At 36.0% G+C, this 72,089-nt stretch overlaps 3 protein-coding genes and 1 pseudogene across 5 annotated transcripts; 1 reads left to right on the top strand and 3 right to left on the bottom strand.

Annotated features, from left to right (window-relative positions):
* Positions 1 to 4,043: 4,043 nt before the first annotated feature.
* On the bottom strand, positions 4,044 to 7,957 carry LOC130718684 (probable folate-biopterin transporter 6). Of its 2 annotated transcripts, none has more exons than XM_057569308.1 (4): positions 6,869 to 7,957; positions 5,926 to 6,027; positions 5,359 to 5,421; positions 4,044 to 4,727 (listed from the first exon to the last, which is right to left on the bottom strand). In XM_057569308.1, exons 1-4 carry the CDS (start codon positions 7,478 to 7,480, stop codon positions 4,128 to 4,130), a joined length of 1,377 nt encoding a protein of 458 aa, XP_057425291.1. In that variant the 5' UTR covers positions 7,481 to 7,957; the 3' UTR covers positions 4,044 to 4,127. The 2 variants fall into 2 exon arrangements, with proteins under 2 accessions (XP_057425291.1, XP_057425290.1); XM_057569307.1 differs by having other exon boundaries at positions 5,248 to 5,421; positions 6,869 to 7,950.
* An 11,565-nt stretch (positions 7,958 to 19,522) lies between these two features.
* LOC130717698 (phospholipid hydroperoxide glutathione peroxidase, chloroplastic-like) lies at positions 19,523 to 24,489 on the bottom strand. The gene is made up of 6 exons (XM_057568036.1): positions 24,197 to 24,489; positions 23,852 to 23,928; positions 23,630 to 23,691; positions 22,710 to 22,828; positions 22,464 to 22,631; positions 19,523 to 19,960 (listed from the first exon to the last, which is right to left on the bottom strand). Exons 1-6 carry the CDS (start codon positions 24,446 to 24,448, stop codon positions 19,931 to 19,933), a joined length of 708 nt encoding a protein of 235 aa, XP_057424019.1. The 5' UTR covers positions 24,449 to 24,489; the 3' UTR covers positions 19,523 to 19,930.
* A 1,284-nt stretch (positions 24,490 to 25,773) lies between these two features.
* On the top strand, positions 25,774 to 33,952 carry LOC130717676 (probable protein phosphatase 2C 60). Of its 2 annotated transcripts, none has more exons than XM_057568012.1 (11): positions 25,774 to 25,930; positions 26,287 to 26,407; positions 27,171 to 27,234; positions 29,171 to 29,279; positions 30,016 to 30,172; positions 31,030 to 31,155; positions 31,364 to 31,487; positions 31,857 to 31,933; positions 32,116 to 32,168; positions 32,905 to 32,959; positions 33,535 to 33,952. In XM_057568012.1, the coding sequence occupies exons 2-11, from the start codon at positions 26,291 to 26,293 to the stop codon at positions 33,715 to 33,717; spliced, it is 1,065 nt and encodes a 354-aa protein (XP_057423995.1). In that variant the 5' UTR covers positions 25,774 to 25,930; positions 26,287 to 26,290; the 3' UTR covers positions 33,718 to 33,952. The 2 variants fall into 2 exon arrangements, with proteins under 2 accessions (XP_057423995.1, XP_057423994.1); XM_057568011.1 differs by having other exon boundaries at positions 31,027 to 31,155.
* Positions 33,953 to 37,055: 3,103 nt separating this feature from the next.
* Positions 37,056 to 38,247, bottom strand: LOC130719031 (NAD(P)H-dependent 6'-deoxychalcone synthase-like; annotated as a pseudogene).
* Positions 38,248 to 72,089: the final 33,842 nt, after the last annotated feature.

Below are 72,089 nucleotides of genomic sequence, written 5' to 3'. Positions count from 1 at the left end.
AGATACTAATCTAAAATAGAGAAACAAATATAGATAAAAACTACCAAAATCTAGCAAATCACAATAAAAACTCATAAAATCCTGAATTAATTAAAAATCCGAAAATTTAATAAAAATACCATAAAAATTAATTAATACTCTAAAAATACCTGAGAATGACACGTGAAAATTTTTTTATGAGAATGACACGTCACTAAGAATTAATCTGGTGCTGACACGTCATGCTAGAAGTTGTTCTTTTCTAATCTCAATGAGATGAGATAAGACTAATAATAAACTAATCTAACAAATAACAATAAAAATAAAACAAGATCTTAAAAAAATATTTTTATGTAGATACTAATCTAAAATAGAGAAACAAATATAGATAAAAACTACCAAAATCTAGCAAATGACAATAAAAACTCATAAAATCCTGAATTAATTAAAAATCCGAAAATTCAATAAAAATACCATAAAATTTAATTAATACTCTAAAAATACCTGAGAATGACACGTGGAATTTTTTTAATGAGAATTAACGTGAGAATGACACGTCACTAAGAATTAATCTGGTGCTGACACGTCATGCTAGAAGTTGTTCTTTTCTAATATATATTGATATTGATATTGATATTGATATTGATATTGATATTGATATTGATATTGATATTGATATTGATATTGATATTGATATTGATATTGATATTGATATTGATTGATATTGATGATGATTTTTTACAAGGATCTTGAGCTAGTGTGTATATAAATTAAATTCTTAATTTATACTTATTTTTTATTTTATGAACTTCATATATCAAAACAATAATTTTAATTGTTGGAATTATTAACTTACTAAAATATATTAAATTGCATGAGTAAAGTTTGTAACTTGGTGACATGAGATATAGTATGATTGTATAAAGTAAGTTTTGTCTGAATGTATCAGATAGGGCTCACACTCTCGACTAAGTTTTCTTCTATACTCACAAAATATCAATAACTTGCTTAATAGAAATCATGCATGAACCACTTAAAGAAATTCTATGTTGGTAGAACTTTATCAATCAGAATGTTACTTAGGGGAATAACAATCATCTAACTTTTATTAGAACGTATGTTGTTGCAAATGTTTAAAAATGTTTTCAAATTGCATACAGTTTCAAATTAAAAAAAATATAAAACTACAAAAAGTATGATACGATGTGATAAAAATGGGATGTAATATTCAAAAGTAGCTTTTATAAGATTCTCTTTTTTACCATGAGAAATAAAGTTAGATATAAACTAGATAAACTACGACTAGATTATAAATGAGAATGATTTTCATAATTTTAAAACAAATAGGAAACATTGTATTTCATCCTTTTATAGTTTTATATGAAACGAGCAATGGGAGGGGGAGAGAGAGGTATCGTTAGGTTGGACTTTGAGTTAAGGAAACCGAACTAAATGTTACTCCCTCCGTCCCTAATTATAAGCTAAAGTTGATACTTATGTTTTGTCACTAAATATAAGCTAAAGTTGTGACATATTTAATTCGACATTGATCCTTAATGGACTATGAAATAAGGTTGATCTTAAATTCATGAAAAACGATTCCAATTTACATAGTATATAAACATTTTACACTTATATTATAAAAAGATTTATAAATGATAAACTTAATAGAATACCAACAACATTAATTTTTATGTCAAAAAAAACATTAATTTTAAAATCACAAAACCTTGAGTCCATTAATATTGTATATAAACAACACAAACTTATATTGTTAATAAATTTATTTTTTTGTTATATATGGTGAGGCGAGGCCTGAGGAAAAGAAAATTAAGCATCGGTCCTAAATGGTCAGGAGGACAAAACATCCTGGGCATCCACCCTTAAGAAACGATGACAATCGTAAAACATGAGTCCCAAAGAGAAAAGACAATGCTTCTTATGAGCAAAAGAAAATTTGATATCTCCACATAAAAACACTCCTTCCCAGTTCCCAATCTGACTAAGCATGTCTGCGTAAGGATGATCATGGTCCTACTCTAAAGAGACCAGCGAAGTGCTTCCCGAGAATCACTTTATATGGTAATTTGAGGAAAATTCTTTACAATTCAATTGGGATTTGGAGGTTTTAGAAAATGGCTGGTGTTTCCCTTGAACGCTTTGCTGGTGAAGGTGGCAACGAGGAAGTTCATCTCCTACAAGGATATTTGTATGACGGTTTGGTGAACAGAGAAAGACACTGCGCGTGGGGTTGAGAAATCAAGTTAGTGGGGGTGATGTGGATTGTTTTAAGTGAGATTAAATCCTAACCGTTAATGAATATCTAAAGGCTGTTATTAAATGCTCTCATCTCTCACAATAGTACACCCCTCTCACTTTTTTTTTGACAGTACAGTACACCCCTCTCACTTGATATGCCCATATATATATATATATATATATATATATATATATAGCATACTTGCACACTCATGAGTATCACTCAAGTACTAACAACATTCCAGGGGACCTATGTAGTCTCTATTGTTGGTGTATTCACCGTGATTCAGATAATAACAATACGCCATTATCCATAATAGGTAGGCGGAATAACACTTGGTCGGGTCGGATACTCACTCTGGTATCATTGCATGACCGGTTACTGCCACTTGGTCAATAAATTAAAGTAGGTATGGTCACTTCTCCATCCCACAGAATGTATGCATGCATGATGTAGTCGCAGCTAGTCAAACCAATGGGAACGCCTACGTACTCCAGTGGTCACATCTCTCCATTTAGCAACGAACTGTTGTGCCCTCCGACATGAGTAGTCGGGATCACCAACTCATGGTTAAATTCATAGTATCTCGTAGCAACGATAGCTTTCTCGTATCAGCTTCCGTGTTCGAACACAATCGATAATATAACGCAAGAGGGAAGCATAATATATAACTCATGTGATCACCACGATATCATATCATGTCATAATTGAAGCATGTAAATCATGTTATCAAACATTATGTGATATATCTCGACAATAGCATGCAGCCATGACATCAATATCAGTCATGTGATCATACTTCAACAGTCATATTCTCAGGCTAACATGACATAGCATACGTCTCATATTAATCAGGCACAACTCATGCATATACAGATATCACAGTATCATACATTATATCGCAGTCTCAGCATGAGCTCACATGTTAATTCTCATACTCAACATCATTATAGTAACTCAGTAATCATATAACTAACAAGCAATTTGCACGCTAAGGAGCAGAGACTCGAAGTTTCTTATGACACTCCAACTAACATATAGGGATTTGGGTTTAACACCCCACCCATGAGGCTCCCCACCCCACTTTATTGAAAACGGGATTTAAATTTCCGTTTTTAAAACGGAATTTAATATTCCATTTTTTTAGTATTCAATGAATGATTGAAAATGTGCCACATATGCTAAAATACAAAACGGTTTTTTAAATCCCGTTTTCAATAAAAGTGGGGTGGGAAGCCTCATGGGTGGGGTGTTAAACCCAAATCCCTAACATATAGCATAGCATGACATTCCAACAAGAAACATGATATATATACACTTGTTCGGACTCTCTTCTTACTTCAAATCTTCAATAATCTTTTAGTGCAAAGATGCAGCTTCTGGATGCTCTTCATTCATTCAGCAGCTCAGTCTTCAATCTTCATATAATACAGTTAGCATCATCGATCTTCTGATAAGATCTTAAGAAATTGGAACATTCGGGCAGATGGAATGTGTTCAACAACACATTTTAACATTGAGCACTCCACCACCAAGTTTTACCAATTCAAAAAATCATCAGCGCCAAGAAACAAACGTGAATGGAGCTTGGGAGATAGAATGAATTAAAGTCCTTTTACTTAAAAAAAAAAGTTTTACAAGCATAAACTTAAAAAGTAACTTTGGAAGATTTATGCATGAATCAAACCATGCTGTCATTCTAACCAGCTACCCAGGTTTTCTGATTTACCAATGTGATGGTTCTAGAAGTGCTTGTATATCCTTAGAATTGTTTCTTAAAAAAAAGCCATTCCTGTGCACATCATTCGAGTTAATCAGCATTATCTATATAAAAAATTGTGTATATCTGAAAGTCCGGCATGTGTATATGAATTGCAACAAAATTTATCTAAACTTCAGTTCTGCTAATAATGGGGACAAGCTCCAAGGTCTCTTCGCTTGCATGATCATGATCATTGGTGTGTTTTTCATAAACCTCAGAAAGATGCAGTCCCTCATACTGACCTGCCTTAGGAACAAGAAAAACCAAAGCAAGTGTAGCAAATCTCAATAAGTCTCTTATGAGAGCAGCGAGCCACAGATTTGTAAAGTTGGTCCTAGTGACATGGAGGAGCCGAAGAAGCAACCCGCCTCCCCATTTGGATATGAGGGCACCACTGCTGTCGATGCTCATCAACAGCGCGAAAAAGGTGCCCTCAATGCCGATCGGGCAGAGCTGGGTGCTCAGCACCATCATGGGCATCCATCTGATTTTGCTTGTGATTCTTGTGGCGGTTTCTTCCATGAAAACGAAGAAGTAGTCCGGGATTCCTATGATCAGATTCCAGCGTAGGATGAAGATCAGGTCGAGCACACCAGATATGGCATAGAAGAGCTGTGCATAGAATAAAAGGTTTCTAAATGCAAAGTCTTTTAGAGTCTTCTGGTAGATTAGCACCCCTAGTAGTGAGGCCACTGAACCAAATGCATAGATCAACCCAACAAACTCCTGCATTCAGAGGGAGAAAGCTCTGTAAGAAGTGCATTGCTAAAATGGCATGTTTGAATTTAAACATGACTAAGTGCATGTTTTGGAATCTTTCAGTAATTGATTTTAAAACCAGAATCAATTTTGGGAAGAATCTTTTGTGAGTAGCTTTTAATTAGATTTTAGAATTAATTATAATGAAAGAGAAATTTATCAAAACACGCTATAAGTGAGTGCATTCTCTCATGATATTAGAGCTATGCACTCAAGAAGATCATTTTTACTGGTACACAACTTCTCTATCTTGATAATCAACTCCAAAGCTCAGAAGGTACTAGATCAACTTATTTCTCCTCAAAATCAATTCTGGCACACATGAGCTTCTCCCCACGATTGGTTTTGACTTTAAAACCAATTGTAGAAGGATTTCTAAACCTGCACTCATAAAAGTTTCTCCCCACAATTAATTTTGACTTTAAAATCAATGGTAGAAGGATTGCAAAACATGCAATTAATCACCAGCAAACAAAATGAAAGATACCTGAGAGAATGCAGGACCAGCTTTTGGATCTGTGTACCAGTAAAAATGGCCTTCGTGAATGCTTAAATTAAGAGACAAGGCAAGGAACATGTAAAGAGAGGGCCTCCACACTTGAGGACACTTCATTCTTTTGTGCATGCTTCTAATTGTCATTCCTACACTCTCAACCGCCACCTGCAAGATCTTGTGTATAGTTACATCCATTCTAAATATACAGATAAAGGATCTTTCAAACTAAGAAACTTACTACTTTTTGTCAATCATCTAGGCGAGATAATGATGATGTAATTATTGACTGTGAAAATTCTTACTTCTACACGGCCAAAACCACCATAGATTGGCAAATATTTATCAAAATACAATATTTTGGTAAATATTTATTTTTTTTACAATATTTAAAAAAAAAATTCAGGATCTTGACACAATTGATTAGTTCAAATCCAACAGATATAAAATTAGCTTTCTGGTTATCAACTCTTGATATAACTTATAAATAGTAAAATGATTTGCAAGAATACAAAAGAAACTTGACAGCAAAGTCAAACCCTCCAATAAAACTAACTTTTATTCAACAAAACAATGACATGTGAATACTGCTCATGTTTTAAAGGAGGTCCACATAACAAGTAAGGTGAAAAGCTAAATCTAGCACAAAAAGTCAAAGAATAGTTTTCTAACCTCTTTCTTTTCATTATGCGAGCCACTGGTTCTGTTTTCATACATCACAAAACCCAGCACAATTGTCAAAGCAGGAGAAAGTGCCATTAGACCAAGTGACTCCTAAAAATGACCACACAAATATTCCATCCATGAGACAGTTAAAATTCAGTATAAGAATAAATTAACATAATCAGATTCAGATTGAAGATTTACCAAAATGACACTTAATGAAAAAAAAAATTAAGAACTCACCACATATCTATAATTTGTTACTGATTAAGTGGATTGAAATCTTCTCCTATTTTCAAATAGGTTGGACAAACACTTCAGGTCATATAAAAATTTCCATATCGGTTTTTAAACTATTAATAAAATATATTACCTATTTAAAATTAAGCTTTTAATTTATTTGAATAAATAAATAACCTATGATAAAGTTAGCTTTGAATTATGTTTTCAGACATGCTAAATTTTTTAAAAGTTTTGTACAAGTCCTTGACAAAATTTACATTAGGCAAACTCAAGGTTTTTTTTTTATCGGTCAAATTTCTCCTCTAAAGATTGATTCGTGAACCTTCATCTATCCAATTCAGGCGGAACTTCTATTAAATGGTAAAATGAGATATGACTTATGAGTATGGCTGTTCTAATATGCGAATTGGAAAATATAATATAAAATTGAAATTTAAGAAATTATAATTTGTTTTGAAAGTAAGAAATTAGAATTTTAACAATATTATATTTTTGTATTTTACTACAAATATTCATATATTTTATGGATTACAGTTCTCCATTGGGGTTTAAAAAAAAAGACCATATCAATCAGAAAATATTTTTGGCACTAAACTATGCAGAAAAATATTGACATCCACTTTCACTTTTCACTAAAATTGTGAAATTCTTCAATTCTAGAGAATTATTCCAACAACAAAAAATTCTGCAAAATTTCTTAGTTTCTGACCTGGGGACCAAGATGGTGAACGAAGAAGCCACTAGCAAGGTATCCAACAAGAGCCCCGATCCCAGCGCAGTACCCGCAGAGGCTCTGCAGCTCCGGCGCCAGTGACGGAACCTCGATACTATTCCTCGCAATACACGCATCAATGGTAACATCCGCGATGGCGAGCGACGCGGAAACTCCAACGAAGCAGATCACCGCTCCGGCAGCCGCGAGTCCCTGCCAGAGCGCGACGACGATAGCGCAGGCCGTGCCGAGAACTCCAGCGATGACGAAGTAGGGGCGGCGGCGGTACCCGGCGACGGGGAAAGCGTCGGTGAGGATTCCCCATAGCGGTTTGAGGAGCCACGGGATGAAGTAAATGCCGAAGTAGAACTGGACTGTGGAGGGTTGAAGCTTCTGCACGTCTTTCCAGTAGTAGTCGGTAACCACCCTGAAAAGCGAGCCGGAGAAGCCCTGCCCCACCCCGTACACGATGAACACGCCGGCGATGAAAGTTGGGTTCAGCTGCCACGTCAGCTTCCGAACCCATTCCACTGGCTGCGTCAGGGTCCAGAGGAGGTTCTTGGTTTTCTTTGAAGTGTTTTGGTTTGGGTCTGGTGGTGCTGTGGTCATGGCTTTGTAATTTTGATTGATTGTGTTTGTTATGTGAACATTGATGTGGTGAAGTGTTTGTTGTTCATGTTTTGGCTGTTTGGGATTTTGAGGACATGGATGGATCTGAGTTTGTTTGATATTGGATTGGATGATGAGATGCAAGGTTTGACTTGGATACTGTGGAAAGAAGATCTTTGGGAGTTGATCGTTGAATTTGGAAGTGTGGTTTTGAAGTCAAAGTTATGGAGCATGTTTCCATTTTTACTATTTTTGTTGATATTTTTAATTGATTTATTAATAACTTGTGACTTGTGAGCCAGAGGGGACTGATGGGATGGTATAACGAACACGAAGTTCGTGTTTTCTTTTTATATCTTGGTGTGGCTGAGATAGAAAGATTTGATCTCAATTGAACTGGAATAGATTGTTGGATTTGTGAGTGTGGTACTGTGGTTGATGGTAGGCTGGTAGCAGCTGGGACTGGGACTAATGAGGGATGGAATGGAATAGCGAACACAAGTTGACCTTGCTTGTAGTGTGAATTCTTTTAGAGTATAAGTTAGATTAGATTTAAAGTCATCAAGTTTGGCCTTTCTTTAAAAAAAAATAATAATAATAACACGGCTCGGATCTCTATATTTTTGGAAACCTTGCTTGATTGTTAATAAGTGGGTTGTCGTGTAACCAATTGGTCTCAGCTGGCAACCGTTCTTTAATATTGGTTAAGATGATATTAGGCATTTTAGGACGGTCGGGACAACCTTCTCTCATTAAAAGAAAAAAAATAAGTTCATCGTTTAGTTTAAGAGCATGGATCCCTTGGTTTGGAATAGGATGGTGATGACATAGAAGATTTTAATTCACTTGGACACCAAAAGAAATTACAAATATATATTTTAGAATATATTAAGTTAAAAATAAATAGGTGGTCTAGGCGAGTAAATAGTTTTTAACCTTTAAATAAATCATTCAGTGGGTGTTACTCACAGTGGTTAAAAATGGTTGATTGAACTCTTGAGATTGAGTGTTCGATCCTTAAAAGAACACTCTTGAGGAGACTTTTACCACGTTCGGGTCGAATAAGATGTCTCATGAGAAGATATATATAGTTAAACCAAAAATATAATAATAAATCATTTGAATGGTGAAAGGGTTTTATATTTTTAAAACTGTCTTGCATTTGTTCGTGTTTACTTCAATTCCCCTTAGTGTGTCCATGAGTGATTTTCCTACCTGGACCCCAAAAGCACATTTATGAGGATTTAACATTGTGTTTCTTGACATGATAAAAAATGATTGCTAAATCAACCACATGATCTCCAATGGTTCAAATATATATATAATCATATCGCCTATATAAAATTGTACAAATGTCACAAAGCCAATATTGAATATTAGACTATTAGTTAATGTACAAATGCTATAAAAATCACAAGGCAGATAATCAGAGTTAAGAGCCCTGTTTTTTTGTCGACGTAAGTCCATCACGTAATGAAATTCTTCCACTGATCTTTCCGGCATATACAAATTCACTTCTCAATGTGCCTGTCATGGCAGAGACATTAACTGTGAAAAAAGTGCATGTGCATAGTTTACTTTATTAATCTGCTCACCAATATTAACAATATAGACATGGTAAACTGGCTTTAGCGCAATGCACTTGTTCCCTCGTTAAATGATAGTTAATTTGTAATTGTTGATTACATTTTGTTTAAGTGTTTTTATGCATTTCTTAGAGGTTACAAGCATATTAATGCTTAGTGGTTACAAATATAATAATGCTAGAGGTTAATCTTTTTTATGTAGTTGCATAAGTTACATCCTTTTACCTTCTCTATTCACTAGTATTAATAGAGAAACATTGTAAGTTCTTCATTAAGAAAATCAGAAAAATAAAAAGTTCAAGTCATTCTCTTATATTTTCCACTACAATACTTCCGCTGCTTCAACGAATTTGGTACCAGAGCTCCAATTCAGTGCCATGGCATCATCAACAAATTCAGTTTTCTCATATACAAAAAGTCAAATTCCAGTTTTCAATGGTGAACACGATGATTACTGGAATTCACAAATGGAGACCGTCTTTCTTGTGCAAGATCTATGGGACGTGGTTGAAGAAAAGTATGAAGAGCGCCGAGACCCAAAAACATCAGACTGGACTGATGTCAAAGAGAAAAAATACAAGGAGAATGTGAAGAAAAATGCTACAATATTGAGGATTATCCAACAAGGAGTAAACAAAGCCATTTATCCCAGAATCTTTGGTATTAAAAAAGATAAAGAGGCATGGGAAACATTGAAGACTGAATTTCAAGGATCAACAAAGGTGATTCCTATCAAGCTGCAATACTTGTGGAGTGAATTTGAAAATCTCACAGTGAAAGAAGATGAGAAAGTCAAAGAATTTTTCTCAAAGGTGGCTGAAAAAACCAATCAAATTAAAAGTTGTGGAGATGATGTATCTGAAAAGAAACTGGTTGAGAAGATTTTTCGGAGTCTTCCTAAAAAATTTGAACACATTGTTGCTATTATTGAAGAAACAAAAGATCTCAAAGAGTGAACAAGTACAACAACCAGCCATCGGAGCAAGTCTTTCAAGCAGAGCAGAACTTTAAAAATTCCAAATCATAGCAAGGAGGAAGAGGATGTCAAAACCGTGGACAACCTTCTAGCAAGAGGTCGTGGTGGCAGACAAACTGAAAGCAGTGACAGAGGAAGAGGAAGAAGAGATTTCTCATGGCAGCAAAGACCTTCTGGTAACTATGATTCTTACTGCTATGTTTGTAAAAAATCTGGTCATGAATCTGAGGATTGTCGTTATAAATGCACTAGGTGAAAAATTCCTAATCATTCTGATAGAGATTGTTAGCATAAAAGGGAAAATGAGGGCAAAAAAAATGCAATTAATTATTCTGCAGAAGATGAAACATATAAGTTGTTCTTGTCTGTGACTGATGATATAAAATCTGGTGAGAAATGACATTTAGATAGTGGTTGCAGCAATCATGTAACTGGAAACCATAATGCATTTGAAGTTTTGGATAAAAATTTCTCATCTGTGGTTGAACTTGGTGATGGGAAGGAAGTGAAGATTTAAGGAAAATGTACCATAACAATCCACACAAGTGAAGGTAACAGAAAAAATCATCGATGATGTTCATTACTCTCCTAATATTTCTCAAAATCTGTTGAGTATTGGACAAATCATGAGAAAAGGTTATAAGCTGATTTTTTATGATGATAAATGTGAAATTTTTTATAAAATATCTGGAAGACAAGTTGCTGTTGTGATGCAAACTCTTAATAATATTTTTCCTCTCAATAAGAATTCCCTTCAATATGCTGCCTTCAAAAGTGAAAGTCCAAATGACTCTTATCTTTGGCACTTGAGATATGGTCATTTGAATGTCAAAGGTCTGCAGTTATTGAAACAGAAGAATATGGTTGTTGGTCTTCCAGAAATTCAGAAGAATGATAAATTTTGTGAAGGCTGTGCTTTTAGAAAAATGCATCGTCTTCCTTTTCCAAAAACAGCTTGGAGAGCACAAGCTCCTCTTGAGTTGGTGCATGCAGATATTTGTGGTCCAGCAAGAAACTATTTCACTGGGTAAGAAAAGGTATTTTCTACTCTTTGTTGATGATTATACTAGAATGATTTGGCTTTATTTTTTTGAGCAGAAATCTGAGGCTTTCACTATGTTCCTGCACTTTAAAGCTTTTGCTGAGAAACAAAGTGGCTATGAGATAAAGACTCTTCGAACAGATCGTGGAGGAGAATTTATTTATAAGTCATTTCTTAACTATTGCAAGGAACAAGGCATTCAAAGGCAGCTTACAATCAAGTACACACCACAACAAAACGGTGTGGCAGAAAGAAAAAATCACACTATTATAGAAATGACAAGGAGCATGTTAAAAGGAAATGACAAGGAGCATGTTAAAAGGAAAGTAGCTTCCAAACAAATTTTGGGCTGAAGTTGTTAGCAGTGCTGCATACATCCTAAATAGATCTTCTACAAAGGCGGTCCAAAACAAACATGGCATGGAAGAAAGTCAATTGTAAGTCAACTCAAAGTCTTTGGTTGTATTGCTTATTCTCTCATTCCCTCTCAAAAAAGAGAAAAATTTGATGAGAAAAGTGAAACTTATTTTCATTGGATATAGTGATGAGTCAAAAGGTTATCGTCTTTATAATCCAATGACTAATCAATTGGAAAAGCAATCACTCTCAATTAACACATTAAACAGACCAAATTGTCAACACCTCCGCTTCATATGCGTGTTTCTCCCCCACCTTCTTTGAAAAACAGCCCACCACTTTTCGCTAGTCATTTCGGACTACCCCACCAATGCCAGCAGCACCAGGTTTTCCTCTAGTTGTACCCTCCACATCAAACTTTAACACTTTACCTTCCGGAGGAGACTAACACGTTGAGCCCCTTTACAGTCGTAACCATTGACATCTTAGGGCTCGTTTGGTGGTCAGGACAGGATAGGATAGGACAGGATAATAATCATATCCTATTGTTATCTGTTGTTTGTTGCGCCAGCATGATAGGATAACACTATCTTGTCTCCTATCCTATCTTGTCAATCATGTGTAAAAGTTATCCTGAGGGGGGAGTTAGGATAGAACAGGATAAGATACCAGTTATATATTTTCTTTCAGTATCCTAACTCCAAATTAATTTATTTTAATATTATATAATTTATAATTTATAATAATATTAATTAATAAATATAAAAATTTAACTAAAATAAAAAATAAATAAGATTATTATTCATTACTCACTTACAAATATTGATTTATTAATAATAATATACTAATTTAATATTTTCATCTCCTATTATTTAAAAGTTATTTATCTACTTATATAATAATTTAAATATAAAGTATTTTTGAAATAATAATATTTTTAATTTATTTAATTTTTATTGTTTATCGCATGTCACAACTAAGTGTAAACCATTGATGACAAATATTAATTTTTTAATAGTAATAGATTAATTTTCTATTTTCATCTCCTATTATTTAAAACTACTTATCTACTTATATAATAATTTATAATTTAATTATAAAGTAATTTTGAAATAAAAATATTCTTAATTTAGTTAATTTTTATTGTTAATTATCTTGTGTCACAACTAAGTGAAAACTGATTGGTTAACTGCATAATTTTATTTAAAAGGCTATTTTCAAAACAATAAAATATGCTAATTAGTAAAATTTAAATTAATTTTATTTATTTTAAAATATAGACTCATTCATGAAAATGTAAATAAATTAAATTTAATAAAATGATCAATTTTAAATGTATTTTTTATTCAAATATAAATCTGATACATAATTCAATGACTAATCAATTGGAAAAGCAATCACTCTCAATTTTAACACATTAAACATACCAAATTGTCAACACCTCCGCTTCATATGCATGTTTCTCCCCCACCTTCTTTGAAAAACAGCCCACCACTTTTCGCTAGTCATTTCGGACTACCCCACCAATGCCAGCAACACCAGGTTTTCCTCTATAGCTGCACCCTCCACATCAAACTTTAACACTTTATCTTCCGGAGGAGACTAACACGTTGAGCCCCTTTACAGTCGCAACCATTGACACTTTAGGGTTCGTTTGGTGGCCATGACAGGATAGGATAGGACAGGATAATAATCATATCCTATTATTATCTGTTGTTTGTTGCGCCAGCAGGATATGATAACTTGAAAGCATTATATGGACACCCCCGCCACATGGCTTTTGCCCACCAAAACACCCTCAAGAACACAAAATCCCACACTGTTTGGGCATTAAACGTCTTATGATTAAGTATCACTAGGATAGAGCCCGTTTGCCCGTGCGATGCACGAGTAATTTTTTCATCAAATTAACTGTTAATTATTATCATTGAGTAATGATGTACTCCCTCCGGTCCTATTTATAAGCATGAAAGAGAAGAAAAATCTTGGTCTTTTTTATAAGAACCAAATGAAAGTTTGAGCTATATTAATTATTTTTTTCCAATGATGCCCTTATTAATTCTAACTTGTAGAATGTGTCTCATTAATTATTCTCTCTCTTTCCCACTTTCCAACACAAATAACAAAGGGTAATTTTGGAAGTTTATTTTGAGTCAAGACAAATTTAATGCATTTTATCTAGTTTTACTATATTTCTTAAACTATGTGAATTTTTTTTTTGTTGCTTATAAATAGGACCGGAGGGAGTATTTACTAAAACATACAGTTTTAATTAGTAAACACTTATATGTCGTTATTGTCTTCCTTTTATGTCTTAATGTTTCATCTTCCTTATATACATTAATTGGATAGTTTTGCAATATTAACTTTGGTTCGCCATTTACGGTAAGTATGGAGCTTGTGGGTGTGATCTCTAGCGCAATCTTACATGTAAAAAATAAACAAATAAACATACAAAGATGTACGAATAAGGTATATAATAGTTGCTCACATATAATTACCCATGGGAAAAAACTGGCTTCGATAGATAGACACCGACATGAGATAATGATTTTCCCTGACTTTTGTTTATAGTCTTCGTAAAAGATGAAATCAAAGGAAATGCCTTCTTTGAAACTTAACTGGCGTGCTTTGATCAGATGGCATAAAATCATCCTAAAAATGTATACCATCTTTCCGAAATGTGTGTCAGAAAGAACAATAACACCAATTACATTTGAATCAAGGTAGTCAACCATAAGTCTCAATAGAAATGTCAAGATTTCGCATGAGCTTAACAGGTGCACCTGTTTTAATAACCAACTTGTGATCAAGAATACCAAAACATCTAATATCATTCAAAAAATTTGTGGTTAACCAATCAACTTTAATTCCAACATCCTCATTGACCTTCAATACTTAATAAGAGGGATAAGTTTTTTCATCTCCAAGAAATAATGACAAAACATATGAACTCAAATTACCATGTCTGCAATAAGGTTGAAAGATTGATAGATCAACAAATCATTAGGAATTTGAACATCAGACTCACCATCGTTATAGTCACTCAAATTACCATGTGCAGTTGGGTTTGGTAACTGAAGTCAAATCCCTGATGTCATGTGATATTGAGAAAAACTATGTCGAATCTATTACACTTAATTTCATTTGATTTATCACTGTTTAAAGAATAGAACATCCATTAGTACATAAGATAAGATAAGAAGGTATGTGCCCTTGTAACTGCATTAGGTTTTTCATTTAGAAGGACCATAGGATTACAAAGGAAAAGAAAGATGAGATAGCCTCCTTAAACAAAAAGCAAATGAACCCATTAGTACATAATCTATGCACTCCACATGTATCCTGATGAGGTACCCTGAAAAATGCCTTATTCTGATCACTAAAAGAGCCAACAAAACTATGATGTCCCATAACAGGTCTAAGGTCAGCATATTCCTTTGAAATGTCAAAGCATTTTGCTCTATCCAGAGACACCAGAATTGCAAATAAAGCACATAAATAAAATCTCTCAATCCTTCAACCTACCAAAATCTCTGCAGTAAATCAACAAAAACAGTTCAACATCAAGTGGGAGGAACAATGTGAAAAATACCCCTTGGAAAGAGCATGGATTGACAGTCACTTTGTCTCATCCTTACACCACCTCCTCAATCTATGGCTATTAACTAACCACATAAATGAGTTCTGTCTATTGTTCTCTATGATGCATTATTACTTTTGTTTTCTTCAAACATATACATAAAAAAAGAAATAAAGCATAAATTTTCATGCAATAACTGCATAATGATTGTATGTTTGAACTTGTACATTTCCTCAAATTTTAGTAGGAGAGAGTTGGTTTTCATTTGCTAGTGGTTATTCATGCGATTTCATGGTGATTTGCGGTCATTCTTGGCTAAGTGTCCTGTATAAAGGAGATTTCTGTTTTAATCATGAGAAGATTCCAAGTCTAAGCCTAGCTTATTGCATGTCATATTTGATTTGTGTTTAAAAGGTGTGTTGCAAAACATATAAATCAAAGTAGCAAGGACGAGTCAAATTTATAATATTACTCAGGACTAAGTTCAAATTTCATAATTAATTTTTTATCAAGATAAATTATGACAGCAATTAAACAATACCAAGCTATATATCAGCTTCTCTAAATCATTCGTGATTGTTATTCACATGTCTAATATCCCCGATGATCGTTTAGACTGTGTAACAGCAACAGATACAGAGTATAATGCCCAAGAACAAAATGGTGTGAACCTGATAAATACTCTTTCAACGAACGTGCCCAAGTGATAAGAGTAATTGGGAAATGGGAAAAATCTCACAGCACACAAATGCTTTGATATACCATGCTCTGATATACCTTGGATGAGATGCAATCAATTTTACATTCCGACCCATTAATTACCTTAACACCTTCCATGGCAAAGCATTTCGCAGAAAGGTCATCTATTTCCATATCTGTCTAAGCTCAATGCAAGATTCAGCCTGCTCTCATAAGTCGGATCTGCGAACATAGCAACAAAATAAATTAATGACGCCGCAGCAAATTAATGACAAAGGTCGAACAATTAACCATATGGTTCAAGCTGTACTACTGTGACTTGAATTGCTAAGTTACTAACACACACCAGATAGAAATGCTAAATTACTAACACACAGAATTCATAGAAAATTAGAAACGATCCATAAAGTAGTTGTTAATACAATGATTACATAAACAGGACACACATTGATTGCAAGGTTCTAAGAGCTACTGTTTTAGAGACCCCTCCCATTGAGTTGAAGACTCTGTTACTTAGAGACTGGCTGTTGTTGCTTAGCTTTCTTTTCACCTCTGTTTTCTGATCATTTTATTTGTCACTGAGAAAAATCTCACATTAGAATTTACATTAAGCTATGAGACTATTAAACCTTGTCATAACTTTTGTGCATGGAAGAACCTTAAATCTGCTACAACAGGTCAATGTCTTGCTCATACCATGTCTACTCACTTGATGAAAACCGAAGTACACAAACTTTTTGTCCAGCTTTCTGCACAGATTCACTTGTGTAAGCATTGGCATAAATGAAAATATGACTAACATATTAACAAACCAAACAACACCAATAACACGATTCCCTCACAACAGAAATTTAGAAATATTATATTAGAAAAGAATAAAAACCAGCGAAACTAACCAACGAAGGAAGAGACCGATCTAACCAAATCTACTACAAATGTTACAGGGATTCCTTTCAACACAAATAGCCTGTATGGTAATTTTTGAACTCAAATAAATAGATGCTTGAGAATGAGCTGATATTTTACTTAAAGAACATAGCTAGTGAATTTTATGAAGGAAGCACAGCTTTAATCTCAACCATGACAATAAATCTATCTCTTCTTACAGAAAATTCATGAAGGAAAACAGATTCTCGTTAAGATTACTTAATTAAGCCTCTTATTTTTAGTTATATCTTAGGCATAAGAAAAGTATTTTATTGATATCCTTAACTTTGAACTACTAACATATTCAAATTGGAACTATTTTTTTTTTGAAAGCAAAATTCATTGAATTAAGGTGAAGGAACTTGAGAACAGACTCTCTCAAGGGAGTATGGTGTAGAAAACCAAACCAAAGATAAGCTAGACCAACACCCCTCAATAAAAACCTACCATTACAAAGAACCTAGAAACAAACACCCCTCAATAAAAAACCAGCTAGTACAAAGAACCTAGAAAAACCAAAATACCCACAACACAAACCAAAAAGGCACTATAACAATACACAAAAGATCCACAAACTGCTGGAAAAAAAAACGACAGCAAAGGCCCCCTTTTGATTCATTGCAACCTTCTCCCAAAACTAATTCACCAGAGAAATAAATTCCAAATTTCATACAGCCACAATAAGGACTTCACGCATTACATTAAGTAGCTGTCTTACTTGTACAGTCCCTTTGTATCTAAATTGGATTGAGTGAGTCATCCATAACCTTCTTGAAGTTTAGATTTATCAACCAATGACAAATCTCCCTTATTTCTGGCTCATTAGAACTAATATGCATAATTTAACCTTGCAATTGCAGATTGGAACTATTAACATATTCATTTTAGTTGTTGGCATTGATCTGTTCTAAAGGCCTATTACACTCTAATGGTCATGACTTGTATCACAAAGTCAAGTTAATGAGAAAACAATATTGAAGAATCAATGTTAGCTATTGAGAATCAAAGAAAATGGTAGTTCAAACTCATCTAAAAAGCTGAAATCCTTCCAGGCTTCCAAGCTGAAATGCAAACAGACTCACTTGCAAGTGGCTTTTGAATTCGTCAGTTGCCATGCCTTCCACATGCATCAGTTCACTAATATGTTTAGGAGTGACAACTGCAAAACAAAGAAAAAACAACCAATTAGGCACACACACCATACAGTACATTGACATGTCTGCAACTCATTATAAACCTTCAAATGGAATTCATGTGTGCAGATATATAAATGAAACAGATCAGTGAAATCAGTGAGAGCAGGGGAATTTCGAAGAGAAGAAATTGAGAAATGGAAATGAGTTGAGTGGGAGTTCAGAACATGGGGTATTTATAGCCAAGATTTGAAACTACAGTAACACAACCACACATGTAGTACGATTTAAATAAAAAACTAACATGATTTTCAAAAAAATTACATCTACTGATTATACAGATGAAAGGATTGAGTAGTACAAAATATATACAACAGAGGGGAGATAATTAAAGGAGCTTTGGATTGACACTGACCATTTGGTGAGAAATTAAACCTTTGCTGATGCATTCAAACCTACGTTCCCGGTTTTGTGGGAGAAAGGATGACGAACGAACAGTGAATCGTTTGAGGTGTAAAGACGCGAATGGTTCGAGCATACACGACGGTAAGCAAATCTTGAGGCAAGCTTCAACCGGCGGCCGAAAGTAATGGCTCACCGTCAATCGGAAAAGACGAAGTTGATGGGTTGGTGAGAAGTGGGTGGAAAGATGAACGAAAACACTGAATCACAGCTAGGGTTTTAGATTGAAGAGGAGAAAAAGGAAGTGAAATCAGCGGAGTGGGTAGAAAGGGGTCTGAGACACGTTAAGCCAGCTGGGTTGATTGGAGATGGGGACTTGCCAACTTGGGGAGAAAGAATGCTTGAGAATTGAAACGACATCGTTTGCCAGGGCTCCATTTGAAAGAAAGAAAAGCGTTGAAAGAGCAGGACACGTGGCGCAACATGATTGGAGGTCTTGTAGGAATAGTAAAAACTGAACTCATGAATAAGAAGTAGTAGATGTCATCCTTATGCACCCACACAGACCAACACATAGAATATAGTATAAGCTCCCAAATTACCTTATTAGTCTTCATCCTCGGAACAAGTACAGATGAGAAGATTGACTTTTAAGTATAGATAACTACTCCAAATATCTTCCCACAGAACATGCCAAGTCCTAACAAAATTCTGTAGCTATAAATCAGACCCTTGATAAACTGCCCACAAATCTGCAACCATGACTGAGCAAGTTGTATTTTTTATATCTTGAACCCGTATTATAAATATATGTTTATAATTAAGATATTAAAAAGTAAGGGTTTTTGTTGATTTGTCGTCTTTGTGAGAGAATTGTTCTCATGAAATTTATTTATCCAATAATATATACCTTTTGCGGTAAAAAATTACAATAAATATCAAAGGTATGTGGAAATAATATTTGAATGAAATTGTTGAAGTGTCAGCATATTATCTCACACTTAAGAAATTATATATTATAATTTATTGTAATAGAATCACTTGGCCGTAGTGAAGTTCTCGTGAATAGCTACCGAGATTATGACTACACTTGGATAGTCTTTGGATCATTAACCCTATCAGCTTTGCCTTTGTTCGGCTAGTTGTCGAACCAAATAGAGTCTCACTTTAGTCGTCTTAATCGCCCAACACAACGTTCATTTGGCTATGAATCATCTAGGACAGTCAGGACAATATTGAGCCTTTGGCCTTTTGGCGAGCAAAAACACCAAAGATTGTATTAAAACCACACCCCTTCATAATGATAGCATGTGCTTGATACCAAAGAATTTTCTAAGTGATACAGAAAACAATCCGAATTGTTACACAAAATGTGTAATTAATCACAAAGAAACTTCAAAAGAAAAAAATATCTCTTACATTTTTCTTTCCCCCGTGATATGTATTTTTCTCTCCTCTCATATATGTTCATATCATTTGTCTCATATTAACAACAAACTCATAAATATTCAGAGATTTCTTCCAAGAAAAACTACCATCATCTTTGGATCTTTTAAGCTATTTCCCTCTGGTATGGTACAATTTTTCTTCTTTGAACTGATACATAAATTAGTAAAGACAGCAAACAAATTTACATAACTATATATATTGTTTATCATCAGTTTTAACTCCTTGTGCAATTATAAACATCGATCGGTTTTCACTCCCAGGTACAGCTTCTACCTTCTGTCTTCTGATTTGCACACTCATGCAGCAAGTAACTGCTGGATATCCTTCTGAAAAGTTATATGAAACAAGATAAGGATAAAATAGTTTTGCAAGCTTTTAATATTATATCATACACAAGATATAAGCTGTCCTTATTTATAAAGCAGTAGTATAGATAGTTTCTTTCAAGTGCAACCACTGAGGGAGGTTGATCTGGTGATATCATTAGCTCACTTTGCTTTTCAGAAATTCATCCTTAGACTTTGCTACAACTACGTGTGTGACTAACAAAAAAAAAATGGCAATTGGAATTGTCTGATAGTGGCCAAGATACAAAAGCAACAGAGTGGCAGACATGTCATAATTATGTGAAATTTAATGACTAATCCAGTGTAAATGAGCGTGACGTTGAGTCTATAATTTTAATTAAAAAAATTGACAGGCACCGTCAGCTTTATGTTAAACAAAGATATTTGGAAAAAGATTTTATAATTCTACATTTTTAGCCTTTGAAACTTCAAGGTAACTTCATTCGGTCAATTTCTTGCTTAGAATTCTTGGGATAACATCCCTCTGCTAGAACCTTAATATGTTGGCCCCAAAAATAGGTTTAGCCCTGAAGTCGCTGTAGGTTTTGGAATTTTGGTGCAGAGTATAAGTTGTTTCATCCAAAGTCCTAACTCCTAACAGAATATCAACTGAGATCCCGAGACTTTAATAGGTAACACCCTAAGTTGGCTAGTGATGAGAGATTATAAATAACAAAAAGAAAAGAAATTGGGGAGAGTTCCAGGTCTCTCAAGTACCTGGTGTAATAGACTTCTATCAATAAACAATGTTCTTATGTATACTGATCCAGTTTCTACCAACTGGAATCAAAGCTCCAATCTTGAAGCTGTGAGCACATAATGGAGATGTACTAGTTTTTGGGTGTAATAGTTTTCTATCTTGAGTGCGAAGCAGAAATGGTGTCAAGGAAAGAGCTGGTGAGCAAGGAATAGATGAACACGTTGCATAGAGGCGCTAAGGAGAATGGAAAACTGGTCCAGCTCAACAATGGAGGAAACCCAGGTCCTGCTCCTTCGTGTGAGAGAAGAAAAGGAAGTGGCCTCTGATGGTGAGAGTGTGAAGGGAACTTTTGCAACACAAGTCAGCAGAGAGAGTAGGAAGATAGAATGTCTTGCAGAGCATGAGTTGTTGTGGATTCATAACAAGCACGCCCATCTCATGGACACACCACGGCCTCGAGGATGTCAAAGAGCATGATTGTGGTACTTAGTATGCATAGGCATGCTGAATTACGCAGACTACTAATTTTGCAGCCCTAAATGGATTCTATTTAAAAGGAAGACCAAAAGAAAGGAGGAGAGTACGCATGGAACAGAGAAAGAGAAGAGGGTCTTGGACGGAGAAGAATCTTATCTTGGGTTATGCGGCTGAAGACCATCAAGGTGCTAACCAAGCATCTCTTTGAGATTACGATTTAATAGATGATGTGAACCCCAGTTTGTAGTTTTATATAATTTAGTTTCCATTATTGATTGGTATTTTCTCTTTGCGCTTATTCTATATTGCGACTTGATCAACCGTAGTATACCAGTAGTATTTAGCTCGCCTCCAAAAAAGGGTGTTAATTTACAAAACTGAGAGATAATCGAGTATTAGGATGTCACTCTTAGCTCGTCCCTGGTAGGGTGTTAGGAGTAGGCTTTTCAATATTTCCAATTCATCTGGGAAGGATTGGACCGTGAAACGTCCCTTAGGCAGCTTCATGCCTATTTTAAGCTAACACTTCTAATGACAGATGCTTTAAATAGTAGGTTTGGGGTAGACTGCCTACTGGTTAACGACTATCTCCTGTTTGGCAACTTGAGAAGTATAATTGGCAATCATAGGATTCATAAGTTAATTCATAAACTGGGGGAATTTGAAACTATTACTGTCATAACCTTGAGGCTTTAATGATCTGATTTCGCTTTAATATTTTATTTGCTTTCTTTTATTTTCTTTGATGCTCACAACCAACCAATTCAACATTGGTTCACCTAAACAATGAACCCATCTCTTAGAATTAGGTATTCATGCCTTAATCCCTTGGGTACAATAACTAAGACTTAACTCCTATATTGCTTTTGCAACAAAATGCATTTGTTCTCTGCGTGGATATTTGAAAACGCAACACTCAACTAGGATGAAAGTAATTTAGTCATGTTTGTTCAATACTTAAATAAAATTAATGTCACTGAAAATCTCCTGCCTGAAACCATTCAGCATGTAAGTAGCCCAATCGAAAGCACAATCAATTTCATCAGGTACTTTTCAAACATTAAATTTTAGCGCAGGAGTTTTCAGCATTAGAAGTTTCAACACTGAGTTTTCAGTATTGACTTCCCCAATATCATCAACTACACTATTAAGAATTTCATAAAGTGGACTAAAGATCTATTAGTCTCTACTTTAATTTTCCATAGAAAAACACCCATACTACTCGATCAAGTACCTAACTAGTTAATTTCATTTTCATCGTAATTAGAAACTGGACTTTTGCAGCTATAATGAAATTTAGCATACCTCAATCTGAAAAGGAGAGGTTGTCGGTGGGTATCTTTCAACAACTTTACCATTTTTATCAATCAAGAATTTCTCAAAATTCCACTTGACTACATCACCCAGAAAGCCTCCAGCACTTGATTTCAGAAACTGGTATACTGGAACAGTAAATGGTCCATTTACATCAACCTGTTTTACAGAATTTTATTATTTTGTTAAGTCATGTATAAATTGTTCTGAACTACTGACTGAAGAAACTTATCTAACCTTATCAAAAATTGGAAATTCTGCTTTAAATCGAGTGCAAGCAAACTGCTTAATCTCTTCATTTGATCCAGGCTCCTGAAAACCAAATTGATTACAGGGGAAAGCTAGAATCTCCAAACCTGCAAAGAAACAGCATAAGGGCACTAGAAGTGTGTGGCTAAGAAACATATTACTTTTGAACTGAAAATGGCCAAGCCGTGTTTGAAGAGAAACAACAAAGTGTAAAATTGAATTTAAGTCACTCCTGAATCTGCCCACTCGAAAGTTTTGAGTTTTCCTACAATAAATCAACCCAAGTTCTTTACATTTCAAGAAACCAGAAAAGTGTCTAAGGCCAAAGCTCACTTATGTTCCACCATATACATGCTCCCTGATTGAATAACCAACCTGAGGCATGTCTGGTAGTCAGTAAATAAAAAAGTGACCGCGATCAAACCGAAATTGGAGTGGCTACAATATGCATTCCTTCTTTTGTAAATTCTTCAACTCCAAATTGGAATGAAAATGCAACATATCCACTTTCCCTACAGCTTTGTATGGAGGAAATAATCATTTTCTTTCTGAAAAGCTCTCTTAGAAAGCTGCAAAAAAGGCATGTTGGCCCCAAAGTTCAAAACAACACAATGGAAAAGAAAGCTTTTCCATCCTCTTCACTTTCACCCCCCTACCTGATTCTTCACTTCCCAGTTTCCCATCTTCCCTAACTAGTAAACTTCATCCACACATTAGTATTAGGCAGGAATCACATACTTATCTCCTAATTTTACACACAAACCAACACAAGCAGAATGATTTGGAAAAGTAGATAGTTCCAGAATCAAGAAGCTACACGATGCAAACATCAAGTAGAACACGACCAATCATCAAACTCAGAAACATTAGGAATATACAAAAACAACTATACTCTTTAAGTAACATACCTTTCTCTTTATACTTTTCATATAAGTGTGACAGCTCTGAGTAGTTCGATGATGTCAAACCACTGTCATTCAAACGAAAATTATTCAATAGTAGCATAACTAACCAGAAACTTCAACACAATCACTAAGAGTTAAGAAATTGGGATAAAGATTAAAGGGGAAAAAAAAAGAAAGCTCTGTCACAAATATATTGAAGTTCATATTTTCCTCCATAATCCATACCATCTGGAAGCAACATTGACAATCAAGAGAACCTTCCCCTTGAATTTGCTTAAAGAAACATCCTTCTTATCAATATCCTGAACCATATAATACACTGTTAGCTAATAAAAATATAAAAAAATTAATAAAAAAACTATATTTTTTAATTAATTAATTTCAATAAGGTTTCCACATCCTACAAATTCAAATATGTCAAAAAATTATCAGCACAAAAAACTACAATTTTGACCAAATTCAAAATCCAAGGTTGACCCACTTTTTTTTGCATAAAGAAAAAATTAAAGTTTCTATAATCGTATAAAGAGGATGAAAAAATTGAAATTAAAATTGAGGATGATACCTTACCTTGACAGTGAACTCATAAATGGTTTTTTCAGTGGCTGCTCTTGCATGGACAGAGAAAGAGGGAGGCTTGAAGAGAGGCCTGGGAAGATTGGATGAGGTTTGCAGGGAAAACGAGACATTTTGGAAAAAGGGTGAGTTGGAGGAAGCAAAGGAGGATTTGATGAAAGGCAAAGAGGGTTGTGAAGAAGGGGTTGATGTTGTTGAGGCATGAAGAGGTGTGAAGAAAGTTGTAGAGAAAGCCATGGAAGCCATTTGAATTGTTGGGAATTGCAGAATTGAGTTTAATTTAAATACAGGTACGACTTAGGAGGAATAACTACATTATTTTTATTGACCAAAAAGAAAAAACTACATTATTTTTCATTTTAATTTAAATAAAAGCATTTAACCAGACTAGGGCATGGCGCCAGTGACATGCCAAGGAGGTCAGCAGAGGCTCACTCCTAGAAGGAGCGCCGGAGGGTTGTCCACCAATTGAGATTTTACTGAACTAAGGGGGATTCAAACCCTCAAGGTTTGAAATGTGAGAGCTAAATCCTAAGCTTAAAGTCAGTTGTGTCCACCCATGTTGGTGAATATATATTTCGATTTGCCGTACTCAGGGGGATTCGAACCCTCGAGGGGGATTTTACTGAACTTAGGGGGATTCGAACCCTCGAGCTTTGAAAGGTGAGAGCTAAATCCGAAACTTAAAGTCAGTTGTGCCCACCCATATTGGTGGATATATTTTTTGATTTGCCGTAATCAATAGGATTTTTTGTAAGTAAAATTTATAATACATAGCTTTTGACACTTTTATTATTTTTCTTAAAATAATTAAATAAAAGCAATTATATAAATCAGATGTAATAACTAATAAAAGAAATATATCGATTCAAGAAAAAAGAAAATTGTTTTTCGATGAAAAAGAAAAAGAAAAAGAAAAATGAAATTTATATTCATTGAAAAAATTTCAAGCATATTGTTTTAGATAAGCCAATTTCAAGCATATGATATGAGTCCTTACCAATTAGTCAATTACCATGGTTCGTGCCTTCGTGGCACCTGTGCTCACTCCATATTATTTTTATGTATGCATGCACGCGGTGGTTACACGTAGACCAATATTGTTTAAATGTTTTTATTGAAAAAGTTGTAACATTTTTTCTTAAATTCATACCTAAAAATTCTTAAATTTATACATAAAATTTATTCAAAAAAATGTTAGTGATGTAACTTTGATATTTCTATGATAATATTATAAATCATTAAATTGATTACTTTTGTTTATTTTCGGCGAGTGCAAAATATACAAGTCATAATAATAATTGTTACCTTTAATTTTTAAAGTAGTGTACCAAAATAATCACTAACAAAAGTTGTTGATTAATTTAAGTACCTTATCAGTTTTTGGTTTTTAAATGAAAGCGTGACTCCGCAAACACCAATGACCACAACAACTAATGTTTATAAATTATTATTAAATTAATATTCTATAAATAATAGTAGTTTAAATTAAAAAAATATAAAATTATAATTTAAGTTTTATATGAAAAAAAGGAATATAATAATAATGTTGAGGAAAAGTCATGAATGTGAGATAAGCAATTGTAGTCAAGTCATCATGAATGAAATGCAGTTGTACTTGTGGTGGTGGATGATGGATGATCAGTGCTAATAAAGTCTTCTCCTTTTCTTCCTTTAGATAATTCTTCATTCTCCCACTCTATCCCTTTCATGTCCAATTCGGTTCAGGTTGGTACCCTTCTTCAACCTCCACCATCTTTCTTCGTTGTGAGAGTGTTTTCTTTCCAATTTCATGTGAGAATGCAAAGAATTATCAACTCTGAACTGTTCAATTTCCTTTGCTACTCTTTTTGTCATCTGGGTCTTCCTTGAATTCTACTGTCTCTTCAATTCAACTATGATTGGCATGTAGAATTGCAAAAGAATATATATGCATCATTCTCTTTTTTTCTCTTGCTTCTTTCTATTTCTTTTTAATGGAAGATTCTTAATTTAGTTTACTTGTTAGATTTGTGTTTGCTTTCTTAAAATCTATTAAATTTGTATGCTTTATCATAATTTGACATTTGTTTGTCTTAATTCAGGTAAATGGGAACAAATTTCAGCATTCCCAAAACTGATAAGTTTTCTCAAGATGGTGAAAACGACCATCTTAGATATGGCTTATCATCTATGCAAGGCTGGCGTGTATCAATGGAAGATGCTGTGAGTAATTACTAAACAAATTGCTAATTTATTTGATTTAAAATCATTTGTATGGTAAATAGCTATTATGCTCTACTTGTTGAGTAAAATTAACCGGTAGCGATAGAGTAGAAGTGCTCTGAATAGGTTTTTTTCCAATATATTTTAGGGAAATCTTTTGTTTGATAAGTAGAGAGGTGGGGCTTGCTTCCCCTAACATGTTATATAATACGAGTTTATGTCTCATGTGAGTGAATAGATTTTTTTAGGTCTTTGATATATGCAATTCACAGTTCGGATTGTAGGTTTCTTTTAGGGCTTCTATACTGCATAATTCTGGTAGAATTGCAAAACAGATAAATATATGTTATCAAATTCTAAGTGAGAAGAGCAAATCCTAAGATTCCTTGAAATTTTGAGAACTCTACTAGGAAATGTCTGCAATAGTTTCTGTCTTTCTGATGCTATGCTCATATTTGTGTGGCGCTCTGTTATTTTCGTGTATTGTCTAGTTGAGCTTGGCTTAATATGTTTGGTTGGGAGGTAGTGGTGTTGTTGTTAGGGTATTGTAAGATGTGAATTTTTCTTTTGTTCTCACGTGGCAAAGGCATTGTGTTTTTTTCGGTCCAGTGATTTCTGTTTTTTGGAATAAAATTTTCTCCTATTAAATTTTCCTTTGATGTTGTTTTTTTCAACTCATTTCATCATATTTGTGTTTCTTATGTTGTACTTAGTTAAACCATTGAAAGGCTTTTGCTTTATTCATTCTCTTTTCTTTTGCTAGCATGCTGCACATCTTGATCTGGATGCATCCACTTCGTTTTTTGGTGTTTATGATGGTCATGGAGGTAACATTTGAACAAGCTTGCTATATGAAAGGAAGGCTGAATGTCAGTTTTACTACTTTATTACAAATGTCTAGTCTTCAGAGTATATTGAAATGACTTGTCTTACTTTTGCTGTTTTATTTTTCTCTTTTAAATGATATCTACCCTTCTATCCCACAGACCCATATAATGCTTGTTTAAACCAGAAAAGAAAAATTAGAAAAAAGGGACTTGTATTTTTGCATATCTTGTTGAAATGTACAAGAGATCAGTCCTATTTATAGGGCTGAAAATTGAAATACAATCTAATAGATAATTTCATAATATTTACACAATGAAACCAAATTGTGATATGTTGTAACAAAATCAATCCTAACCAATCAAAATCCAAATATATTGTAACAACACTAAAAAGCTAGCTAGGAATTTTTTTGGTCTAAACCACATGTATTCTCCACTAAAGACAATTCGAGCTGGGGAGGAGATCACTTTAGACGGAAAATCTCTCCCTTCGACTAATTAAGGCAGCCCGCATACCTAGGGTTTGAAGACTTCTGGTTAAGCTTGGTCGACCCATTCCAGTTGATTCGCGTGCTCAGTTGTAAAGCTAGCTAGGATGCGATATATTCTAAAAAAAAAGTTCCGTAACTGGTTCAGGACTAGGAAGAACGATTGAGTGTTTTATTTAAAATCAAGCAAGTAAATCAGTGCCGCCCAATGGAGACAGAACTGATACTACGAGATCTAGACTATTAGAAGTTTTGGTCCCTCCTCCTCAAAGACTAACTTTCTTATCAACGCCCTACTCTCTACCATAGGCTTTATAACTAACTGCCTACATCAATAACAAATCTCCCTCAAGTTGAAAATGAGGCTAACTAGACTGCATAGAGTTGAGCGACTCCCATGAATTTTCACAATCCGGTGAGCCAGACCATTTGATCAATACTTCTGCATCTCCACTGCAGTTATATCACAAATCCAGCACCTCAGTTGGTCTGTACCTCTGACTCCTCAGTTAAAAACGTTGGACTAACTTTTTATTTCTCTTCTTGGCCAAAGATCACAACTTAAATAGCTGAAATTTCAAATACAGATAATCTCTCAGCTGAAATTCTACATCTCTACTCTTTTTACCAGCCTGACATTTTATCCTTTCTTTTGGCCTCTCCAAATTATGTTTTAGTTGCTGCTACTTGTCATCCCTAGCCCTGGTCATCTGATTGACCTCTTCCACATTAGAAGGGAATGTGTCTCCCTTAGAGGTGGCTCATGCCCTTGTAGAGCCTAGAATGGTTTCATCTGTGTTGAGCAGCTAAACTATTTGTGGTAAACCAAAATTCTACCCATGCTACCCAAGGAAACTGTCTCAGATTGGACCCGGACATCTACCTCAGCATGACCATCCATTTATGGATGGTAGGCTCTGTACTGTATTTTAACTTGGTGCCTTATTGTTTAAACAATTCAGCTCAAAAGTGGCACAAAAATAATTGGTCCTGGTCGATTACAATTGAAGATGGGAATCCGTGGAGCTTGACTATCTTTGAAATTAAAACCTGTAAAGATCTTAGCACACTGCATACTTAGTGCAACTCTTGTACATTGATTCCAATCGAACTCAACAAGCTCCCATCTAATGTTAATGTTTTTCTACTGTGCCTCAAATTGTTTCTATGCTTATGTTTTATATATTACACTCTACTTTTTTGTCTGCTTATTGTTTCAAACATATAGCTTCTGGTTTACCTTTTAGACCATTTTCTGGTAGATTTGTTTAGCTCATGTACATCAATGCTCCTTGACTTGTTGCCTTGAATTTTTTAATGACGGGGTGTACATAAGTCTGCTACAAATATCAATGACCCTAGACAGGGAAAAGGATAATAGTATAGACATTATGTAGTTTTGTATTCAGTAATATGTCAGAGATGTTCACTTAACCCCAAATTTTCAGGTAAAGTGGTTGCAAAGTTTTGTGCTAAGTATCTACACCAACAGGTGCTTACGAATGAAGCATACATAGCTGGAGATGTTGTAACCTCTCTTCAGAAAGCATTTTTTAGGTTAGATTAAAAACAGGGCCCGTTGTTTTTAATTACTTAAGGTTGTTCCTCAATGTGTATTCAGCTACTAGTGACCAAAATTTGTTGAGCTTTTGAACTAATTAAATCTACTTCTTCCTTTTGGACCAACAGTTGAACTTTTTTACTTTGTGATATAATAATATTTGTAGTAGAATGTGTTTCTTTTAACATACAAAGGTGTGTAGCTATTCACCAAAGAGAAAGGGGTGAAAACACAGGTGGTTTTATCTATAGTTCCTTAGATGCTCAATTTTTGTTGTTACGAGTTGTCGTCCACTTGTTTGTTGCTGGTCTGTGTCTAGACTTTAGCATATTATTGAATTTATCGAGTTTTATCAAAATTAGTGGAATTAAAGCATATATGTGAAGTTTGGCTTTGTATCATTTGTTTGCTTGTCAATTTGATAATATGGAAGAAAAAGTGATCACTAGTCCACATTGGTTTCTCCCACTAGCTACTACGAATGAATATCTTTTGTCCCCATTTGGTATCTCCTTCCATGTCACACCAATCAAATCGTGCCATGTAAGCATAAGTATAACAATTATGACCTTACATCAGTGATTTTTGAATGACATGACACAATTGGATTGGTCGGACAGGGAATGGGACACCGGATGGGAACCGAGGATTTTAGTCCGGCTACTACACCGGCCACTAAAAAACCAGCAAAAAAAAAGGGAATTTTTAACTTGTATTTTTGTTATTATGCAGAATGGATGACATGATGCGTGGTCAAAGAGGATGGAGGGAATTAGCAGTCTTGGGTGACAAGTTAAACAAGTTTAGTGGGATGGTTGAAGGATTTATTTGGTCACCACGAAGAAATAATGGTAAGGACAAATGTGATGATGGTTGGACCTTTGAGGAGGTAGGTGTAACATTTGAAATGTACATCCACATTAACTTTTCAGCATCATAGTTTTACGCTCTGTTTGTTAGCCTAGACTTTGAAGAGAGAGATTCAGCTTAGAGAGATAGAGCAGAAAGTTTGAAAGCACCCTTGTTTGTTTAGCAAAGAGATAGAAGAGAGGGGTAGTTTTTGGTGGGTCCAAGTAACATTTTTTAAGTCTCTCAAAATTGAAGACTGATGAAACTATAGTTTTTATGTTTACTAAATTCTCCCTCTATTTGATACCTACTGTACTAATATAATAAATAATAAGTATACTAATGTAACTACTGTTGATAAACATTGATAATAAATGTGTTCATACAAATATATCTAAAATAATTATAAGTATATACAATAATTTTATGATAAAAAAATTTATTTTGATAAATTTTATATATTTATTTTGAATACATTTTAGAATCACTTTTGTAATATTTTTACTTTTGGGTACAAAGGTCATTTTATACAACTAGAAACACTCTCTTCTCATCTTATACTCAACCAAACGAAGGGAGAGAGAAGCCACATCATTCTTTCTCTACTCTCTCTTCTCTTTCTATCATTACAAACAACCTTCAAAATCTACTCTATTTCACACATATTTCTCTCTACTCATATTCTCTCTTCTCTGCTCTCTCTTCTCTATCTCTCTCTTCTCTACCAAACAAAGTGTTAATGGGTAATACTTGGTCTGTTGTTGTCGACCATATGGCTCTTAAAGTGCAGAAATATTGTCCATGGATTCTAGGGTTATGTTTCCCCAAATGTGCTGGTTTTTTGCGTGTGTATAATAATTGTAATTTTATGTAATCTGATCTTAATATCGTTAGCAGGGGCCTCATTCTGATTTCGCCGGACCAACTTCAGGAAGCACTGCATGTGTTGCAGTTATTAGAAACGACCAACTTTTTGTTGCAAATGCTGGTGATTCACGCTGTGTAATATCTAGGAACGGTGAGGTAACTTTGCAATGGAAACTCTTGGATTCTTAGCATTCTATCTGCTGGTATGGAGATATATGTACACTACCTATCGTGTTTTGTATGACTCACTACAAAAAATTGCTTTGGTCTCTTTACCTTATAGGCTATATATGTTAGGTTTTCAAAAACAGATATTGTGGAAAGTTACAATTTCCTCCTTCTGATAATGGCTTTATTTCCACAGGCATATAATTTGTCTAGAGACCACAAACCTGATCTTGATATTGAAAAGGAAAGAATCTTGAAAGCTGGTGGTTTTATTCATGCAGGACGAGTTAATGGGAGTTTAAATCTTGCCAGAGCTATAGGTACTTAACTACCAGTGAGCGAGCATTTCCAAATGTTAATTTGATCTTCCTTTTCTCAATTTTAACTTGAGTAACGAGAGTTTTTCGCTTGCACCTTTATTGAGGCATATCCATGAATTCGTGAACATGATAAAATATAATTAAGTGTGCCAGAAACAAAAGGCAACTTTCTATTATTTCATTTTGTTTTTGTTCTTTATGAGGAGGCAAGGAGGTTTCTCAGCATGTGAATTGGTTTCAAAATTGCATAATTGATGATTTCAAATATATACCTTCTCTTGTTGATACTAATTTCATGGTGGAGACAAATATTTTGGATTTTAGTGGGGGTTTATATAGTTTTACTCAATATGTTTCAACATTCTGCAGGTGACATGGAGTTTAAGCAGAATAAATTTCTTTCTGCTGAAAAACAAATTGTGACTGCCAATCCAGATATAAACATTGTAAGTTTGCTCCTGTGAATTTCAGCTTACTTTTTAAGTGGTATAGATATATCACAATTTCCCAGTTGCAATTTGGTCAAATCAATAATAAAATACTTGGTCAAGAGCCTCCGCACTTACTAGTTATTAGTATTATAAGTTCTGTTATGACTGTTAGTTTTGTTTTTGACATTTTTTCATAGGTTGACCGTCACGATGAAGATGAATTTTTAGTACTAGCTTGTGATGGTATATGGTATGCTGCTTATGCTCTTGTACCCATATTTTTATTCTGAATTTTTTCTTGTATTCGGATAATATCATGGTCGTTTGCATTAAGTTGTAGTAGCTTATGGAATTTTCATTTTCTACACACTAGTAAGACAGCATTATGCATCTTTTTGAGGCACAGGAAAAGCTTCTTGTTTCACGCTTATAGGAGCAAATTACAGATACTAGGTTTAAAAAATGTATTTCTCCAATCTCAGAAATTACACAGAGCTGCTCTGTTCTTAACTTTAATCAACCAGAATGTTTAAAAGCCATTTGCATAGGTCTTTGAAACTAGATGGCTTTGCACAGATATAGATACTTTAGGAGCTACTTGCATGGATACAGGTACGGTAACAGTCCTGGGTATCAATACGGGTACGAGATTTTCCAAAACACTTGGGTATATGTACGATATATATATAATATATATAGGGTTATTCTAACTTAAGGACACAAAAAATTTAGAAGTAATAATGTAATATATCAACTAACACCTTTTTCACTTTGACTAAAAAACCACATCATTTAATTTTATGAATACTCAATCGGTTCGGGGCATATATATAAGAAGAAAAGAAGTAGATGTTTGGCTTATCTGTGAAGTATTGGTTACAGATGGGTTAGATGGTCACTGTACACTATTGGCATTTCCTCAAATTTCATCTGCTAAGAAGTCAACAATGATTGATTTATTTAATTCTTACTGGCTCATATTTCAGGGATTGCCTTTCAAGCCAACAATTGGTAGATTTTGTACGTCAACAACTGGTCTTGGTAAGTTTTAGGTCATAAAAGTTTCATAACAATATGGTGAAGTATTCAATCAATAGTTAGCTGTGATTTTTGCCTATACATTATGCTTATGAATGACATTTATTGCAGTACTTTGTACTGTCATGGAGAAGAATTACTACTTGTACTTGTAATTAATTGAAGAGAATTTGCAAAGCATGCTCGTGGATAACATACCCATTTTTTTTAACCATGAATAGAGTTATGGACTTAAAGTTTATTACAGCCGTATTTTTTATCTAGTCTGTAGGTTAGTTCTATGCTGTGCTTGCATTCAAGTGTTGTTTCTGCTTGATCAGTGATCCAAGTTATTATTTCATTGTAGTTTGGCGGATTCGATTCACTCATGTCACATGACAATGTCATGTGAAACTGTGTCTATCTTAATCTCTTCATAAATATTGAGAGGGTCACATCTATAATAGATATGAAGAGATAATAAGCACAAAATTTTAACATGACAGTGTCATGTGAAATATTCATGTAGATAATCATGATTCGTAGTTTGGCTTATCTGTGAAGTAGATGTTTTGACATGATACCCTTTTATTTCACAGGAAACAAAACTTTCTGTGATTTGTGAGAGAGTACTAGATCGGTGTTTGGCACCATCAATTGCTGTCGGTGTGGGATTTGATAACATGACCATGATCTTAGTGCAGTTCAAAAGACCATCGCAGTCCACTGCCCTGGCTCAAGAGCAATCCTCTTCAAATGAACAATATGCATGTGAAAGTTAGCAAGTTTTGTGTAGTAAGACTACAATGTGTATGAAGTGGATCAATGCTTAGAATGTGCATAGATAGTCATTTCTCTTTCAACTAGCATTCTGTAAAACCGTTAACACCTTAGAGTCTGTTGGACTGGTTCAATAAGCGGCTTCAAATGAGCAACATACTCTTTTAAACAAAATCTAGTACACACTCTCTATGATTGGTATATTTTTACAATACAAAAGTCAACAGACTTGCCTCACTTTTAGAAAATTGGGTTGACTTTTTTAAAAGTAAATCAATCACAATAAGTGTATTGATGTGTTTACTAGCATTTCCCTTTAGCTATTAGTATTACTACAATATGCAGGTATTTTGAAGTGCATAGATAGTTGGCATTTGTTAATTTCTGAGGTTTTGTTCCCCCACTTAGGATGTTGTATATAAATATATTTAATAGAATGACCTTATTATGATAGGATTTATGGGGTGTCTCTATTTGAGAAATCACTGATATACTATGAATTCACATGTTCCAACTTTATGGGGTCCTTTCCTTTTGGTACTAAGTTGTTATACTATAAATTCATATTTTCCAATTTGATTGATCTTGTAATTTTTCAATGTGACCTTTATTCGTTGTTTTTGTTCTTATTAAAATTTATCCCACTTGAGAGAGGGTTGTATTCTCATTTATGTTAAATAAAACTCCTTCTGCTTTAAAAAAAGTTGAGTATATTAGCTTTCCAAGATGACAGTTTTTTTGTGAATAGTTTTAGGGAAACATGTTATATCCTAAACCCAACAATGTAAGAAAAAAACCGGGGTTCGCAACTAAATGAATGAGAGAAATATGAAATGACCTTTCTTACATCATTTTGTACCCTTTTGAAGATTTTTTTTTTTCGATGGTTGTGGTGGGCTCAAAAGCCCAAACTACAAGCCTCTAAATACACGGTTGAGGCATTGACATTTGATTTTTGGAAGTTACCAATGGTCACCGGTGCTTGTTCAGCGTTTAATTAGTTCAAGATATATTTTCATCTAAATATCGTTCATGTTATTGATAATAATAATTAATTAACTAATTCTGAAAATAATAACAAAATACTACAAAACAAAATTAGATAATTCTAGAGATCAATAGAAAATTAAGGGATTCAAAATTAATTAGGAGATTTTCTTAGTCAAACATTTGACCTTCTACAAGAATAACATTCACACTAATCAAACCAGTTCAAGAACCGTCTCAGCCAACCACTAGTGCTACCTCAGGATTTGCCTTCTCTGGAAACCTATTAACTTATTCCTAACAACATGCAATACAATCATAACCCCACTGACAACAGATATCGCAGCAATGCTGATTAAGACTCGATTGCTTTGGGTCATTAACTGCGAAAGGTTTCTGCTGTATACAAAGTCGCAATCTATCATTAGATGTTGCTGCAATTTTTCTATTAAATCGAATATCGTACCATTGTGCGTGGATGATAAGGACAATCAACTTTGCTATTCCCACATCATTGATGATGGTCAATCTCCTAGCCTCAACGTGGGCGATGGAAGCACCAGGAGAACCGCAACCGCGAGTTCTTCCACCCCACCGAGTAAGACACAATAGCGAATATCAGGAAAATCGAAACAACCAACCCAAACAGTTGTAAAAATCGGTGTTCAACCGAGGACCAAGCAGGATGAAGTAGATGCCTCACTTTTCAAAAATTAGCAACAATATGCTATTTGTTAACTGCTGAGACTTTGTAATGATAGAATTTATAGGGTGTCTCTATATGAGAAATCGGGAATTGAGTTTGGTGCCCCACCCCTTAGGCTTTGCACCCCACTTTATTAAATACGGAATTTAAAGTTCCGTATCAATACGGAAAATAAAATTCCGTATCTGTTTTAGTATATAATGAGTGGTTGAAAATGTGACACGCATGCTTAAATACAGTACGGAATTTTAAGTTCCGTATTCAATAGGGAGAATACGGAATTTTAAATTCCGTATTTGATAAAGTGGGGTGCCAAGCCCCATAGGTGGGGTGCCAAACCCTCCCTGAGAAATCACTAAGCTACTATACTATAAACTCACATGTTCCATCTTTACGGGTACTTTCCATTTGGTACCAAGCTATAAATTCATATTTACCAAATTTTTTTTGTTACATATATTTTCCAATTTGATTGATCTTCAAAAATTATTTTCGTAAAATGATATATATTTTAAAACATAATAAATGACAATCTATTTTGGTAAATGTATATATTAAATTTATTTTGGTAAAACGATATATATTTTAAAACATAATAGAAATGCTAAGAGTTATAAAATAGTAAGTTTTTTTTTAAGAGTTATAAAATAGTAAGTTAAAATATTAATTGTGTCGATTCTGATAATATTTTCTATAATTAAAAACTTACATTGAAATAGAATCAACAATAAATCATGTAACTAACTTACTTTTTCATATTGCATAAATAGAAATTAAAAAAAAAACTTCATTTATTAATAAGAATTTTTAAAAATAAAAATATAATGTAATTTTTTCATATTATTAATTTTACTAAATATATAAAAAAATATACATTTCATAAATGCTATGAATATTTGTAGATTATATAGATAAACACATATATATAGAGCTGGGTATGCGGTCTAGCCCGCCCCGCACGTTAGCGGGTTTGCCCGTGTAGGCCCGCAAATAAAGAACGAACGAGTCCCTAGAGACCAACAACTGATTCAACCTTCTTCCTCACGGTGCTCTGTTTTTTAAGGAGGAAGAGGGTAGAAGATGTCTCACGTGCAACTCACGTGCTTCCCTCTCACTTCTGTCCTTCTTTCTCTCTCCAATTGGACATCCACGTAAGCCTCATCCGTTAACAAATAAACGACAGGACCAACATTGCAGACGAGCAGCAAAGTCAGGGACCATTCGTGTAATTAAATTAAGTGGGGGACTAAAATTATGGAATTGGTAAACGTCAGGGACTAAAGTTGCAATTAAGCCAAAAAATAACTAACAGATTATTGATATATTTTTATTGAATAATTATTATTAATTATAATTGTGATTAAATAATTTTAATGTCCAATATTTCATTTTTCTAATTTTGTACATAGTAGGCGGAGCTCTGACATTGACCAAAACGATCGGAGGGACCAAAACCAAACATTTTGCAAAAAATGAGGGACCTGTCCCCACACTTACTCCAGCGAGGGACTAAAGCCATATTTATGTAAAAACTGAATTAAGCGTATATTAAATAATGGTGTCCTTCATATAACCAGTATTCCCTCGGTGGTTCTAAACTCAATACCACCATTTGAGTTGTTGTAAATATGAACATGCTCCACATGATTATTTGATATAGAGAAGAGGCTTGGTAGGTCCTTTGATCAGCCTCTCTTGATGGATTTCACTTATTTTCTTGTAATCATTCCTAGCCAAAGACCCATCAAAGATTGCAAGTTCTGTTGCATCTTCTCCTTATCACAGCTCTTCGTAACCAAAGTTAACACGTTTATATATCTATCGAAGAAAAATCTGTAAAATGATTGGAGATTGACTTTCTGAACAATAGTTCAGTTAAAAGACAAGCTCTTTAGAAAGAAAAAATAAAAAGAAGCTAGAGCTACATCACTATTCACTAATATTGCTACTTTGAAATAAATATATGGTGAGACACCATCAAAAAACTAATATATGGTAGATAGATACTTGGGCTATAGTCTTGCCATGAGTATCCAATTCTTTCTGGATGTCATTGTCCATTGCTAAATTAGCTCCCCTGCTGACACCCATCCTCAGGAGTCAGAAAGCAGTTATGCCAAATTGCCAATACAAGGCCTCTTCCTTGGAAAAATCTCCAAGTTTCACTTGTTGCCAACCAAGGTTAATTTCCATCTGTTTGGATTAAAATCAATGACTTCTTTCACATTAGGGGACTACCCACTACAACAAAAATATTAAGTGTTTAACTAATTTATGAGCGTATGAGAAACTTCTCAAGCTTCTTGATAGAGAAGTTGTTGACTCCAATGGCCTTCGTGAGGCCAAGTCTCTGGCTTTCCTCCATTGAAGATCACACGCCCTGCATATCAAATTCCACGATCTCTAATACTTCATCAATAGGGTATTTGACTGCTCCTTGTTTAGGAGCAATTTGCCCAGTGATGGATCAGTCCAATTATAAAATTAAAATTAAAGCACTTGTGATCATCACCTTAGAGATTTTTGTAGAGCAGGAACAATGAGTTTAGGATGGTTGTCAATAATCCACACTCTGGCTGGAAGTAACAAAGAGGTAATCTTTGGATGTAATTAGTCAAAGCTGAAGTTCTTCTGCTATGTCTGCTCTTACAGACTGCTCCACTCCATATGTTGCAACAGCATCAACATGCTTGTATCCCTGCTTGACAGCCTCAAGGACTACATCTTACGTACTAATTATACTGGCGGCTTCCGGTGCAGTGCTGAGGCCCATCACCGGCATCCTCCGCTGCCCGGTGGAGGATTGGAGAACTACTTCAGGCACTGTGGTGGTGGCCATTTATTTTGCAAACTGAAAGTGAAGCTATTAAAAATAATGAAGAGATAAAGAGAAGCTGCTTGTATTAAGATAAAAATACATTGAGAGAGATAGATCGAGAAGGCAAAAAAATAATTTAATTAATCATTTATCCTAATTAAGAAATCTTCAAAAATAAAAAATTCCTAAGAATAAATTAAGTCATTTTTCCTACTTGTCATAAATTTTGACCAACAAACTGTTCAGTGCCTAGTCAGCCTGTGAACATTTTCGCATCAGTTCTAGTCCCAATAAATTTTGGTAGAAAAACAAAAGTGTTCCATGACTTCACGGACTAAGAACTATTTTTTAAAGTTAATGTGTAGAACATCTCACCCTTATTGGACGCACCTTAAATCATTACTAGCGAAAAACATGAGATCATATATTGGGTTTTTGTTTTGCGATATGATAAGCCACTAAAGTCTAAAGGTAATATTTTGGTGTGTGGATTTCTCTGTTCTGCTCTTTTTTCCTATTTGTTTCTCGAGAAACCAACTGAGATGATGAAAGATTCAAAAAATTTAAGGGCCAAAAGATAGATGATTCTTTATCCTTGTTTCAAACAAAAGTTCGTCTTTACAGTGAGCACACCCTTCTTCTCATAGCAATTGTCTTGTGCTGACTTGTTCAGGAGCTTCACGGTGACCGGGTGGTTCATGTTGTATGAAAATATGTTGAGGGACCAATGTGATATTTATGGATCATGTGGATCCATAAATGATTAGATGGTCTATATTTTCAGAAGTATTCTGGGTTTTTAAGATGAGAGAGACTAGTTCTCCATTGATGAATTTGGGTGAGGAGATTAAGGAAGAGGATGGTGGTGAGTGGAAGAAGGAAGATGAAGAAGATTAAGTTGTTGGTTTTTTTTCCTGGGAATGCATGCGCTACAGATAAAGAAAATGAAGGTGGAATGGAAGAGGAAGAAGATGGTGGTGGAAGAGGAGTAATTGGAATATGATTTAAAAAATTTACAAGAACTAAAACTGATGTGAGAACATCTACGTGGCCACCCTTAGCTGACAAGGCTCGCCACTGCCCAGTTGGTTGGTCAAAATTGATAACACGAAGACAAAATGACTTAATTTGATTAAAAATATATTTCTCAAGAATAACATTTTGAAAAATTTCGAGGACCTAATTTTATTCCTCTTACAAAGTCAAGGACCTCAAACATATTTATACCATGAAGGAAAATAAAAAATTATGAGTATATATTTTCCCTAATGTCACACATATTTCTTCATCCAAACAATTTATTCTTCTACTTCGCATACTTCTCCTTCTCCTCCTCCTCCTCCTTCATTACGTATTAGGGTTCACAAGAGGCCCTCCTCTTCTTAGTCTTCTACGAAGGTAACAAATCAACTCTTCTTTTCATCTTTGTATAACTTTTTTCCTGTCTTTTCTCCTTAATGAAAATTTGAGTACTTCCACTCAAATCCCCTTGTTATTGATGCGGTCTATTTCTTGAAAAGATATGAAGAAACAAAATTGTTCAATAGAATCTCATTATTTTCCGTTGGAAATTCAGAATTAAGGAATAAAGATGAAAAAGTGTTCGGTTAATTCCCTTCAATTTCATGATTATGACCAAAATTCAAAGCTTACTAGCAGCTATGGATCACTATCGGAACAGTATTTGAAGCTACTAAAGGTCAGTGTCATTTATTTTCCCTCATATTATTATTTTTTGTTGTATTTATTCCACTTTGATATTTTTAATTATGTGCATATAGTCTTATCTTACATATACATATTGTTTAATTTGAGGGGAATGGAGAGGAGAAAGGAGAAATTTGTACTTGGTTCAAACTTTTGTAGGGAAGGGGAATACAGTGGCCCTAAATCCCTCTTAACTCAACCTCTCCAATCCAAAATTGGGGATTTCGAGAAAGATAAATCTTATAACAAAAATGTCATTACTTATATTTTGAAACCTAAAATTGTATTTCAATGTAAGGGCATAGAAAATATATTTATTTTAAAATGTGTTACCTCCCATCATGAACTAAACAAGAAAAGGGTTATATCAACTCTTAGACAAACATATTATGAATTGATTCTCTTTTAATTTGGGTATAGACACCCAAATGAGTGTCTATAAAATATTTCTCTATTAGCACACAGCTAGTTAAAATCAATATCATCACTTATAAATATGGATTGACACAATTACTGATTTCATAAACAATATTCTCAAGGTACTTGCTATCATCCAAATAGTTCATTAGATTATGGTCCTAATGGTTGATTAATTGTTTCATTAACTTCCTATCCCTAATTTTCATTGTTTATATTCTCGAAGCCTACACTCAAACCATGTAATATTTGCTACACATGTTTTGATCTTGTGTTGTTTAAGGTAATGCACTCAATTTAAGGGTATTTTTATTGATATATAACTTGATGTAGAAAAACATTCTTTGGATGATTATTTGGCTGACAGCAATATGGTCTATATAAAGTAAGAGAAATGAAATGGTTTCTAAATCTTAATGTTATGCACTAAAGAATTTTTTTAATTTGTCAAGATAAAGACTTAGTGATGGTTGAGGGCAAGAAATAAGTCATTTAAATGATATTTTTTTTGTTGGGATTCTAATCCAAATGTTGTTTGTATATGTTTTGTAGTAGTTGTGGAATTGTGATTTATGAGTTATATTTTACGTCATAAATGTTCCATGTGGGAGCCGGATCCATGGGCTTTTATTCAATTTGTATTTTTGTATTGGGTACCCCTTGAATTCACTTTTAATTATCATAAGAGTTGCTGGCTTTAAAAAATTAATATAACTTGACTAAACTATCCTTACTTAAAAAGTGAGTATGTTGAGAGAGTGACCTAGAAAGAGAGAGGGGGAATGCTATTAATTGGTTGAGTAAATAGTGAAATTGATTGTGAAATTAGGAGATGATAGTTTGTAGATATAATTATAGTAGTTGAGTGATAAAATAATGAAATAGGTTGGAAATGTGAAAAATGAGATAGATCATATTGAATTTCCAAAACACAAATTTTAAAAAATTGGGGAAAAACTAAAACAACAATAAGTTAGGATGAGGTAGTATATTATAATTTTGAGTTTCAAACTAAAACAACACATTACTAAAATGAATCTTTAATTTTGAAGCTAAACACTAATTTTATTTTTTCAATATCTTGTTTTAAATAAGTTTTGGACTCTATTTTAATATCACTAAATATATTTCTATGATGATTTAAATTTAAAAAGAGTATACATTTGAATTGGTGATGGTTGTAGCAATGAAACTTTTAGAATTTGGTTGTCCAACACTTTGTAGAAATTGTGTAATTGGATGGAAAAGAAAAAGATAAAATTAGGTAAAGAGTTTTTATTTTTGAAATGACTATCGATGTCAAATGTAATTGTGACTTGATTTTTCAACCTAAGTTTTATGTACTATACTTCTACTTTGCATGGGTCATATTTGTGCAGAACTTCATATATATTGTCCTTCTTCAATTTATCTAACAGGTTTGTGCATGTTGAACCCACTATTTCATCCAAACCTTATATCTTTGAGAACTTCCTCAACTCAATTCTGATTTTTTGTATACCTACTAACTACTTTGTTCTTAACTTACTTACCTAATTGTGTCGTAGTATCATTTTTTGGATTTCTAGTTCCACATAATGAAAGTGTCACAGCCCGTTGGACAATCTTTGGGTTTCAATTCAATCACCTTATAAAAAAACTATGACAATGTTACAGGATAATATTGATAAGAAGAAGAAATTGCAGGCGGAAAAGCAAAAGAGAGACACACTTTTAGATGAAGTTCGGTATGAAACATTTAGAGTTTGTTCTACTGTTAATATTTTTTATTCTATTGAATAAATTTATGACCAGTGCATTCTTATTTCAGTTTTTTGAGGCAACGTCATAAATATTTAACAAAATTAAAGCTTTCCAATGCTGAACCAAAACTTGGACCTCTGAAAAATGCATGTATCCATGATAAGCCTACAAGGAAGAACAGAAATAATATAACCAATAAGGTATAACTTTGCTAAAAGTTCCAACTTATTAATATTTTGAATATTAAGGATACATAGTATTGAATTGAGGTATAAAATTAAAACGATATTATTTACAGCTAAGTTCAATACATTAAAATGAAAATAAAAAATTTAGTCAACTTCTTTGATGCAGACTAACATGGAGCTTGAATGCAATGAACAGAAGGATCTTCTACCGAAGACACAATGGGAATTAAAAAATCATGCAAATAAAAAAAAGAAAAAATAAAGTTTGTTGAGGTTCTGAAATTGTTTAGGATCTTTGAACTAAGTGATGAAATAGTTTCATTTTTCGTTAGCCTATTAGAACCTTTACAAGAATCTTGTTATATTTTTATTTAAATTATTTACTTATTTTAAAGACTCATATCATCTTTTGGTCAGGCATTTTATTGTTTCATATTATTTATTATTAAATAGGTCCAGTAACATCCTTTACCATTTTCTTTGTTATGTTATTCTCATCATAGTTTTTGGATGGTTACAACTACTAAAGAGTTAAGAAAAATTGGCGTTACAAGACACACAAGTTTTATTTTTATTAAGTATGAAAACTAAAATGTCACATGTCCTTCTTGTGTTTTATCATTGTACGACTTATGATTTTTACCTTAGTTACGACTACTGGTGATGCTCTTTGGTTAAAATTAGTTAGGAAAAAGAAGCTTCGTTTTTAAATACATGATGGAGAAAAGTTCACATGAGCAATCTATAGAGCTATTCATGTGTCCTTGCTAGTTTATGTGCAGAGTTAGTAGGTAGTGGTTTTCGTATCCTTGAGGCTATTCGTTGTAATGTTATCTACATCGAGTAATCTACTTATGGTAGTTATTGGTTAAATACGTTTAAGTATAGCGCTCTCCACGCCTCATCCAAATCGATAAGTTCTTTTATCATTTTTTTTTTATGACTACTGTTTTGATAATATTTATAATTTTATTTCTATAGATATTTTCAACAATCTTAAGAGCAATTCCATTCTCATAGACATTGTCAATATTTGTTATTATTAGCTCATATGCTTTCCTATGTTTGAACATCATTGGATAAAGATGTATTACATGATAATTATTGTTTCTATGTGTTTTTTTTTATAAATGTTGTTTGACAATATAGAAATTAGGCTAAAAAGCACTTTTGGCCCCTGATGTTTCAAGTTTGTGCAAATTCTGCCCCTACTATATTTTTGTTGATGTTTCTACCCCTCGTGTTTTCAAACAGTGCACCGTCTACCCCTCCGTCAGTCGGACGTTAAAAAACTAACAGAATGAGCTGATTTGGTTTTTTTTTATTTATATTTTTTGGATTTGCCACGTGGAAATTACAAATGAAATTGGAAAAATGGGGCATGGGAGATTCAAACTCAAGACCTGTAAGTAGCAAAACATGCATTTAACCAGTTCCGTTACATACGTAATTGATATATACATCAAGCAAATTTAATTTTTATTATTTTCTTGATCATCATCAAATTCATATACTCCTCTTCATCTCTCCAATCCACTCATGAACCTTTCCTGAGAAAGCCTGACTGACGGAGGGGTAGACGGTGCACTGTTTGAAAACATGAGGGGTAGAAACGTCGACAAAAATAGAGTAGGGGCAGAATTTGCACAAACTTAAAACATCAGGGGCCAAAAATGCTTTTTAGCCTAGAAATTATTGATGCTATAATGTTGTTCATGAAAGAATATTTTGATGAATAGTTTTCCTAGTAGAAAGCCCAAATTGTGAGAGTTGAGTTTTCAATACATTTTCATGAGTTATATTAAATGAGTTGACACTGATTGATAATAATATTCTAGTTTGGTCTCCATTATTTTTTCACCATCCCATTTTAAACTATTGATGCAACAATGGAATCGTACGGATTTTATCTCGCTAATTCATTGCGCTTTAGTAGATGTTTCGGTTTCTCCAATGATGCGTTGATTTATCCTTTACTTGGTAGGGATTATGTGTTGTGGTAAAGAAATCTCAACATCTTCGGAGCTATGGAAACTGTTATTGTTCTATACTACAAAAACAAAATATTATTTCAAAGAGTGAGACTTTAAACTTAAAGCCAATTATAGAATTAGTTCATAATCAAATCGATCCATATTGAGTATTGACAATTTTAAATATACCAATCAAATAATATCAAATTAATCGATCTATATATATCTACATTATAAAGTAGACGCGTGAAATATATTTGGATAATCAATTTTAGATCTTACCATTTTATGTGGTTTGCTTGTTCTAGTTACTTTACAAAGACAACTTTGTTGTCTATCATATTCATACCTCACGCCAACAACAAACTTCACTTGAACAAAAAAATCACAATAGAGAACAGACTTGCTTTCGTTCAAAACTCTAAAGTCGTGTTAAGAGGGAAGATCCTCCGACAAGAAGGGTATTCGTTTGCAAGTTTTGCAGTCGATTAGTAGCGGCCAAGCATTGGGTGGACATCAAAATTCTCACAAGAAAGAACGTGCGACGCTGAAAAGAGAAGAGATTTTCTCACAGTAACTAGGTTAAAATCTCATCTCTTTTCACCGTCACACGTTCTTTCTTGTGGGAATTTTGATACCTACCCAATGCAAAGCCGTTACTGAACGACTGCAAAACTTGCACACGAATACCCTTGTCGGAGGATCTTCTCTCTTAACACGACTTGAGTTGTTTTGTCCTAAAGCACGTATGTTCTTCATTGCAGTATTTTTGTTCAAGTGAAGTCTGCTGTTGGAGTAAGGTGTGAATATCATGGACAACAAAGTTGTCTTTTTAAAGGTACTAGAACAAACTTCACTTGAACAAAAATATCACAATATAGAACAGACTTACTTTCGTTCAAAACGCTAAATTCGTGTTAAGAGGGAAGATCCTCCGACAAGAAGGGTATTCGTTTGCAATTTTTGCAGTCGATTAGTAGCGGCCAAGCATTGGGTGGACATCAAAATTCTCATAAGAAAGAACGTGCGGCGCTGAAAAGAGAAGAGATTTTCTCACAGTAACTAGGTTAAAATCTCTTCTCTTTTCACCGTCACACGTTCTTTCTTGTGGGAATTTTGATACCTACCTAATGCGTAGCCGTTACTGAACGACTGCAAAACTTGCACACGAATACCCTTGTCGGAGGATCTTCTCTCTTAACACGACTTGAGTTGTTTTGTCCTAAAGAACATGCGGCGCTGAAAAAGAGAAGATATTTTCTCACAGTAACTAGGTTAAAATCTCTTCTCTTTCTATTATGTATCTCTTCATCGTTCTTTCTATTTTTTCGAAACCGGTTGGAATAATTTATGCTTATGAGGCTGAAGTTCATGCTATCTCTTTGGCGTTGGAGTTTTGTAGAGAATTTAATTTTCATCATGTAATGTTAGAGAGTGATAGTACATTGGCAGTTGGTTGGGTTCTTGAGGCTTCTCATCGTCCATGGAAGTTGTTGAATCTGTTACATAATATTGATCATCTTAGGTAAGAGGTGGATTGTTTTTGTGTTGCTCATGTACGTCGTGAGGCAAATACTAGAGCAGACACGTTAGCAAAGGAGGCATGTGATAGGGATGGTATGTTGTGGGTGCGTTTTGATGAGTGGTGGAAGTGGTTTTATGGGGGAATATTAGTGTTTGGAGAGTGGAATTGTGAGGGTAGTGGTGCTGTTATTAATTTCGATAATGTATAATTTTTTCAGCTTGCAGGTTTGCTGTTGTATGATGATTTTCTGGTTGTTGTTATTTTACTAGTTGCTGTTGGTATGTTGTTATTGAATAATTGCTATTGCTGTAACTTGGAGCTGGTGTTGTGGACCTGTTGCTGTTGATGTCTCGTTTTTTATGTTGTTGGTGCTGATTTTGAAGGACTATAGTGTTGATGCTACTATGTGTTTCGCTGCCGCCATGCCTGTGATGCTGTTGTTGTCCTTTTTGCTGTCATTACTTTTTGGATATGCAATCTGTTGCTGAAATACGAAAAGTGTTGTTGCTGTTGTGTGCTTCTATGAGGATGTTGTTGCGGTTATGTTTGATGCCTTGTTGAGGTGATTTTTACTGCTGATGATCCTGTTTTAAAGTGCTGGTCCTGCTGGTTCATACAAATTAAATTGGTGTTGCTGCAAAATTCAAATACAAGTTGAGCAGAGACAAGATCGCCTATTCCCAATTCAGGAAAAAGGGCCTCGCAAGAAACACGCTCCTCCTCACCAGAGGCTGAACCTCCCAAGAACCCTGAGACAATTGTCTCCGGGAAAAGAAGCATCGCCGGCCAGCCAGAGCAAGGAGAGTCCCTAGAGAGCTCTGAGATCATCCTGAGTTCGTCAACTGAAGGAGCAACAACACGGCCAACCTTCACCGGCAATGGCGTAGGAAAGACCTCGGCAGCAAACGACCTGGCACTCCCCGATTTTGGAAATTTTGCCAACGCCACCGAAAGGATTGAACCCCCCACAAGAACTCCGTTGAGCAAAGCCGTTTCGGCTTTGTGAGGTATTCATCGGTAGAACTAGCTTCTTCAGCGATAAATTTGCTCAACGGAGTTCTTGTGGGGGGTTCAATCCTTTCGGTGGCGTTGGCAAAATTTCCAAAATCGGGGAGTGCCAGGTCGTTTGCTGCCGAGGTCTTTCCTACGCCATTGCCGGTGAAGGTTGGCCGTGCTGTTGCTCCTTCAGTTGACGAACTCAGGATGATCTCAGAGCTCTCTAGGGACTCTCCTTGCTCTGGCTGGCCGGCGATGCTTCTTTTCCCGAAGACAATTGTCTCAGGGTTCTTGGGAGGTTCAGCCTCTGGTGAGGAGGAACGTGTTTCTTGCGAGGCCCTTTTTCCTGAATTGGGAATAGGCGATCTTGTCTCTGCTGGCGAAGTAATCTTGGACTATTTTTGCTCTCTCCCATCTCCGGTTTGTGCTGGTGCAGGTGTGGTTCCAGCGGGTTGTGAGGTGGGTTCTGTGTCGGAGCGGCGGAGGAGGGGTCGACCAAGGAAAGGCGTGGCAGCAGGAAATCAGAAGGTCAAAGGGGTTTTGGTTGATGAGGTCGTCGTGCAACCGGTGGTAGAGGAGTCTTCTCTGATTCTCCCGGAAGCTTGTGGCTCTGCCCGTGCTATTACAAGAGCTCGTAGGGACTTTCTAATTGCTAAACAAGTTGGAGTCGTCCCTATCGGTCTTGAGGAGGAAGCCATTCAGAGCTTCGCTGACCACCTCATTGCTACTCATCCTCGTCTCTACGGAGATCCCTAGTGTTGGCGCTGGTTTGCTAGGTTGGTATGGGTGCTTATGGGGTCTTGTTTTTGGCTTTCTGGTGAAGGTGTGCTGCGCCCCCTTTTGGTTTTTCTCCCTTGCAGGATTGGAATTTTGGCTGGTTTTTTCTCAGTCCTGGCGGGTTTTTGGGGTGTTTTGCTAGTGGTTAGTGCGGATTGTTTGGGTTTTTGGTTTTTTGTCGGGTGGGCTTTTGGGTGCTTTTGCGGTTTTTCTCCTAGGCATTGGGGGCTTTTTCTTCTCCGGTTCTTGGGATTCCTTTGTTTTTCCTTTCTTTGCTCCTTTCTGGCTTTGCGAGCTCTTGTTCCCTTTGAGGAGGATTGTTAATCTTGTCAATTTCCTCATCTATCTATGAATATATATATTTTGCTTTCTAAAAAAAAAGTTGCTGGTGTGACAAATGGAGGAGGCTCTTATTCCTGTAGTTGTTTGACATAATTGTTATAGGATATGTACATACTACCTTGATGTTGGTCATTTGTTTGTAATTCTGGTACCATGATAGTTGCTGCTAAATTATGACTTTGTATTCAGTTGCAGAATGGCTTTCCCAAGATTGTGGTACTCTTTTTCCTTGCTAGGTTTTTTACCATTGGGTTTTGCCTAGCAAGGTTTTAATGAGGCTCTTTCTTGGGAACTTGTCCTTAGTCATTCTGTGGGTTGGTGGTGGGTTTATATTCCTCAGAGCAAGGTGTAGCTTGGTCGCCTTGTTTCAGGTTCAGATCGTATTGTACACGTTTCTTGTCTGAAGCTACTTTTGGCTCAGACTACTTATATTAATAATATTAATTTCTTTTTCAAAAAAAAAGATATATATTATTATTATTTTCCAAGAAAACGATGCTTTTTGTATGATCAATAAGTTGGGTTCAATCAAGTTAAGGGCTGAAAGCTATGGGTAATAATGATTCCAACAACCATTAAATCATAACACTATAGTCATATCTTTTATAAATGACATTATCATGAGCAACACGAGAACATCTATATCTATCTATATATCTATGTAAAGCTCACTTGAGCTATAAGTATTAAATGCATTTTACAATGAAATAATTAATAATAAGTGGATGTATATTGAAAGTTGAATAGAATTTGTTAAACCTTTCAATTTCTCATATTTTAAATTAAATTTTGATATCATTTGAATTTTAATTATTAATTACTACATGTAGGAAATTTTTAAGTAATAATAATAATAATAATTGAAATTGACTAACTTTACATTAATAACAATATTAGATAGTTAATAGTAATTTTTTATACTTCTTTCTAATCGTAAAACTTTCTAATTTTTTATATATTAAAATTAAAATTAATTTAATAATAATTATTCATCATAAGTTGATGAATTTCTTAAAAATAACAAATAAAACTTAGATGACTAATCGCTCTGCTAGGGCAGGCGATTACAGGCAGAATGCAAAGGCAGGCAGTGACAGATTACGGCAACATCTGAGACATGATCATAGATAGAGGAAGACATCATTCTCTGTGTTTATTGATGGGGTGGGGGATCGTGTGTCTAAAAGTAAGTTGGAAGCCATCTTTTCTAGGATTGACAGCTTACGGGAGATTTATATTCAACACCGCCGGAAAGTGGGTCGCAGATTTCGCGTAGCCTTTGTTTTGTATGGAACAGATGAAAAGGAATCGTGTGGGGGATCGTGTGTCTAAAAGTAAGTTGGAAGCCATATTTTCTAGGATTGGCAGCTTACGGGAGATTTATATTCAACAACGCCGGAAAGTGGGTCGTAGATTTCGCGTAGCCTTAGTTCGGTATGGAACAGATGAGGAGGCGTGGAGAGCCATTCAAAGACTGAATGGGATATGTCTGGAGGGAGCCTTTTTGGCAGTGTCGAGAGCTAAATACCAAAGGCCTTTCCAAAGGCCATATCAGAGGTCTGTGGCGAAGGAGGGGGGTCATGGTAAGTCTCAGAGACACGAGAATCGTGGATTGGTGTGGAGGCCTAAACAAAAGCCAGCAAATGTGATGGCGGAGGAGGAAAATCTCGTTTATGCCACAACAGATGGAGATAAGGAATGGATTTCATGTTGCATTGGTGCTACACTCCATGGGACTCAAAGCATAGAGAGCCTACACAATTTCTTCATTCGGAATGGCATAACAATTTTTTCTTTGAAGCCAATGGGCTCTTGCGAGGTACTGCTAGAGTTTAACACAAAGGAAGACATGGAATTTACATTGAAGGAGGCGAAGGGTTTGCTGGAGGAGCGGTTTGAATGGTTTAGTGCATGTCCAGAGCTCATGACAGGTAAATCTCACCTGATGTGGGTGCGAATTTGGAAGGTACCGGTGTGTGCTTGGAACGGGGATTTCTTTGAGTCACTAGTATCCTCACTAGGGACATATCTGTGTATGGACGGCCCAACTGAACGAAAAGAAAGACTAAACTACGCTCGCATACTTGAGGAGACTTCGGCAACGACCATGGATGTAAAGTCGATCCCGGTGCGGTTTGATAAAGGAATCACGACGGTGGTGATTGAAAAAGAAATCTCTACAGCGTATGGTCCCATGGGAGATGCGTTGGTGAAACGACAGCAGCATGTCGTTGCTCAAGTGGCCTCTACATCCTCATCAGACGAGGACTCGGGGTATGGCGATGACGGAATTGGAAGCATTGCAGAATCATTCATGGCGGAGGGTGATGAGTAGGGCTGGCAAAATGGGCTTGGCCCGTTTAACCCACCTTTTTTGACGGGTTGGGTTGGGATTTTGAACCCAAATTTTAAAAGTGGATCAGCCCAACCCAACCCGTATTTTGGTGGGTTAATGACGGGTTGGGTTGGGTTAGCCCGCCAACCCATTTTTCACTTTTTATTTTTAAACTTTTGAAATTTATTTCTATTTATATTCTTTAAGTAGATTATTGTAAAGTGCGCATATATTACGGCAGACCTAAACTAAAAAAAAACTATTTTGAAAACTAGTCAACGATGATTTTCCATGGATTCACCTATATAAGTTGCGGCTCTTATTTATAGGTTATGTTTTGTCTAAAACTTTCATGACTACTCGACATTAACGTTTATAATTGTTGGTTGACTATTATTGGCCAAAGTAAACTCTTGTTGATGATTGTAAAACACATCAAGTGATGTTAAGTGCCCATAGCTCACTTAGCAATCAACGCCTCGCCTCGGGCGATCAAGTCCTTCTCATCTTGCTCTTTTTCCTTCTTGCAAGCTTGAAGGCTTGCATCAAGCTCATCTGCTTCTTCCTTCATCAGCGCCAGCTGATCCTCCAGCTCGCCGATTTTAATCCCCGCCGTGCCAATCATCTTGTCGGCATAGACTTTGTCTTTTCCTGCCTGCGTCGCCAGTTTGTCGAAACGTTTTTCCCAAGCAGCGGCGGCTTCTTGATGCTTAGCACTTTCGGCCTTCAACCGCTCAGCTTCAACGTTGGCGGCATTGAACTTCTCAAACGTGTGAGCAAAGATGCACCCAGCGCGTAGGAGGCAAGCAAGAGTCTCCTCCTTGGTGACATTCAGGCCCTGACTCAAAACTTCTTTTTCTATAACGTCACGGTTGAGACCAGCAAGTAAGAATTCTGAGGGTTCAATGGCGTTGGGGAGCATATTATAGTAGCTTGAAGAACCGACCTCAGGAGCAGGGGCTTGTTCAATTTGAGCTGCTTCAGAGGTAGTGGCAGCGCCAGGACAGGATTTTTCCCCTTGATGAGGCGGGGAAGGCATGGAGCCCGCATCATGTGTTGAGGGCGGGCTAGGAGGCGCATCTTGGCGAGGAGGAGACTTTGGGGTTTCATTTTCTTTTTCCTTATCTCCAATAGGAGTGTCGGAAGATGCAGTAGCTTTTGTGGCGTTAACGCCGGCGGAGGCGACTGTGGCGCCAATAGAGGACTCAGCGGCAGCAGCAGCGGTCGCACCGGCGGAGGCAGGAGAAGAAGCCGGTACGGCGGTTGGCTCGGTAGCTGCGGCGACAGAGGCTTCAGCGACATTTTTGCCTTTAGGCGCAGCAGCAGTGGTGGGCTGAGCGCCAGGGTTGGATGTGCCGGCGTTGGAGGAGGCTTTGGTCAATCTTCTCCTCTTGGGAGCTTTGGTGCTCTCGGCTTGGTTCTCAGCACCGCCCCGTTTTTTCGCGTCGCCCTCAGTGTTGAATTTTGGGGAAAAGCGAGCCATTCTCCTCTCGCGGGCCTTCAGGAGCTCGGCGTTCGTGAAATTCATATCTTCTGTAACAATAAAAAAAAACGATCAGTGATAACATAGGAGTCGAGAAAGGAAATGTCAATAATAAAAGTGAGCTATGGGCAACCTAAGTATTTGGGAGTTCTTGAGAGGTCAGCGCCCTCAAGGACTGTTGTGCAGTCAAGGATGGGAAGTGGGGCAAGGAGATTAAGAAAGGCTTTATCGTTGGCGGACAAGGAATCCTCTGAAGGATCGGTGATCCCGTTGGGCTTCTCTGTCCAGTAAAGAGGAAAGAGGGCGGTCCCGTCTCTGAGGGTGAATGCTTCTGGGTAGGCGGGATGAACCGCCACACGGAAGTACTTTCGTGCGAAAGAGGACTTCGCGTTACTTTTGTGGGGATGCAAACACTTCCGGCCGGCTCGGGCCTTCAAGGAAATCCATCCTTTGTTTTTGATGGACTTGGGGTCGACGTCGTAAAGGTAGAAGAAACTGGTGGGGGATGGGGCGATGCCGACAGCGGCGCTTAGGATTTCAAAACATCGAATGAAGGCCCAGGCGTTAGGGTGGAGTTGACAGGGAGCCGCGTTGATGTCGCGGAGGACGGTTTGGACAAAGGGCGAGAAAGGAAGCCTGATTCCAAGCTCGCTAAACATGTATTCGTACGCAAAGAAAAAATGGGATCTCTTTACGTCGCCGTCTGGCTTGTGAAGCCAGGGGCGATCCCCGGGACTGCAAACCCAGATCCTGAGTTTGGCGTTAAACTCATCGTCATTGGACAAGCCACCCAGGGAGTTCACGAATTGCACAATGGGATCGCTATCTTGGAAGATGGAAGGTTGATCTATAGCCTCGTGTTTGGGGGCTACTTGGACTGGAAGGGGCAGAGTGGCGTAGGTTTGTAGTCGGTGAGCTGGGATCTCCGGAACCTCTAAACGGAGGCCGCCGGCAGCGGTGGAGTCAGGGTCGCTTTCGGAGGAGGAAGAAGAGTGATTAGGGGAGGTAGGGTTTGAAGCCATTTTTAGAAGGCAGTGAAGTGAAAGAAAAGAAAAGATCAGTATGTGTGCGATGTAAAGATAAGGACAGTGGGACTCACCGGAGTAGGATGTGAAGAGTGGGTAGCGGAAAGGGTGATAAGCGACGGCTCCGGAGCGGAAGTGGGCAGAAGGAGTTTGGTAAGCGATTAGGGAAGTGAAGAGGGGTCTTGGAAAGGGATGACAGTGGGGAAGAAGGGTTTTTATAGGAGAAGGGGAGAAGCTGGAAGGGTGACGCGTGTTGGACGCGTGTGGAAGGTTGGAAGTCATGGTGGTTTTGGGGAGGTGGGTCGCGTGCAAAGGGGAGTTACTGCGCACGATGGGACGGTTATGAAAGGTGAAGTGACGGTTCCGGAGAAAGAGGGAAATTGATGTAACCAACACATCACGTGGGGCAGCCACGTGAGGCAGATAGAAATTTGAAAGGGTTTTAAAATAAGGGAAGGCGCGAAAAGCCTCGCCACTATAAGGATCAAACGCCATCGCCTGACGATTGACACCAACAACGAAGTTCGGTCGCTCACCGGGGTCACCGCCAGTCAATGATTGAATGATCGGCACATGACCCATGCCTGCCACCTTTCCCGCCGGCGAGAGATCATACACCTGCTCCAACTTGTCACCAATACAAAGTAGTCGTTCTCGCCGCTTGCGGACTTGTGGACTTGCCAGCTTGGTTTGCTCGTCAAGTCAGTGGACTGGGTAACTGAAAATGCTAGTTTCCTTTTGCTCACGCCATGTTGGCGGTATAGTTAACTTCTCTTTTCTCAAGCCATGTTGGCAGTGTAGATTCCGGTGTACAAACAGCATTTAAAAGACACCCTTAGCTCTCGTACCTCGAGCTCGGTGTCTTGTGGACTAGTGGACTGGGCGAGCCCCTAGAGGGGCAACGCCCAGCATGTATCCCGCCCTGAGGCGGGGCCCTGGCCTTCAGTTGGGCCTTGACCTCGGAGGCCCAATTGGCCCAATAGGTAGTACCCAAGCTCTATAAATAGGAGGTAGTTATCAATTTGAGGGGACTTTTGGCTCATTTGATGAAATAACACTTGAAATTCAGCACTCTCTCTCATTCTCACTCTCTCTTGGCACAATCCCTCTACCTCTAGGTACTATGCCTCTCTTCAATGTCCATTCCTAGAACATTAAGTAATATTAAGTGAGTGTTTATCAAAAAAAAATTACATTTATCAATGATTTGATGAAGGTTATTGACACTTACACTTGATAGTTGCAACTGAGGTTACAGTTTTACAACTTTTAATAACCACGCAGGATAAATATTTTTTTGGTATTGCTATTGGTAAGACTTTCTAGTTGTACTCATAATATTTAAAGATAAAGAACAAGTATAATTCTAATTTTTTCATCTCATTGCACATCTTTTTTTATTTCACTACATTTTCTAAGTGGGCTAACCCGTCAACCCGCCATCCCGTCAAAATATGGGTTGGGTTGAGACTTTGAACCCAAATACCAAAAGTGAGCTAGCCCAACCCAACCCGCATTTCGGCGGGTTGGGCCCAGCCCGGCCCGCCAACCCATATTGCCACCCCTAGTGATGAGGAAGATTTACAGATCATTGCCACGGATGCAGATACACAGGGTGGTCGGAGTTAGTGCAGGGACGAGACCGCGGTGGTGGAGTTTGAGAATGAGGAAGAGGAGGGATTGGTGACATGGCAGGAGTCAAGGTAGAATGATGAGCTGGAATCGAGGGCCATAGTCCTCGCATTTCAACGCGGGAGTGGGGCCTGGGAGAATTATCAGCAGATGTGGAAGAGGTCAAATTTTTTGAATTTTTAAAAAAACATAACAGCTGATGTGACTGTGGGTCAAAATGAAACGGAGTTAGCGGTGAATGGGCCATAGAATCAGGGATGGTCTTTAACTTTTTTAAATGGTCATTTACAATTTGCAAACAATAAGGGAGAGAAGTTTTGGGTTCAGCGAGGGACCACATGCGTTTTTTCGAGTGGGCCATCAGTTATGAATGAGCTGTTTGAAGTTCAAAAAAATAGGGTCGTGGATTTTCCGGAGCGATTAGTTTGGCAAATGCGTTTGAATTGGGCCCGACCGTAAGTGAAGACTAAACTAGATACAATAATGATGAGTTCAAAAAAAAACAAGATACAGTAATGATGAGGTGATAAAATGAAACGTAGAATTTACCTTGTAAGCTACTATGCAAATTCAATAAAGTGATAATATATTTAGGCTACAAAAGTATACTTGATAAACTTAAAAACCTATAAAATAAAATCAAATAAGTAAAGTAGTTTATGTTATACATTCATTCCTTTTTTTTTTCAAGGAATATATTCTATATATAAAAATATTTATTCTTGATAAATTTAGAACAAGTCAATTTTTACACAATATTCTCTTATATTTCATAGAAAATATTACTTAATTAATTTTTATATAAATAAAAATTATAGGAGTCTAAAATAACTAAAATTTCTGGAAAATAAACATGAGTATAATAAAAATACAAAAAATTAACTACCAGCTTGATTCATTTCTCAAATTTTTTAAAATAATGAAAATTATTTTTATAATAAATTTTCAAACTTATATTCATAAAAAAAAAAGAAAAAGGGATAAGAGAGTGAGGGGAAGAGGGGCACCCTTTAGGATAAAATGACTTGATAAAATATTTTACGAGCTTGAAATCCATGACTTAAAAACAAAACAAAAATCGAAAAATATTTCCAAGATAATTCGTGGCTTTTATTAGTTATAAAAACACCAAACCACCCAGCCACCACCGTCTGTCGCTAGGCGTGGGGTTGCTCTAATTCGGGTTGAAAGGATCCTGATTATCTCGGGTGGGTTTATTCGGTTAGTTTATTCAAAAGAAAAACCATGAAAAGAAGATGAGATGATGAGGAAAAACCCTTATCTAGAGGAGAAATGACATATTCAGATCTAGAGAAGAGAGGATAAGTGGTGGCGTTTAGGGTCCGTCGATGATAAGAGAGTGAGAAGTAGTGGTGGATCGTGATCTGTAGAGTAGAACAAGTGAACAAATGGTGTGAGGCGGCATATAGGATTCATGTTTTCGGGAGTTCCAGCTAAAAGCTAGGGTTATAGGATAGTGAAAGTATATATATTGCTCCTGGGCTTGGGTTGGAATGGGCTTGGGTTGATTCTTTTTCTTTCTAGGACCCGGTTCGGTTGGGCTGGAACCCAAACCAAGACCGACCGGTCTGAACCACTAAAAACCAGATTCCTACACCTAAGAGAACAACGTCTGAACCGACCCAACCAGTTCAACATAAAAATCCTATTTTAGCGGGTTCCGACCAGACCAGATTGTTTTGACAACCTTAGATAAAAGAAAGGCATAATTAACAAGAAAAAGAAGAGATCGAAGGCATAGGAAGAAGAAAGAGGAGGATGCGGAGGAGGAGGGGGAGGACGATAAGAGGGCTAAAATAACAAGAAGACAATAAATGCGTTTGTTATTCTCATGTTCCGCCGGTTTTTATCCAATACTCAGAAAGAAAGAAAACCACATTTATCAAGAAATCCAACTAATGTTTTTAACTTTCATAGGTTTATATCCAATAGTGTGAAAGAGCGAAAGAAATACATTTATAAAGTAATGCAGTTAATATTTTTAACTCTATAAACCATTAGTTATTTTTGTATTTTTTCCTTTATAGTGTGTGTGTATATATATATATATAATTTCTTTTTTTTTTAGAAAGTGGAATAAATATTATTATAAATAGCCTGAGCAAAAACACTCAAAGCAGTAATCAAGCACAATCTGAGCTGTTAAAAGTAGAAGCACAAGATGAAACCTAAACTGTGCTAAAAACCCACCACCAACCCACAGAATGACTCTGGCGATCCCAGGAAGAAGCCTCATTAAAACCTTACTTGAAAAAACCCAATGGGATAAAAACCAAGCAAGGAAAAAGAGTACTCCAAACCTGGGATGTCACTCTGCACAAGTACAAACCAATACCACAAACTTTAGATGACCAAAGATACACTAGCTGAGTTCAAAGACCATTCACAGCACAATTTCATATATGGTTCACATAAATCAGCAGCATAACCCGACCCTTGACTATTCGGAACGTAGCAGCAACAAAAATGGCACCAGCAGCAACAACAAACAGCAAGGTGTAGCATCATCAAACATTTTCGTAACAGTGACAGAAACACCATCAACATCAACCAAATTCGCAGGAACCAGCACACCTGCAACAGCAGCAAACAGCAATAGGAAACAACAGCAACAGGAAAACAGCAATCAGCCGACCCTTGACTGTTCTGAAAATAGCAGCAACAAAAATGGCACCAGCAGCAACAACAAACAGCAAGGTACAACATCAGCAAGGATTTTCGTAACAGTGACAGAAACACCAGCACCAGCAACCAACTTCGCAGGAAACAGCACACCAGCAACAGCAGCAAACTGCAACAGTAAACAACAGCGCAACAGCAATAGGAAAACAGCAAACAGCTACAACAGCACCAGCAAACCAGCAAACAGCAACAGGAATAACAGCAACAGCGGAGAACCAGACAAGGCATGGAGATAATTTCGAACCATCATCAAGCCAAGGCATGCAAAGCTTTATCCTGTGACAAATATAAAAAACCAAAAAACCAAAGAAACACCATCTGGTAACAAAGATATTAGAGCTGCGAATAGGACCAAATTGGTTCCACAGAAAAGCACCCTTGTTTTGCCAATTCATCCGCCTCCGCATTCTCTTCCCTCAAAATATGATTTACCCCGAGACAAGTCACAAGAGGCATCAAATAATCTATCATATTGAACTCATTTGTAAGCTTTCACGGTCTCATTTTTTCACCTCTTACCCACCCCACAGCTACTGTAGAATCACTTTCAACCTCCACAAAAGACACCATAAATTGTTGACAAAATAAGAGTGAATAAAGAATAGCCAACACTTCCGCCTCATCGGCTCGCTGAACCTCCACCTTTCTGGAAAATTTACCAAGCACATCTCCCGTCCCATTCCTCAAAATACCACCAACTCCGGCACACCCCAATTGAAAAGACCCATCCACATTAAATTTTAAATTCCTTCCTGTAGGAGGCTTCCAAGGCACAACTGGGCGAACAATCGCCCGCTCCTGTACATCTATTCTGGTGAACCCCCGGGCAAATTGATCCGCTCCATATGGACACTCTTTCCACCAGGCCTTTACCCATGTAAATAGCATAAACAAATGTGATTCCCATACTTCGTCTACAACAAAAGATAATTCATTAAAAATCACCTTATTCCGAGCTGACCACACTGCCCAGCATAAAGCATATGGAATCAAATCCCATAAAATTTTTGTAGTGATTCTACGAAGTGATCCCCATTCAGCCAAACACCCCTGGATAGATTCAGGCGCCCCCCACACCACACCTTCTCTATATAGCACCTTTACCCATAACTGCCAAACCTTTGGACAATGTAGAAATAAATGGGATACCGTTTCAGGTTCAGCTAAACACAACACACAAGCCACCCCGTCCTCCAATGCCACACCGCGTCGCCTCAAATTTTGTTTAGTAGCGACCCTGTTCTCCTGAACCTGCCAAAGAAAAAAAGCAATTTTTGAAGGCAAAATAGGCTTTAATAATTTCGGAACCGACCAGCCATCTTCCGTGAACCACCTTGCCTCAGCAACTGCACATAATGATTTCACACTAAACATGCCCGTGTTATCATGTTTCCATACCAGACAATCCACAGCCGCATACAACCCCTGTTTAGGAACCAAATGATGGAGAACATCCAGAAAGTCATCATATTGTTTCCTTTCCCAACCCAAAAACTCTCTCACAAAAGAAATATCCCATATCCACTTTTGCCCATCCACCTCACCGCATTCCATGACTGTTGCTCTCTTATGTGTTGCAAGAGCAAAAACCCTTGGAAAGACAAGCCGAAAAGGACCCGGACCAGCCCAATGACCTAACCAAAACAAGACCCCACTTCCCCTCCCCACTTGACAAGCTATTCCATCCCTAAATACATTACCAACCAGCCCACTCTCACGCCATATGGCCAACACACCAGCAAGCAGTGTAGATAAATTTTTATTAACCTCTAAATCCAAACTGAAAGATATATGCTCCCGCTGTAAACCATATTTGCCACAAATAACTTCCCTCCACAACAATTTTTTCCCTCCCAAACCGCCAAATCCATTTTAACAACATTGCCTTATTTTTCCACTCGATAAAACCCACCCCCAAGCCGCCATACCTAGACCCTTTGCACACATCCTCCCAAGCCACCCACATAATTTTATTTACCCCCTGTACTCCCCCCCACAAAAAGCATCGCATAATTCTCTCCATTTTCAAAATAATCCCCTTTGGTGCTCTATAAAGTGCCATGTAGTATAATGGAATTGCATTTAAAACAGATTTAACAAGAACTAACCTCCCGCTTAAAGATACAAAGCGAGAACTCCATGTACCCAATTTTGCTATCAGACGCTCCAAGACTGGATTCCAAAACGATAACCTTCTGGGATTGCCTCCAAGAGGTGAGCCAAGGTAAATGAATGGTAATGAACCCACTTTGAAATTCCACCAACTCGCTGCTTCCTGGACCACCACCAATGGCACATTCACACCAAATACTTCTGATTTGCTGAAATTAATTTTTAAGCCTGAGGAAAACAGAAAGGTTTCAACCGCCAAAGCCAAGGTCTCATACTTGAGTCTGAACACAATCTGAAAATAACAGAGAGTCATCAGCAAACTGTAAATGATTTAAATAAATGCCCGGAGCCACTTCCACCCCGCATGGATTATCCTGGTCTAACAACTGATTCAACATACAAGACATGCCATTTGCCACTATATTAAAAAGAAGAGGAGATAATGGATCACCCTGTCTCAACCCCTTTTCCATAGAAAAGAAGTCAGACGGCGACCCATTAACCAAAACTGCCAAAGTAGCTGAAGAAATGCAGCATTGCATCCATTTTTCGCCAAAGCCCATCTCCTGCAAGAGCTCCAAAACCCCCATTCAACACTATCATAAGTCTTTGCAAAATCAATTTTAAAAAGCAAACCTCCATGTGGCCTTACGGACATGGAATGGACAATTTCATATGCAATCAGCGAGCAGTCAGCAATCTGTCTCCCTGCCGTGAAGGTAAATTGATTCTGAGTTAGCAACCTTGGAAGCACCAGACTCAGTCGAACTGATAACACCTTGGATAATAGTTTGTACACACTTCCAATCAGACTTATGGGCCTAAAATCTGATATCTCAGTCTGCTGACCTCCTTTAGGAATAAGCGCAATAAAAGTAGAGTTCAGACCCTTCACCAGACGACCTGTGTGGTAGAAATCATCAAAAAATTTAAATAAATCATCCTTCACTAGGTTCCAAAATTTTTTTAAAAAATCCATACTAAACCCATCGGGACGAGGTGCTCTATTTCCATCAAAATTTTTAACAACTTCCCAAATCTCCTCCTGTGAAAAAGCTGCTTCTAATAATTGATTTTCAAATTTTGACACCTTCTGCAGCTTCTCATTCTGAAACCGAGGCCTAGGTACGTTAGCCGCCTTGAAAAAGTTCTGGAAGTGATTCCGCATAGCCACTTTAATCTCAGCTGGAGCTGTCAACTCTCTATCCTGATATTTTAATTGAGTAATGTTCTCTCTCACTGCTCGCGCCTTACAGATGCGGTGAAAGTACTTTGTGTTCCTATCACCCTCCTTTAACCAACGTACCCTTGATTTCTGCCTCCAGGTACGTTCCTCTTCACGATATGCTCTCCATAAATCCTCCAAAATATCCCTCATCTTCTTAGATATATAAATTCTATCTAGGTGATATATAATTTCTATCTAGGTGAAAAATGTAAAAGAAACAAATGGATTTATTTCAAAAATGGGTGGCCATATGACATGATTTTGGTGGGGTGGGTTGTTATGGGCGATGCACGCACTACATTTGTAAGGATCAACCACAATCTGCTACGTGTTTACAAGTGGATATCACGGATATTACAAACTGGATGCTTAGAACCGAGATGTCTTAGATTATCAAGAAATAATTAGGAGGCAAGTGTAGAAATAACATATATATAAGAGCACAAGTATGCATGCCAATAGAGAAACATAGATCTATAGAAAAAAATACAAATAGTCATTCACAACATGTTTTACAAAAAAAGAGCTGTTAATGACAAGAAAAATTTGAATACCCATAAGATTTGTACGTAGCATGTAGTATTTAAAAACTTTTGATATGTATTTATATATCTACATGTATATCAACCAATCTAGCAAATATATATATTCACACTAATTATCCACAAGGATCAAACAATAAAAAGTAAACATTTTTAATGAACTAGAGAAGGTTGAGAAAAAATGCTTAAAATTGTGGGATTTTGGAGATACTAAGAGTACAAAATTGTATGGGGTTGAGAAATTGAGGATCTCGAATCTTTTTAGATCGAAGAAAGGCATAATAAATATGAGAAAAAATCGAAGGTATAGGAAGAAGAAAGAGGAGGAGAAGAAGGAAAAAGAACAAAACACAAATTATAGGTTTATTATACTCCTTTAGTTTCTATCCAACCGTCAAAAGGAAAGAAAAACTTACTTATCAAGAAATCCAACTAATGTTTTCATCTTTCAAAGGTTTATATCAAATAATAATAATAAATGAAAAAACACATTTATCAAGAATGCAATTAATATTTTAAATTTAAAAACTATAAATTAGTTTCATATTTTTTCCTTTGAAGTTTATATGTATTTCTCAATATTTATCAGTATCATAATTAAGAACATCGTCTCTCTCTGTGAACCTGTGTGCTAGGGTTTCGACCTTTCTTTGCTTTCTTGGCGGCGGCGGCGCCTCTCCTCCTTGCGCGAGGCGGCGTCTCCCTTTGTTTTATGGCGAAAGTTCCTGCCCTGTCTAGCGTTTTTTTTCTTGTCTGGTTCTCTTCATATTTCGTTGCTTTCATTTCAGCCCAGGTCGCTTTGTCCCTTGTGTTTGCCTTGGATCTTAGGTTGTTCGTTCTTCGCCATTCGTTTGTTCTACTCTGATGTTCTAATTCCGGGCGATAGAATCGTTGTGGGTCTTGAGATTTGCAGTTCAGATCTGCTTTTGCACAGATCCCGCTCCTTCAAGGTGGTTTCGTGGTGGTTGTTCCCTTCGTTGTCGTCGCCGTCGGCGCTCGCTTCTGTTTCTGTTGGTTGTGCATATTTCCCTTCCCTATTTTCTCTTGCTGGTTCAGGTTGGTGGAAGGTCTGGTGGCGGCTTCTGCTCAGTCCTTGTAGGTTGGTGGATTCTTTATTTTCCCCTCCGTTGTCGTCGACGTTAGTACTCGCTTCTGCTAGTTGCGCATCGTTTCTTTCCCTGTTTTCTCTTGCTGGTTCAGGTTTGTGGAAGGTCGGGTAGCGATTCTTGCTCAGTCCTTGCGGGTTGGTAGCTTTTTGGTGGTTTCATGGTGGTTGGGCTTATCATAGTAGGTGATGTTTTGTGGGGTTGAAATGAGGCTGGGGTATTCCCATTTGGTTGAGCCTATGCTGCTTCTAGCATCCTGAGTCGTGGCTAAGGATTTCCCGTTTGGTTGAGCCTATGTTGCTTCTCGTGTCCTGAGTCGTGGCTGAGGAGTTCCCGTTTGGTTGAGCCTATGTTGCTTCTCGTGTCCTGAGTCGTGGCTGAGGAGTTCCCGTTTTGTTGAGCATGTGCAACATCTTGATTCTATAGGGAGTCCCTCATCTGTTGATTGTTTGGAGGTTGCATTTTGCTAGGTCAGGGGTTGCTTTTAGTGTTTGTTTTACAACTATCTCGTTCATTGTTGTTTGCGGAGCCGATTGCTTGACAAGGTGTTTGATGTGTGGGTGACGGAGGCGTTGATGGGGCTGGCAGTTGACGTTGTTTCAGGTCCAGGTGGTTGGCTTGTGCTCTTAGGGTTTTAGATTCCATGTGTTGTTGTTTTCGCTTGAAGCATGCGATCATGCTTGTGGTTGGGTTTGTTGGGAAAGGATCTTTGTGGTTGAGTTAATGTTTGGCGATCTATGATTTTTCGTGGATTTCGGGGTTTTACACATTTTATCTGATTTTATCTTGTTGGGGCTTTGTGCTTTTCAATCTTTAAAAAGCTTTAAAAAGATTGAATCTTTATTAATATATATCATTTTGCTTTCAAAAAAAAATATTGGAAATAAACCATTTAATGCACTCTTGAAATTATATATATTCTCTTATAATTTCAGCAGTGCAAGAAATGGTTTATTTCCAATAGTGAATTCTTTTAAAGCAAAATGATATATATTAATAAAGATTCAAACTTAAAAAAGATTGAAAAGTATAAAGCTCCAACAAGACAAAATCATATAAAATGGCTAAAACTCCGAAAGCCAAGAAAAATCATAGATCACCAAACAATAACCCAACCACAAAGATCCCTGCCCAACAAACCCAACCACAAGCATGATCGCATGCTTCAAGCCAAAACAACAACACCTGGAATCTTAAGCCCTAAGAGAGCACAAGTCAATCACCAGGACCCGAAACAACGTCAACTGCCAGCCCCATCAACGCCTACATCACCCACACATCAAACACTTGTCAAGCAATCGGCTCCGCAAACAACAATGAACAGGATAGTTGTAAAACAAACCCTCAAAGCAACCCCTGACCTAGCAAAATGCAACCTCGAAACAATCACCAGATGAGGGACACCCTATAGAATCAAGATGTAGCACATGCTCAACCTAACGGAAACTCCACAGCCACGACTCAGGACACGAGAAGCAACATAGGCTCAACCAAACGGGAACTCCACAGCCACAACCTAGGACGCTAGAAGCAGCACAGGCTCAACCAAATGGGAACACCCCAGCCTCAACTCAACCCCACAAAACATCACCTACTGTGATAAACCCATACACCATGAAACCACCAAAAAGCCACCAACTCGCAAGGACTGAGCAGGAACCGCTACCTGACCTTTCACAAATATGAACCAGCAGGAGAAAATAGGGAAAGAGACAATGCGCAGCTAGCAGAAAAGAGCACCAACGTTGACGACAATGGAGGGGACAACAAAGAATCCACCAACCCGCAAGGACCGAGCAGGAGCCACCACGAGACCTACCACAAACCTGAACCAGCAATCCCATTTTTTAGATATCATAAGACATCTTATAATATACAATCCCATTTTTTAGTCTTTGAAATAGTGTAAACATGTACCTATTATTTTTTCTAGCTATCTGATTTCATACAACATCGAATAATATATATATATATATATATATATATATATATATATATATCACATTCATTGTTTCTAAATCCAGGAAACAACTCATTTTCCTAACAAGTGTTTCACAAATTGGACCTTATTTGTTTATGCCAGATATATATATATAAATATATATATGAATGAACACAAAGGTATTGAACGTTTCAAATATATATCATCAAACTATCACAGTAAATACAATTATAGCTTCCAGTTTGAAGTGCAAATAAATAATTAACATTTTGAGAAATAGTAGCTCGCCCAAGGGAGAAAATTATAAAAAATGATTCAAATATATAATTGAAAAGTATGTATTCAACTAGATACGATAGTGATGAGGTGATAAAATGAAACGTAGAATTTACCATGCAAGCTAAAATGCAAATTCAATAAAGTGATAATATATTTAGGCTACAAAAGTATACTTGATAGACTTAATAACCTATAAAATAAAATCAAATAAGTAAAGTAGTTTATGTATACACTCATTCCTTTTTTTTTTTCAGGGAATCAAATATATCATATATATAAAAATATTTATTCTTCATAAATTTAGAACAAGTCAATAAATTTACACAATAATCTCTTATATTTCATAAAAATTATTACTTAATTAATTTTTATATAAATTAAAATTATAGGAGTCTATAAAAAATAAAATTGCAGGAACATAAACATGAGTATATTAAAAATACAAAAAATTAACTACCAGCTTGATTCATTTCTCAAATTTTTTTAAAAAATGAAAACTATTTTTATAATAAATATTTTAACTTATAATCTTAAAAAATAAAGAAAAAGAGATAAGAGAGTGAGGGGAGGAGGGGCACCCTTTAGGATAAAATGACTTGGTAAAATATTTTGCGAGCTTGAAATCCATGACTTAAAAACAAAAAAAAAATCGAAAAATATTTCCTAGATAATTTGTGGCTTTTATTAGTTTTAAAATTGATAATACATAAAAATAAGATGTATTTTTTATAATTATTCATATCAAACTTTTTTATTTGCTTTTTTCAAATTTTAAAAATCAAAGTTATTGTATTGAAATAATAAACAAACATGGATTGGGAATAGTTTGATAGTACTGAACAAAAAGCTTTATGTATGGATCAAAGAACTTAAATAGGAGTCAACTTCTCCATTTAGCTCCGAATACATGTTTCTTGAAGAAAAAATAGACCGTGTATGTTGTTTCCAATATTTATAATTTGAAATAAGGTTAAAAAAATTAGATTATCAAGGAAAATTTTGGAGGCCAATTGAGAACCAACATATTTATAACTGCTCCATAATACATACAACAAAGAAACATAGATCTATAGGGGAAAACACAAATAATCAATCATTCACAACATGATTTAGAAAAAAAAAGTTGTCATGAAAATAAATATTGGACTACACATAAGATATGTTGCATGTAGTATTTCAAAACTTTTGATATGTATTTATATATATCTACATCTATATGAACCGATCCATAAACTCATATTCACACAGATTATCCGCACGGATCTATGAAAAAAAAAGTAAAAAATTTCAGTAAACTAGAGAAGGTTGAGAAAACAATTCTTACAACTGTGCGATTTAGAAGAAACTAAGAGTGAAAAATGTATGTGGTTGAGAAATTAAGGATCTGGAATCTGTTTCAATAGAAGTAGGGTTATCGAACGGGCGGGTTCAAAAACACCAAACCACCCAGGCGCCACCGTCCGCGCTTGGCGTGGGGTTGCTCTGATTAGGGTTGAAAGGATCCTGATTATCTCGGGTGGGTTTATTCGGTTAGTTTATTCAAAAGAAAAACTAGGAAAAGAAGATGAGATGATGAGGAAAAACCCTGATCTAGAGGAGAAATGACATATTTAGATCTAGAGAAGAGAGTATAAGTGGTGGCGTTTAGGGTCCGTCGAGGATAAAAGGGTGAGAAGCGGTGGTGGATCGTGAGCTGTCGAGTAGAAGTGGTGGACTAGTGGTGTGAGGCGGCATATTGGATTCAGGTTTTCAGGATTTATGCTAAAAGCTAGGGCATAGGATAATGATAGTATATATATTGCTTCTGGCCTAGGGTTGGAATGGGCTTGGGTTGATGTTTTTTCTTTCTAGGACCTGGTTTGGTATGGCTGGAACCCAAACAAATACCAACCAGTCTGAACCACTAAAAACCATATTCCTACACCTAAAAGAACAACGTCTGAACCGACCCAACCAGTTCAACATAAAAATCCTATTTTAGCGGGTTCCGGCCAGACCAGATTTTTTTGACCACCTTAGATAAAAGAAAGGCACAATTAACAAGAAAAAGAAGAGATCGAAGACATAGGAAGAAGAAAGAGGAGTATGCGGAGGAGGAGGGGGAGGACGATAAGGGGGCTAAAATAACAAGAAGACAATAAATGCGTTTATTATTCTCATGTTCCATCTGTTTCTATCCAATACTCAGAAAGAAAGAAAACCACATTTATCAAGAAATCCAACTAATGTTTTTAACTTTCATAGGTTTATATCCAATAGTGAGAAAAAGCGAAAGAAATACATTTATAAAGTAATGCAGTTAATATTTTTAACTTTATAAACCATTAGTTATTTTTCTATTTTTTCCTTTATAGTATATATATATATATATATTCATATCATAATTAAGGGCATTATTAGAAAAAATCATTTAATGGACTTTTAAAATTATAAGTGAATATACATATATATATATATTTATATATATATATATATATAATTTCTATCTAGGTGATATATAATTCCTATCTAGGTGAAAAATGTAAAAGAAACAAATGGATTTATTTCAAAAATGGGTGGCCATATGACATGATTTTGGTGGGGTGGGTTGTTATGGGCGATGCACGCACTACATTTGTAAGGATCAACCACAATGTGCTTCGTGTTTACAAGTGGATATCACGGATATTACAAACTGGATGCTTAGAACCGAGATGTCTTAGATTATCAAGAAATAATTAGGAGGCAAGTGTAGAAATAACTTATATATATAAGAGCACAAGTATGCATGCCAATAGAGAAACATAGATCTATAGAAAAAACACAAATAATCATTGACAACATGTTTTACAAAAAAAAAGCTGTAAAGAAAAGAAAAATTTGAATACCCATAAGATTTGTAGCATGTAGTATTTAAAAACTTTTGATATGTATTTATATATCTACATGTATGTCAACCAATCTAGCAAATATATATATTTACCCTAATTATCCACAAGGATCAAACAAGAAAAAGTAAACATTTTTAGTGAACTATAAAATGTTGAGAAAAATGCTTACAATTGTGGGATTTAGGAGATACAAAGAGTACAAAATTGTATGTGGTTGAGAAATGTTTACAATTGTGGTTAGGTTTGTTGGGCAGGGATCTTTGTGGTTGGGTTATTGTTTGGCGATCAATGGTTTTCCATGGCTTTCGGGGTTTTACGCAATTTTTCTGATTTTATCTTGTTGCGGCTTTGTACTTTTCAATCTTTAAAAAGTTTGAAAAAGATTGAATCTTTATTAGTATATATCATTTTGCTTTCAAAAAAAAAAAATTATTGGAAATAAACTATTTATTGCACTCTTGAAATTATATATATTCTCTTATAATTTCAGCAGTGCATTAAATGGTTTATTTCCAATAATGATTTTTTTAAAGCAAAATGATATATATTAATAAAGATTCAAACTTTAAAAAGATTGAAAAGTATAAAGCTCCAACAAGACAAAATCAGATAAAATGAATAAAACTCCGAAAGCCAAGAAAAACCATAGATCACCAAACTATAACCAACCACAAATATCCCTGCCCAACAAACCCAACCACAAGCATGATCGCATGCTTCAAGCCAAAACAACAACACCTGGAATCTTAAGCCCTAAGAGAGCACAAGCCAACCACCAAGACCCGAAACAACGTCAACTGCCAGCCCCATCAACGCCTCCATCACCCACACATCAAACACCTTGTCAAGCAATCGGCTCCGCAAACAATAATGAACAGGATAGTTGTAAAAAAAAAACCCTCAAAGCAACCCCTGACCTAGCAAAATGCAACCTCGAAACAATCACCATATGAGGGACAACCCATAGAATCAAGATGTAGCACAAGCTCAACCAAACGGAAATTCCTTACCCACGACTCAGGACACGAGAAGCAACACAGGCTCAACCAAACGGGAATTCCACAGCCACAACCTAGGACGCTAGAAGCAGCATAGGCTCAACCAAATCGGAACACCCCAGCATCAACTCAACCCCACAAAACATCACCTACTGTGATAAACCCAGACACCATGAAACAACCAAAAAGCCACCAACTCGCAAGGACTGAGCAGGAACCGCTACCTGACCTTTCACAAATATGAACCAACAAGAGAAAACAAGGAAAGAAACAATGCGCAGCTAGCAGAAAAGAGCACCAACGTTGACGACAATGGAGAGGACAACAAAGAATCCACCAACCCGCAAGGACTGAGCAGGAGCCGCCACCAGACCTTCCACAAACCTGAACCAGCAATCCTATTTTTTAGAGATCATAAGACATCTTATAATATACTATCCCATTTTTTAGTCTTTGAAATAGTGTAAATATGTACCTATTATTTTCTATAGCTATCTAATTTCATACAACATCGAATAATATATGTGTATATATATATATATATATATATATATATATATATAGGGAATTATCATTTTTATCCCTAAAATGTTTGATTTCCACACTGTTTGTGTCAACCAAAATAAACTCATAGAATCTTTGGTTTTTGATTGGGTGAGTGGGATCAAGATGACTTGGGAAGAGCTTGGTACCAGTTTTATTGGCCAGGTTAACTCCTCCAGAATTGTCCCACCATTCTGGTTCGATGAAGGTTTGGAATTTCATATCTGCTTTAGCCAAGTAACCTGAATTTGGGCTAGGTCGGGCAACTGGGATAGGTTGGGCAACAACAACAGGTTTTTTCCCATCATAAGTTGCTAAGCTTCTGGTTCTATCAATAAAAGCTTGGAGGGATTGAATTTCTTGGTCATCATCTTTGTCGGCGATGCTGGCCCAAGATTTATTTGGAAGTTTGGTGAGGCCTTGAGGTATTTCATCTAAGCCTGCTTGTTTGAAGGCAAGGAGTGTTGGGATGGATAAAGCATAATCTGCTTTAGTTTGTTTTGGTTGGGAAGATTGGGTCTGAGTAGTGGGCTCAATTTTTTGGACAGTGGGTCCAGATTGGTGAGCAGTGGGCTCAGATAAGATTAAAGGATCAGAGATTACAATACCTTTATTCCTTTCTCTGCTTTTGCCTCTTCCTCGTGAAGAGGAGGAGGAGGGGCCTCTGGAGGTTCTTCCCTGCAAATATTCACGAGTAAGAAAATCAGGGAGAGAATTGTTAGATCCTTTTATATATTCAATATCGAGGAAACAACTCTATATATCACATTCATCGTTTTATATATTTAGCATCTCTATCTGTATATCACATTCATCGTTTCTAAATCCAGGAAACAACTCATTTTCCTAACAAGTGCTTCACAAATTGAACCTTATTTGTTTATGCCAGTGTATATATAAATATATATGGATGAACACAAAGTTATTGAAAATTTCAAATATATATCATCAAACTATCACAGTAAATACTACTATAGCTTCCAGTTTAAAGTGCAAATAAGTAATTAACATTTTGAGAAATAGTAGCGCCCCCAAGGGAGAAAATTATAAAAAATGATTCAAATATATAATTGAATAGTATGTATTCAATGTACATTTTATATGTAAGTGAAGACTAAACAAGATATGATAATGATGAGTTCAAAAAAAACTAGATACGATAATGATGAGGTGATAAAATGAAACGTAGAGTTTACCTTGCAAGCTACTATGCAAATTCAATAAAGTGATAATATATTTAGGCTACAAAAGTATACTTGATAAACTTAAAAACTTATAAAATAAAATCAAATAAGTAAAGTAGTTTATGTTATACACTCATTCCTTTTTTTTCAAGGAATCAAATATATCATATATATAAAAATATTTATTCTTCATAAATTTAGAACAAGTCAATAAATTTACACAATATTCTCTTATATTTCATAGAAAATATTACTTAATTAATTTTTATATAAATTAAAATTATAGGAGTCTATAAAAAATAAAATTGCAGGAACATAAACATGAGTATATTAAAAATACAAAAAATTAACTACCAGCTTGATTCATTTCTCAAGTTTTTTTAAAAAATGAAAACTATTTTTATAATAAATCTTCAAACTTATATTCTTAAAAAATAAAGAAAAAGGGATAAGAGAGTGAGGGGAGGAGGGGCACCCTTTAGGATAAAATGACTTGGTAAAATATTTTGCGAGCTTGAAATCCATGACTTAAAAACAAAAACAAATTTAAAAATATTTCCTAGATAATTTGTGGCTTTTATTAGTTTTAAAATTGATAATACCATAAAAATAAGATGTATTTTTTTCAATTATTCCTATCAAACTTTTTTATTTGCATTTTTGAAATTTTAAAAATCAAAATTATTGTATTGAAATAATAAACAAACATGGATTGAGAATAGTTTGATAGTACTGAACAAAAAGCTTTATGTATGGATCAAAGAACTTAAATAGGAGTCAACTTCTCCATATAGCTCCGAATATATGTTTCTTGAAGAAAAAATAGACCGTGTATCTTGTTTCCAATATTTATAATTTGAAATAAGGTTAAAAAATTAGATTATCAAGGAAAATTCAGGAGGCCAATTGAGAACCAACATATTTATAATTGCTCCATAATGCATACAGCAAAGAAACATAGATCTATGGGGGGAAAACACAAATAATCAATCATTCACAACATGATTTAGAAAAAAAGGTTGTCATGAAAATATATATTGGACTACCCCTAAGATCCGTTGCATGTAGTATTTAAAAACTTTTGATATGTATTTATATATATCTACATATATATCAACCGATCCATAAACTCATATTCACACAGATTATTCGCACGGATCAATGAAAAAAAAAAGTAAAAAAATTCAGTAAACTAGAGAAGGTTGAGAAAAAAACTCTTACAATTGTGTGATTTGGAAGAAACTAAGAGTGAAAAATGTATGTGGTTGAGAAATTAAGGATCTGGAATCTGTTTCAATAGAAGTAGGGTTGTCGAACGGGCGGGTTCAAAAACACCAAACCACCCGGCCGCCACCGTCCGTCACTTGGCGTGGGGTTGCTCTTATTAGGGTTTCAAGGATCCTGATTATCTCGGGTGGGTTTATTCTGTTTGTTTATTCAAAATAAAAACCATGAAAAGAAGATGAGATGATGAGGAAAAACCCTGATCTAGAGGAGAAATGACATATTCGGATCTGTAGAAGAGAGGATAAGTGGTGGAGTTTAGGGTCCGTCGAGGATAAGAGGGTGAGAAGTGGTGGTGGATCGTGAGCTGTCGAGTAAAAGTGGTGGACTAGTGGTGTGAGGCGGCATATAGGATTCAGGTTTTCAAGATTTCTGTTAAAAGCTAGGGTATAGGATAGTGAAAGTATATATATTGCTTCTGGCCTAGGGTTGGAATGGGCTTGGGTTGATTTTTTTTCTTTCTTGGACCTGGTTCAGTTGAACTGGAACCCAAACAAAAACCGACCGGTCTGAACCACTAAAATCCAGATTCCTACACCTAAAAGAACAACGTCTGAACCGACCCAACCAGTTCAACATAAAAATCCTATTTTAACGGGTTCCGACCAGACCAGATTTTTTTGACCACCTTAGATAAAAGAAAGGCACAATTAACAAGAAAAAGAAGAGATCGAAGACATAGGAAGAAGAAAAAGGAGTATGCGGAGGAAGAGGGTGAGGACGATAAGGGGGCTAAAATGACAAGAAGACAAAAATGCGTTTATTATTCTCATGTTCCGTCTGTTTCTATCCAATACTCAAAAAGAAAGAAAACCACATTTATCAAGAAATCCAACTAATGTTTTTAACTTTCATAGGTTTATATCCAATAGTGAGAAAAAGCGAAAGGAATACATTTATAAAGTAATGCAGTTAATATTTTTGACTTT

This window comes from Lotus japonicus, chromosome 5, assembly GCF_012489685.1.
Source record: "Lotus japonicus ecotype B-129 chromosome 5, LjGifu_v1.2".
In the NCBI taxonomy this organism is placed as follows: Eukaryota; Viridiplantae; Streptophyta; class Magnoliopsida; order Fabales; family Fabaceae; genus Lotus; species Lotus japonicus.
The sequence above is the reverse complement of the archived record's forward strand: the minus strand, read 5'-3'. Positions and strand labels throughout refer to the sequence as shown.

Bases quoted from the DNA above. Each gene is read 5' to 3' on its own strand.
- LOC130718684 (XM_057569307.1), bottom strand. From the start codon at position 7,480: ATGACCACAGCACCACCAGACCCAAACCAAAACACTTCAAAGAAAACC. The intron at 6,028-6,868 runs GTCAGAAACTAA...GGTCATTTTTAG, and splicing joins TTCACCATCTTGGTCCCCAG to GAGTCACTTGGTCTAATGGC. The intron at 5,422-5,925 runs GTTAGAAAACTA...AAGATCTTGCAG, and splicing joins CGCATAATGAAAAGAAAGAG to GTGGCGGTTGAGAGTGTAGG.
- LOC130717676 (XM_057568011.1), top strand. From the start codon at position 26,291: ATGGGAACAAATTTCAGCATTCCCAAAACTGATAAGTTTTCTCAAGAT. The intron at 26,408-27,170 runs GTGAGTAATTAC...TTCTTTTGCTAG, and splicing joins GTGTATCAATGGAAGATGCT to CATGCTGCACATCTTGATCT. The intron at 31,488-31,856 runs GTACTTAACTAC...AACATTCTGCAG, and splicing joins AAATCTTGCCAGAGCTATAG to GTGACATGGAGTTTAAGCAG.
- LOC130717698 (XM_057568036.1), bottom strand. From the start codon at position 24,448: ATGGCTTCCATGGCTTTCTCTACAACTTTCTTCACACCTCTTCATGCC. The intron at 23,929-24,196 runs GTAAGGTATCAT...TATATGGTTCAG, and splicing joins TTTATGAGTTCACTGTCAAG to GATATTGATAAGAAGGATGT. The intron at 22,829-23,629 runs GTATGTTACTTA...GTTTCTTTGCAG, and splicing joins TGAAAAGTATAAAGAGAAAG to GTTTGGAGATTCTAGCTTTC.